Source organism: Stenella coeruleoalba (genome assembly GCF_951394435.1).
Source record: "Stenella coeruleoalba genome assembly, chromosome: 2".
In the NCBI taxonomy this organism is placed as follows: domain Eukaryota; kingdom Metazoa; phylum Chordata; class Mammalia; order Artiodactyla; family Delphinidae; genus Stenella; species Stenella coeruleoalba.
The window spans coordinates 63,874,164-63,946,252 of record NC_137147.1 but is presented as its reverse complement, the minus strand read 5'-3'; the positions used below and the strand labels follow the sequence as shown (position 1 = coordinate 63,946,252).

The 72,089-nt window shown below is 43.2% G+C and overlaps 1 protein-coding gene and 1 long non-coding RNA gene across 3 annotated transcripts in view; both read right to left on the bottom strand.

The window, feature by feature from the left end:
* The window catches only part of LOC307182854, a 260,562-nt gene extending 248,569 nt beyond the window's left edge, over positions 1-11,993 (bottom strand). For both annotated transcript variants that reach the window (XR_013827277.1, XR_013827278.1), the window contains exon 1: positions 11,242-11,993. This is a non-coding gene — a long non-coding RNA (uncharacterized lncRNA). The remainder of the gene's footprint in view (positions 1-11,241) is intronic.
* Positions 11,994-19,728: 7,735 nt separating this feature from the next.
* On the bottom strand, positions 19,729-48,514 carry EGLN3 (egl-9 family hypoxia inducible factor 3). Its single transcript, XM_079914203.1, has 5 exons — positions 47,865-48,514; positions 26,244-26,363; positions 24,511-24,647; positions 22,681-22,754; positions 19,729-21,813 (listed from the first exon to the last, which is right to left on the bottom strand). The coding sequence occupies exons 1-5, from the start codon at positions 48,219-48,221 to the stop codon at positions 21,782-21,784; spliced, it is 720 nt and encodes a 239-aa protein (XP_079770329.1). The 5' UTR covers positions 48,222-48,514; the 3' UTR covers positions 19,729-21,781.
* Positions 48,515-72,089: the final 23,575 nt, after the last annotated feature.

Genomic DNA, 72,089 nt, shown 5'->3' with positions numbered 1-72,089 from the left:
TAACTTTAAACATTGATACGTGTTGTAATTTTTAGGATAAGATCTAAAAGGGATTAAAAAAAGAATGTATAATGTCTAATCTCGTAGAGGAAAAATGCAATTATAAAATAATTTAAGAGATGCATGAAAGAAAAGAGTGCAACAAGATAGGGTAAGCACAAAATAAGATGTCAGATTTAAGCCCAAATAAAACAATTAAATTCATATTTTAATCGATTTGAAATGTAAGAATAAAAGAATAAAGAAAATCCCTATGAGTTGACATAGGGTGATTTTCAGGATATATTCTTAAGTGAAAAAGCAAGATGCAAAAATTATGTCACATTTTGTGTGAGAAAAAAATAAGAATACACACATTTATTATTACAAAATTAAACAGAAAGGACAAATGAGAAATAAAATCAGTGGCCTACAAGGGTGTGGAGGTTGGTATCCACAGGGTGGGAGGGATAGAGAAGGGAATGAGACTTTTAAGCAGACCTTTTTATAGAATTTTGACTTTTGAACCATGCTAATCTTTTATATATTCAAAAAATAAATTGAAACAAGAAATGAGGAAAACTCTAACATTGAAGGCAGATAGAAACAAAACCATATCACACTGATACATAATTACCCAGAAGGAAAAAATAATAATAATTTCTGACCACAGTACTCTGACAGTACACACCCAATGTAATATAGTTCAGTCTTAGAACAAAAAGAAATCTTAAACGTAAGTAAGTTTGTTGTTGATGAATCAATTATGAAATATTTTTAGTTTACTGCCTGACTGAGTAAATATACTGTTGGGAACGCGGGTTCTCATTGTGGGAGGAGAGAAGTACAAAGAGCCAGTGTGGGCAGGACAGAAGAAACCCTGTGGTGTTAGGATGAAAATGGAGACATTGTCAGTGTAAACTTGAGATTTCTCAAGCTCTTTCCACGGAAAGGGCCTGGAAGCAATCACATCTCTGTACCAAGGAGCACACTTAGCATCCAGATCCTAGTTTTGAATACTATTCCCCACTACAAAGGAACAGCAGGACGTCTTGGAGAAATGCCTGACTTCAGGACGGAGACAGGGAAAGTAAAAAGGAAGCCTGGAAGATCTGGTAGCAGAGAGTTAAAAAGTGCTCAAAACTTATGGGAACTATCAAAAACACACAGGATCCCGTGACTCAGAAACTTAAAGGAGCTCACAATGGCCAAATATGGGAGAATTTAAACTTCAAAACAAATGGTGACAGGAATAGATTGTAATGCTGAATAAAAATAATTCATAAATCCACACTGGTTCCAAAATCCCTTTCCTTTAAAAAGGATGGGGCAAGAGGAGCGAAGGGAAAGTTTTCCTTAGAGCAGGTACCAACTAACAGGTGTAGGAGGAATAAGAGAAATAGAAAATCATTATTTTACATTAGTAGAAATCACCAGTGGATGATAAAATATGGGGTAAGAGATTGTTAGGGAGCAGAATGTGGAGAAATTTGACAGACACCCACCTTAACCAAGTGTTCAAACAGTAGCAGTAATAATGGAACTGTGTCATGCACCCCTCACAAACCACACTGAGGAGAACACGGCATGGGGCACCCCTAACAAAAAAAAATGTTTACCTGGGCCTGATTGTGAGGCAAGGAAGAGTCAGATAGATGCAAATATGCAGAAGGATGTCCTGCAAAATAACTGAGGTGGATCCTTTAAAAAGGAGAAAAGAGAGAAGAAAAGGAAAAAGGAAAGAGAAGAAAAATGAAAAAAACCCAAAAGCCTGGGGACCTGTTCTACCTACAGAGAAAACTAAGTGTGGTTCATGACCCTTAACTGGGTCCTGGATGGAAGAAAAATTGTTAAATACTTTAGTGGGACACCTGGGCATATCTGAATGTGGACTGTATATTAAATGATAATATTGCATTAATGTTAAATTTTGGAGAGGATAATTATACTGTGGTAGGAGAATGTCCCTGTTCTTAAGAGATAAAGGCTCAACTCTCATCCAGTTAAAAGTACATGTGTGTGTATGTATACATATATAAATACATACGTGTAAAAATGAATGACATACATATGCATTTGTATATACACATATTCACAGAGTGTAGCAAAGTGTTAATAATTGGTGAATCGAATTGATGTTTATTATTCTTGTGAGTTTTCTGTAGACCTGAACTTTTTAAAAATAATAAAGTTTGGGGAAAATTTAACTAAGATTTATTTATCTAAAAGACAAATGCTGTTATACTAGGTAAAGGGAGAAAATCCAACTAGTATATGCAGTGTAAAGCTACATTTAAACCCAAAGATACTAAAAGATTGAAAATAAAGGAGATTAAAAAAAGAAAGCTCAGGTGGCTCTATAAATATCAGATAAAACGAATTTTAAACAAAAAGCATTACCAGAAAAAACGAGTTGTCTCATAATGATTTTTCAAAAAGTTCAAATCACAAAGAAGTGATTAAAAAATCCCTAAAACGTTTACATTGAATGAGGTCTTCAATATATAAACCAAAATTGATACAACTACAAGAAGAAATAGAAAAATCTACATTCATAGTGAAAGACTTTAACCTAAATCTCTGTAATTGATAGACTAAGTGGCCAAAGTGGAATTCAAACGAGGAAAAAAATCCAGACATGCAAGGACCCAAAGTTTAGCAGCCACAAACACCTTCTGAAATACTAAAGGATATCTCTTGCTAAAGAAAAAAAAAAATCCAAAAGGAAGACATGGAGTACAAAAAACAATGGCAATCAAGAAAGCAATTAAACAGATTGGTTCAAGATGGCAGACTACAAGGATGTGCTCCCACTTCCTCTTGCAAGAGCACCAGAATCACAACTAACTGCTGAACAATCATTGGCAGGAAGACACTGGAACTCACCAAAAAGGATACCCCACATCCAAAGACAAAGGAGAAGCCTCAAAGAGACGGTAGGAGGGGCGCAATCACAAAAAAATCAAATCCCATAACTGCTGGGTGGGTGACTCACAAACTGGAGAACACTTCTACCACAGAAGTCCACCCACTGGAGTGAAGGTTCTGAGCCCCACGTCAGGCTTCCCAACCTGGGAGTCCGGCAATGGGAGGAGGAATTCCTAGAGATTCAGACTTTGAAGGCTAGCGGGATTTGACTGTGGGACTTCAACAGGGGTGGGGGAAACAGAGACTCCACTCTTGGAGGGCACACACCAAGTAGTGTGTGCATCGGGACCCAGGGAAAGGAGCAGTGACTTCAGGGGAGACTGAACCAGACCTACCTGTTAGTGTTGGAGGGTATCCTGCAGAAGCAGGGGGTGGCTGTGTCTCACTGTGAGGACAAGGACACTGGAAGCAGAACTTCTGGGAAGTACTCCTTGGCGTGAGCCCTCCCAGAGTCGGCCATTAGCCCCACCAAAGAGCCCGGGTAGGCTCCAGTGTTGGGTCATCTCAGGCCAAACAACCAACAGGGAGGGCACCCAGCCCCACCCATCAGCAGACAAGTGGATTAAAGTTTTACTGAGCTCTGCCCACCAGAGCAACACCCAGCTCTATCTACCCACCACCAGTCCCTCCCATCAGGAAACTTGCACAAGCCTCTTAGACAGTCTCATCCACCAGAGGGCAGACAGCAGAAGCAAGAAGAACTATAATCCTGCAGCCTGTGGAACAAAAACCACATTCACAGAAAGACAGACAAGATGAAAGGGCAGAGGGTTATGTACCAGATGAAGGAACAAGATAAAATCCCAGAAAAACAAGCAAATGAAGTGGAGATAGGCAACCTTCCAGAAAAAGAATTCAGAATAATGATAGTGAAGATGATCCAGGACCTCGGAAAAAGAATGGAGGCAAAGACTGAGAAGATGCAAGAAATGTTTAACAAAGACCTAGAAGAATGAAAGAACGAACAGAGATGCAATACAATAACTGAAATGAAAAATACACTAGAAAGAATCAATAGCAGAATAACTGAGGCAGAAGAACGGATAAGTGACCTGGAGGACAGAATGGTGGAATGCACTGCTGCAGAACAGAATAAAGAACAAAGAATGAAAAGAAATGAAGACAGCCTAAGAGACCTCTGGGACAACATTAAATGCAACAACATTCGCATTATAGGGGTCCCAGAAGCAAAAGAGAGAGAGAAAGGACCTGAGAAGATATTTGAAGAGATCACAGTCGAAAACTTCCCTAACATGGGAAAGGAAATAGCCACCCAAGTCCAGGAAGCACAGAGAGTCCCAGGCAGGATAAGCCCAAGGAGAAACATGCCGAGACACACAGTAATCAAACTGGTAAAAATTAAAGACAAAGAAGAATTATTGAACGCAGCAAGGGAAAAATGACAAATAACATACAAGGGAACTCCCATAAGGTTAACAGCTGATTTCTCAACACAAACTCTACAAGCCAGAAGGTAGTGGCATGACATATTTAAAGCAATGAATGGGAAGAACCTACAACCAAGATTACTCTACCCAGCAAGGATCTCATTCAGATTCGATGGAGAAATCAAAAGCTTTACAGACAAACAAAACCTAAGAGAATTCAGCACCACCAAACTGGCTTTACAACAAATGCTAAAGGAACTTTTCTAAGTGGAGAACACAAGAGAAGAAAAGGACCTACACAAACAAACCCAAAACAATTAAGAAAATCGTAATAGGAACATACATATGATAATTACCTTAAACGTGAACGGATTAAATGCTCCAACCAAGAGACACAGGCTTGCTGAATGGATACAAAAACAAGACCCATATATATGCTGTCTACAAGAGACACACTTCAGACCTAGGGACACATACAGACTGAAAGTGAGGGGATGGAAAAAGATATTCCATGCAAATGGAAATCAAAAGAAAGCTGGAGTAGCAATACTCATATTAGATAAAATAGACTTTAAAATAAAGAATGTTACAAGAGACAAGGAAGGACACTATATAATGATCAAGGGATCAATCCAAGAAGAAGATATAAGAATTATAAATATATATGCTCCCCACATAGGAGCACCTCAATACATAAGGCAACTGCTAACAGCTATAAGAGAGGAAACTGACAGTAACACAATAACAGTGGGGGACTTTAACAGCTCACTTACACAAATGGATAGATCATCCAAACAGAAAATTACTAAGGATACAAGCTTTAAATGACACAATACACCAGATAGATTTAATTGATATTTATAGGATATTCCATCCAAAAGGGGCAGATTACACTTTCTTCTCAAGTGTGCACGAAACATTCTCCAGGATAGATCACATCTTGGGTCACAAATCAAGCCTCAGTAAATTTAAGAAAATTGAAACCATATCAAACATCTTTTCTGATCACAATGCTATGAGATTAGAAATCAATTACAGGGAAAAAAATGCAAAAAACACAAACACATGGAGGCTAAACAATATGTTATTAAACAACCAAGAGATCACTGTAGAAATCAAAGAGGAAATCAAAAAATACCTAGAGACAAATGACAATGAAAACACGAAGATCCAGAACCTATGGGATGCAGCAAAAGCAGTTCTAAGAGGGAAGTTTAAAACAATACAAGCCTACCTCAAGAAACAAGAAAAATCTCAAATAAACAATCTAAAGTTACACCTAAAGGAACTAGGAAAAGAAGAACAAACAAAACCCAAAACTGGCAGAAGGATAGAAATCATAAAGATCAGAGCAGAAATAAATGAAATAGAAACAAAGAACACAATAGCAAAGATCAATAAAACTAAAAGCTGGTTCTTTGAGAAGATAAATAAAATTGATAAACCATTACCCAGACTCATCAAGGAAAAGAGGGAGAGGACTCAATCGATAAAATTAGAAATGAAAAAGGAGAAGTAAAAACTGACACTGCAGATATACAAAGCATCCTAAGAGACTACTACAAGCAACTCTATGCCAATAAAATGGACAACCTGGAAGAAATGGACAAATTCTTAGAAAGGTATAACCTTCCAAGACTGAACCAGGAAGAAATAGAAAATATGAACAGACCAGTCACAAGTAATGAAACTGAAACTGTGATTAAAAATCTTCCAACAAATAAAAGTCCAGGACCAGATGGCTTCACAGGGGAATTCTATCAAACATGTAGAGAAGTGCTGACACTCATCCTTCTCAAACACCTCCAAGAATTGCAGAGGAAGGAACACTCCCAAATTCATTCTACGAGGCCACCATCACCCTGATCCCAAAACCAGACAAAAATACTACAGAAAAAGAAAATTACAGACCAATATCACTGATGAATAGAGATCCAAAAATCCTCAAGAAAATACTAGCAAACAGAATCCAACAACACATTGAAAGGATCATACACCATGATCAAGTGGGATTTATCCCAGGGATGCAAGGATTCTTCAATATATGCAAATCAATCAATGTGATACACCATATTAACAAGTTGAAGAATAAAAAACATATGATCATCTCAATAGATGCAGAAAAAGCTTTTGACAAAATTCAACACCCATTTATGATAAAAACTCTCCAGAAAGTGGGCATAGAGGGAACCTACCTCAACATAATAAAGGTCATATACAACAAACCCATAGCAAGTATCATTCTCAATTGTGAAAAGCTGAAAGCATTTCCTCTAAGATCAGGAACAAGACAAGGATGTCCACTCTCACCACGATTATTCAACATAGTTTTGGAAGTCCTAGGCACGGCAATCAGAGAGGAAAAAAAAATAAAAGGAATACAAATTGGAAAAGAAGCAAAACTCTCACTCTTTGCAGATGACATGATACTATACACAGAGAATCCTAAAGATGCCACCAGAAAACTACTAGAGCTAAGCAATGAATTTGGTAAAGTTGCAGGATACAAAATTAATGCACAGAAATCTCTTGCATTCCTATACACTAATGATGAAAAATCTGAAAGAGAAATTAAGGAAACACTCCCATTTACCACTGCAACAAAAAGAATAAAACACCTAGGAATTAACCTACCTAGGGAGAGAAAAGACCTGTATGCAGAAAACCGTAAGACACTGATGAAAGAAATTAAAGATGATACAAACAGATAGAGAGATGTATCATGTTCTTGGATTGGAAGAATCAACATTGTGAAAATGACTATACTACCCAAAGCAATCTACAGATTCAATGAAATCCCTATCAAATTACCAACGCCATTTTTTACAGAACTAGAACAAAAAGTCTTAAAATTTGTATGGAGAAACTAAAGACCCCAAATAGCCAAAGCAGTCTTGAGGGAAAAAAACGAAGCTGGAGGAATCAGACTCCCTGACTTCAGACGATACTACAAAGCCACAGTAATCAAGACATTATGGTACTGGCACAAAAACAGAGATATAGATCAATGGAACAGGATAGAAAGCCAGAGATAAATCCACACACATATTGTCAACTAATCTATGATGAAGCAGGTAAGAATATACGATGGAGAAGAGACAGCCTCTTCAATAAGTGGTGCTGGGAAAACTGGACAGCTACATGAAAAATAATGAAATTAGAACACTCCCTAACACCATACACAAAAATAAACTGAAAATGGATTAGAGACCTAAATACAAGACCAGAGACTATAATAAAACTCTTGAGGAACACATAGGAAGAACATTCTTTGACATAAATCACAGCAAGATCTTTTTTGATCCACCTCCTAGAGTAATGGAAATAAAAACAAAAATAAACAAATGGGACCTAATGAAACTTAAAAGCTTTTGCAAAGCAGAGGAAACTACAAACAAGATGAAAAGACAACCCTCAGAATGAGAGAAAATATTTGCAAACGAATCAACAAAGGATTAATCTCCAAAATATATAAACAGCTCATGTAGCTCAATATCAAAAAAACAAACAACCCAATACTAAAATGGGCAGAAGACCTTAGACATTTCTCCAAAGAAGACACACAGATGGCCAAGAAGCACATGAAAAGCAGCTCAACATCACTAATTATTAGAGAAATGCAAATCAAAACTACAATGAGGTATCACCTCACACCAGTTAGAATGGGCATCATCAGAAAATCTACAAACAACAAATGCTGGAGAGAGTATGCAGGAAAGGGAACCCTCTTGCACTGTTGGTGGGAATGTAAATTGATACAGCCACTATGGAGAACAGTATGGAGGTTCCTTAAAAAACTAAAAATAGAATTACCATATGACCCAGCAATTCCATTACTGGGCATATACCCAGAGAAAACCATAATTCCAAAGGACACATGCACCTCAGTGTTCATTGCAGCACTATTTACAATAGCCAGGTCATGGAAGCAACCTAAATGCCCATCGACAGATGAATGGATAAAGAAGATGTGGTACATATATACAATGGAATATTACTCAGCCATAAAAAGGAACGAAATTGGGTCATTTGTAGAGGCGTGGATGGAGCTAGAGACTGTCACTGAAGTAAGTCAGAAAGGGAAAAACAAATATCGTATATTAACGCATATATGTGGAACCTAGAAAAATGGTACAGATGAACCGTTTTGCAGGGCAGAAATTGAGACACAGATGTAGAGAACAAATGTATGGACACCAAGGGGGGAAAGCGGCAGGGGGCGTTGGGGTGGGGTGGTGGTGGGATGAACTGGGAGACTGAGATTGACATATATACACTAATATGTATAAAATGGAGAACTAATAAGAACCTGCTGTATAAAAAAATAAAATAAAATTCAAAAAAAATCAAACAAAAATGAAAAAGAAATTCTCCAGAAACTCTTTATTACAGGGAAAAATAATAACCCTAGAAATATTATGAGATTATCTTAATATGAGAGATAGATGGAATAGAGGAAGGAGGAAGTGAAAGCATGCAAACATTATTTTGTGCAAGAGGAAGCTATAGATTCTGGTTACCTCTAGAACGTAGAAAAATATTTATATACACATCAAAAATTTAAGGTTAGCTAGTAGAAAAACACTTTAGTTTCTAGACCACCAGAGTAAAAAACAAGAACAAAAGCAAACAAGAAATTGATCAAAAACAGGCAAGGAACAAAACAAACAGAAAACAAGAAGCATGGTAAAACAACGCGTCAATCCAACACATGACAGTAACAGATGCCTTGCGTGAGGGAAAGCAAAGCTATGGCTATGAGCTATTTACAAGAGATACTCCTAAAATAAAATGACAGCAAAAGATTGAACATAAAGGGATGAAAAAAACATATCAGAAAATGCTAACTAAAAGAAGATGTGTAGCATATTATTAATCTGACAAAATAGCGTACAAGGAAACAACTGCTAAGAGACAACAGTGAGGGATGTTTTTATTTTAAAAAAATTACAATCCACAGAAATCATAAGAGTGACAAACAGCTGTCCATTATCCCCAGAATTTCAAAGTACATAAAGCAAAAAGCCTTGTAAAAATATAAGAAGAGGAAAATCCATAACCACAGTAGGTCTAACACCCTTAAAATCCACTCCTATATATTCTGCAGGTTTCTCCTGATAGATTAGCAAAGCCTTACAGTGTGTGTAGTGTGTAAGTTGTTTCTTCCCAGGTGTTAGTATATCCCTGTCCCTGGAGCATGCAGAGAATTGACGCTAGTTACAGGGCTAATGGCAACAAGGACTGGTTTTGGTGCGTCTTGAGGAGAACAAGCATCCCCTTTCAAAGCATCTGCCCCAGATGAGGCTAGCATGGGGTTTTCGCGCAAAGGAAGGCTAGTCTCTTCAGATACCAGAGGGCAAGATAGTTCCACTGGCAAAGGAATCCTGGGGTGACTTGGGGTTTCAAGATTGTTATTTTATCAGAATCTAACAAGATGTTTCTCTTCCAAGTTGCAGAATCCCATTCTTTCCTAGTCAATGCCCTAAACTTTAACATAAGAAACTTGGCAGCACTGTGAATTTAATAATCATAATTCAACAACCCACACAATTAAATTTTCTATAACATTTCAGCGATTATCAGCCCTGTGGCTATAAGAAATAATCCTTGTAAGGGCTTAAGAGAAGCTCTGTGACATTCTATAGTCAGACCATGACTTGAGCTGAGAGTTCAAGGACCTGACCTTGTCATTTTCTCTCCGTAAATACTCTAGTACCCTCAGGACAATCCACCCCACATGGTTGTTATCATGACTGCCATTAACAGTCAGTCCGGCAGTTGCTTGGGATTCCAAGGCATTTGCTTCCATTGAGATTGCATCATAACGAATCACAGGTGATAGCTTGATTAACTGTGGTGCCGCTACAGTACCAGCATCCCATTTCCCACTGGCAAGGAGCTGAGCACTGCACTTAAGCTCAGACAAATCCCCAAATACTATTCGTGTGTGTGGTTGGAGTGGGGAGGGGGACATCTATCTACTGGGACCACTTCCGCTATCAATAGCTTTTTTTTTTTTTTTTGCCGTACGTGGGCCTCTCACTGTTGTGCCCTCTCCCGTTGCGGAGCACAGGCTCCGGACGCGCAGGCTCAGCGGCCATGGCTCACGGGCCCAGCCGCTCCGCGGCATGTGGAATCCTCACGGACCGGGGCACGAACCCGTGTCCCCTGCATCGGCAGGCAGACTCTCAACCCCTGCGCCACCAGGGAAGCCCCCGCTATCAATTCTGATAGGGTCCAGACAGAGACAGAAACTACACAGGAATTTGAACATTTGCAACCATACGGGGATGGTTAATATAAAGAACTATTTACAGGGAGTACACACTAATAAAGCAAGAATACCCTAGGACTGAGGGAGAACAGCCAAGGAAAGAACAAACTTTCCTAGGCTGAGATTCACATCTCCTTCCAGAGACAAGGCTGCAGCCCACTGCAAGGTGGAGAAGCTCTAGATGCCCGGGGCCAAAGCTGGTCCAAAATGAGGCTGGCGGTCAGGTGTCACAGGCAGAGCACACGGGCTGGGGACCAGCATTACAACTTGCTAGAGGGTGAGCACCACTCAGTGTCCTACACTTAACGCTGGCAACCGTGGGGCACACTGCACACTGGAAGGCACTCCCTTCCTCCTACAATGTCCCTCCAGCACCCTCTACTGACAAATTTAGCACTGTTCCGGATGGCAGAGTCTGGCTCCATTATCAAGGCAATGAAGGGTAGCATGGAGCTGAGAGGTAGTAAATTGGTAACCGTCTAACTTACTTGCTGTCCGTTGCACCTCCTTTTCCTTCAACCAGTCCCACAGCTGCGCGGGCTCTTTACCTGGCACAGTGCCCTGAACCCTCATTCCCAAAGGGGCTGACAGCATTCCCTGCCCATCTGTGCGGCTTTTTTCACCCCAGAAGCAACACCATTGACCCAAGAATGTCAAACCGGAGTGGCTCACCTTTGTAGCTAGAGACTCCTTCCCCGATCTCAGAGCGGTACATTTTCCGAGCTTGGAAACACTACAACAAGAACTAGTCGTGGGTCCAGACCTTGGGCGAGTGAATAACCACTACCCTGTGGGCAGTGGATACGGAGTCTGGCTCAAGCGTGGTGACAGTGGTTTTGCAGGAAAGAAAGGCAGAACTGGCGACGAGCGGGGAGAAAGTCAAGCTTCTGAGGGAGGATGAGCTGCTCTTTAAGGGTGCCTCCAAGCCCGAGCTTGGCTGTTTGTTTAGAAAACGATCAGCAGCTGTGAAGGAACTCGGCCCTTATGGGTGGTTAAAGGTCACGAACGCTGCTCCTTCGAGATGGTGGGCGTGGCTAACGCAGCCTCCAAATACCTGTTTATGGCTCCCTCACGTGCACGCACACTAATGAGGGCAGGAGAAGCACCTGGCTGAGGTTCAGGGCAAACAGTACTGGGACCCACAGTAAACAGTCTTTTTTTTAAAGACGCAGCTAGACGTAATCTAATAGGAAAAGAAATGGCCGTGCTGTGGTTATTCTCCGTGAGGATGAAACTTCAGAATACTGTGACTTTCATTTGTCTAGGTCACCCCCAAGACCAGGCTCCTTTGTGGGTTTAGAGATATGAGCTAACTTGTCCAGCTCTAAGTGCTCAGGCAGGGTCAGCCGTTACTCACCCACCGCTTGCCTCTTACCAAGGAGTCAAGTGAAACAGGAGGCAGAGCCCCCCCCCCCTTGGGGGACGTTGTAAAATGAGGAGGAGTGCCTCCAGCTGCGGCCACCCAGCAGACGCCACACCTGCACCCCTCCTCCACGCTCCCCGAGCCCGGCCTCTCCTCCGTGGCCTGACTGAACCCTGGTTCCTGCAGCCCTGGCTCTCAGAGCCTGGATGGCAAACGGCGAATCTGCTTCACAAGTGAGTGCACGTGTGAAGACGCCAATCAACAGCCTACCACCGTTTTGGTATATTTTTAGTAAAACATAGCTTTCACCTTTTAAATGTCACCTGGAATTAATTGACTTGTTTTTCACAAAACCCGAAAGAGCCCACATTGGCTCTGGGTGACCTGGAGGGGCCTGCCCTGCCCAGGGCCCTTCTGAGAGAAGCAGCCCAAAGCAGCCCTATAGGGATTCTACCCCATCCCCTCCATCCATAACTCTAGTGAACACCTGCCCCCAGGGCAGTCAGTCCAGATTTCTGGTCTGGCCCTAAAAGATGAGCTTTGCAAATCATACTCTTTCCTTGGGAATTGGAAAACTGAAAGCAGCTGGAAAGTTCCGTAAGTGGAGAGTCACACAGCAGGAAAGTTGTATGACTAGGGTGTCAGGAAACTCTTCAGCTGGGAAAGAGTGGAAGAGAGAGAGAGTTTCCTCACTCCTGACTGCTCTCATGGCTCCTGCGCTAGTCCAGTGAGCCTTGCCCTGTTTGTGGGCTGTTCTTGGACAGCCACGACATTTCCTCTGGAATCCAGACCCCACCAGAGCACTTCCTGCTGGAGTGCTCTCTGGAGGATGAGCATGGGGGCCCTCATTTAGCAGCAGACCTTGGAACAAAATCCCGGCCTCCAGACCAAACTGATGAGGCTGCCCTCAAAAGCAGGGGTGGCCCTGAAAACTCTTGACAGCGGTGTGTGGCCGAGGTCCCACTCGTCAGAAGGGAGGTCTGCCCCTTCAGACGCCAGCAGGTGTGTGCCGGTGGCCAGCCGGAGTCGGGCGAGTCACGGGAGTTGGAGGGAGGCCATGGAGAATGGCTTCACGCCCTTCCCTAAATGAAATAATGTCTTAAACGCTCACTGTAAATTATCAGGGTGGCACAGTCTTCAAATTGCTCCCATCCAGGCTTGGCTCGGCAAGCCTCACTCCCTGTTCGATGGGGCCAGAGAGGAGTGGAGTGGGGCCCTTAGGAAAGACAAGGGAATCGCCCCCGGTCTGGCGTGCAAACCAAATCCGCAGGTGGAGCTAAAAAAGTCACTTCAAATTTTGGTTGCTCTGCATATGCACATGAGTTAGCATGAGTAAGGATGTGGCCATCAGAGAAGGGAGAAAATCTCCCTCTGAAGCTCATGGGGGAGATTTTGTAGGTCCCTGTAAATAAAGAAATAACAGTGCTGGTGGCCATGGTAAAAAGCACAAGCACACAGCCTCCCGGTAGAGGAGGAGGGCAACTCACTCCTTCAAATGGCCCTTGGGGAACACTCAGGCTTTCTCAGTGATGTCCAAACACTTTTACACACCCCCAGCGAAATTCATAAACATAAGTACCCCCTGCATATTTGAAAGCTGATATCTGGTTTTCATCTTAAGCTTAAACAGTTGCAAAGAATACAACTTCCAGTAAAGATTGACATTTTAACATACAACTGTTCCGTTACTCTCTTAAAGGTAAAAATAAAACTAGACCATGAGATAGAATGACTGGAAGGTGAGGTAGAGGAACACTGAGTGGAGATCCTCTTTAGGGACCCATCATCATCCACACAAAACGGTGGGAGCAGACCACTCTAGGCAGAAGGAACAAGTGCAAAGGCCCTGAGGCAGAGACAAACTCGACTTGTTTGCAAAACAGAAAAATGCTAGTGTAGTGAGAGATAGGCTGTGAGGGGGAGGTGGGGCTGGATCATGTAGAAGTCCAGACACTATTGTGTTGATCTCTTCGTTTTGCCTCTCCACACTCCCTACTGTTACGGCCCTGTCCTGAGCCACAAAAGCCTGACCTCACCTGTGTCTCTGTCAGTGGGCAGTTGACTGGTGACTTCTAGATGTGCTTAGCCAAGAGTGCACTCCAGCAGTTCTGACGAGGGAAAAGCAAGAGGGTGGGATGTTTACTACCCCGGCTCCCTTCTTGCAGGGTCCCATGGGCCGGCTGGGTTCCTTCAGCAAAGGTCCCAGCTCCTGTCAGGGAGCCTCTCTGTTTCTGGTTACTGTTTCCTTCCCTTTCCTTCCTGCAAGCCTTGGTGCCTGGGGTGGTTACCACCTGCTTTGGAGTGTTGGGTACCGCGCTGTCTCTTATGGTTTCCCTACCTGCTCCGCACCTTGGTGAAAAGTCCTTTTATTTAACTCTCCTCCAATGACCCTAATTTGTAGGTGTCATCCATAGCTTCCTGGGCCCCTGGCTGGTATTCCATGATTAAGCGGTCACATTTTATTAGTAGTATTCTTCAGTCCTTTGATAATTCTTTCATCCTGTGAAGCTACATCACAGACCTTTTGGGGGTTTTTTTTAGCTTTTGTTTCCAAGCGCCTATTACAGTGTTATAGGAAAAGCACAGTGACCGTATACATAATGCACCACAGAGCCAAGAGATACTTGAGAGACAACTGCTCCGTGGAGAACAAAATGCAGTCGGAGGCCATGAAGTTCAAGTCTGGAACGGCATTCCCATGCACAACCCTCTCTGGGGAACGCAAACTCCACTGCCCTCCCCAGGTTCAAAACTTCCACTTCCCCCTAGTGTTAGTTGGAACACTTTTAGCCATAACCATATTTAGTCATATCTGGGGAGGGGGGGTCAAAAGTCAAAAAGAAGAAAAAGAATGTATATATGCTTACGTAGCTAAGGTCACAGTTACGGCTAACACACTTGTCTGGGAAAGCCTCAGTCAGAGGGCTCAGGACAAAAAGCATACCAAGCCAAATAAAACCTTTCCCTTCAATCGGGTGGACACTAGCTGCTTTCATTCATCTCAATCCAAGAATCACCCTGTCAAGTCATGGCTTTATCACACTGTGGAAGCCTTAGGTGGCTGCAAGGCCACTGCCGATGGGAGACTCCACGCTAATCACTGCAAGTCACAGCTGTCTGGTTTTTTTTTTCTTTTTTATAAATTTATTTATTTTATTATTTATTTTTGGCTGCGTTGGGTCTCCGTTGCTCCGTGCGGGCTTTCTCTAGTTGCGGCGAGCGGGGGCTACTCTTCGTTGTGGTGCACGGGCTTCTCATCGCGGTGGCCTCTCCTGTTGCGGAGCATGGGCTCTAGGCTCACAGGCCCCAACAGTTGTGGTACGCGGGCTCTAGGCTCCCGGGCTTCAGTAGTTGTGGCACGTGGGCTTCAGTAGTTGTGACACGCGAGCTCAGTAGTTGTGCCTCGCGGGCTCTAGAGAGCAGGCTCAGGAGTTGTGGCGCATGGGCTTAGCTGCTCCACGGCATGTGGGATCTTCCCAGACCAGGGCTTGAACCCATATCCCCTGCATTGGCAGGCAGATTCTTACCACTGCGCCACCAGGGAAGCCCTGTCTTGTTTTTAAAGCATGTTTCCTTCATCAAGATCATATTAATTTACTGACAAAAGGAAATCTACAGACAGACAGCCCAGAGAGGAAGCAGGAGGTAAAAGTGGATTGTCCAGTTGAAAACAGAACCTGTGCCGAGGAAAAGTTTCCCTGACATTGGTAGCTAAGCCAAAAAACTTTGGTGCAATACATTGTACCCAGACATTTTGCTCCCACCTTCTGAGAAAGCCAGAAAAGGCCAAGAAGTGCAGGGGGCCCATGAAAATAAGAAGCAAAGAAGAAAGGACGTAGAAGTTGGTTAAAAATAAAATTTATCAGATGAGAATTAAGTCCTGAAAATGTTATCTCTTCCCACAGGAGGATGGAAAAAAAAATCTGCATGTCAAGGAGAACATAGGCCACAGGATGAATAAGCATAAAAATAGGAGGAAATGACCAAGCAAACGTGCCAATCCTGCGGGAGGAGGGCTCTTCAGGAGGTGCTGACCTTCCAGGACAGGCGTCACCCTCCAGTGATACAGAAGAAACTGGCCGAGGGGCTGATTCTGGTGGAGAGAGACATTTTTCTTCCCTCTATACCTTTTTCAAACTGTTTGCTCTCCGTCCCCACCCGCATGTGCATTTGTTACCTTTTCAGAAAAATAATAGGTCTTTGGAAAACACTCTAGGGGAATTCCTACTTCTCAGCATTTTTCTGGCAGGTAACCTGTCCCAGTGAATTTTTCAAAATCCAGAGAGTTAGCAAATGCTTAAATTGGGTTGAGGATGAAGGAAGCTGGCAGCAAGCAGCCAGCCCTTGGCCGCTAGGAACCCGCCCCCAACCAAACCCCCACCCCACCCTCAATAGCTTATCTTGAGATCTGCCATGAATTTGGGCTGCTCCCAAAGCTCTCTTCAAAACAGGCCTACCACACCCAGACCCCATTCCCATTTAACTGCCATTACAAATGATAAATGAAGTCCCAAATCTTCTACCTTATGACGGATCCGCCTGCATCCGTCATAAAGGATATGCCGTTTTTCCTTCAAGAAATAGGCACAAGACAAAGACTACCTGTTGAATGAATTTTTAATGACCCAATGTAAACAATGAATTTTGTTCCACAACTGATCTTAAATCTGTATGCAAAATTGTGACAGTAAAACACAACTGCCATTCCCTATCTGAGATGTTTCTCTAACCTTAAAAAAAGAATCGCAGAATGGTCTTATAAAATTTCTGAAAAATCTCAGCACTTCGGAGCACAAGCAGCAACTTCTTCCAAAAAAGCTGACTTTTCTAAGTACTAAGTTTATCAAAGGTCAAACGAACAGAATTCAAGAAAGAAATCTGGGCTTCCCTGGTGGCGCAGTGGTTGAGCGTCCGCCTGCCGATGCAGGGGACGCGGGTTCGTGCCCCGGTCCGGGAAGATCCCACGTGCCGCGGAGCGGCTGGGCCCGTGAGCCATGGCCACCAAGCCTGCGCGTCCAGAGCCTGTGCTCCGCAACGGGAGAGGCCACAACAGTGAGGGGGCCCGCGTACTGCAAAAAAAAAAAAAAACAAACAAAAAAGAAAGAAATCTGGTGCTTTTTCAACATTCATAGTCTTCCAGAGCATTTAAATAAGCAAAAGAGCTGTGTGTTTAAAGAAATTAAAATGACATCCTTCTACAAGCCACCTTAAAATGATTAGATAAGAGACTGTCCAAGTGCTTTGGAGAATTAAAAATGTTTCTACATCTCCACTCAGTGTCACTTAGAGGTGATGACAGAGCCTTGCCTAGCCTCCTCTCTTGGTTTCCACGTATCAGATGGAGAACTGTCAGTAATAGAACCACACCGTCATCTCCGCCTGAAGCCCAAACTGGAAAGTTAGGTGTATTAAAAAGAAAAAAGTTTTCTTTCCTCCCCTCAGAGGGCATCAACATAGGGACATGAGGGCAGCAGCCTGGACGCTGTCCAAATGTCCCCATGCACTGTGGCCTGCCGGGAGGCCTCCAAACCACACCCAGGAAGTCCCAATCTGTTTTTCTTCCAGATGGTCCACAATGCTTAACCCTGCTCTATGGGGAATGGCGCGCTCCATACAGCTCCTGCCCAGGGTTAGCCGGGAGGCCAATGTCGCCCATACTTCCTCCACGATCCTGGGAGGCATGCAGCAGAGATCCCATTGCAAAGACAAGGGAGTATTCAACTATGACACTGATGTTTTCTGCTCATGTGGTTTCTACTGAATAACTGACATTCCTTCAGGATACTGGGCATGAGACCCTCGTTGATAACCCAAACCTCATGTAAAGACATCAGGCGGCAAGCACTTAAAGATTCCCCTCTTCCAACTCGACTCATTCCTGCTTTTGTCTGGCATCTCCTCTGCAGGAAGGAGACAGCAAAGAGAGCAAATACTGAGGAGCTGGAAGTCTTGAGTGTGCTATTCCTTCACCATGTAATGTCTGACAAGCCATCTAATTGCTCTGAGTCTGTTTCCTCATCTGAAAAGAGGAAGAGCTGTCTCAAAGCTGCAAGGAATAAACATGTGAGGGCGCGTAGCACAAGCCTGGCATAGAGCTTATTCTCTGAGTATGCAGAGTCATCTTACCGACTGCACTACATCAGGACACGAACCTCTGACCTTGGCCTTGCAAATGTAAAGAGAAGATAAGCCACAGTAAGTCCAGGATCTCAAAGGATCTAACCTATCAACAAGGAAAGATAGCAACATATTAAAAAATCACTTTTGGATGGGAGTAGAGTCGATCTGAAGCCAGACTGGGTCTTAAACATAAACCAGCATATATTAGCCAAGAGTTCAACTATAACCAGCTTCATCTTGAAAAGAACTATTTATTTCCATTCTGTTTTGACAATAGTCTCTAACCATCTGGCTAACCAGTATTCTTTTCATGCCATTCAAAAGAGTCAAGACTGAAGCTAAGTCAATTTTGTATTACTTTTATTTAAAATAACTTTACCAAGTACATTCCTTGGGCTTGTCCTCATAGTTGATCAAATATAAAAGTACCTGACATGTCCAAACCCCTATTTTATATAAACTGCTGACCCAGCATGGCATTTCCCATCACTGCTTCCTAAATCACAGGAAATTTCAAGACCGTAGGGCCAAAAGAAATTAGGATGACCCAGCCTCTAAAAAACCTGATTTAAAGAAGAAAACCCAAATCATATCTGAATGGATAATTCATGATCCAGACAGCCCAGCATTTAATTGGTATTAACTACTCCACTGAAGACCTATTTAATGCACTTAGGTAACACTTTTTATTTCCATGAAATTGGATCTTTGGTTCAAAATTTAATCTCCTGCCAAGGACTCTGCACTATGTAGGTGACGTAACACTGAGGTAGGCTCTTAACATGTCATTGCCAGGAATATAAAAGAAATTGATCCGATTATTTGCTAAATAATGTTTCTTCATCAGGGCTAAGTCGTCCCCTAAGTGTGCTGTCACAGAGAGGAGCAAAAAGCAGTCACTATTAGTTGTATTTTTCAGGACTCAAATTCAGCCATGAAAAGAATCAGTGCATTAAAAATTGACTTGATACATAGTTTATTAGGTTATAGGACCTTTGTCTGGAAGGAATAAGCAAGGTCTACGAGGTCTGATCTTCTGGCAAGTCAAAATATTGACTAAAATGAAAGATACAAGACATACTATTGGAACAACATGATATTCCTTCAGAATATCATCATTATCATTCTCATGACATTAGTAATCATGAAAAAAACTTAGCTACCATTTTAGGGAATATAAAATCCCTAATAAATAACCTTCTTCCATTCTCTCTTGCTGAAGTGTTTTGAAATTGTTCTGAAGGAGGAATGTAGTCTGTCCTATATGAAGCTACTCTTATGTTACTCCCACGGTCCCTGGACACAGAGGGCAGAATCCTCTTGGTTCAATCTTCAGATTCATTGTGGTCAATGACCTCTTCAAAGAGGCAAACAGACAGGAGAGGACACTGTGACCAAAGCTTTCTAGTTTTCTTAGCCTAAATTTACAGGTCAACAATAAGAGAAAGACGTATGTGCAAAACTTCTAGCGAGCCCTTCCTGCCCAAGATGGAGGAAATGAATCAAACCATTAAAACGTGACGACAGGGGCTTCCCTGGTGGTGCAGCGGTTGGGAGTCCGCCTGCCAATGCAGGGGACACGGGTTCGAGCCCTGGTCCGGGAAGATCCTATATGCCGCAAAGCAACTAAGCCCATGCGCCACAACTACTGAGCTCATGTGCCACAACTACTGAAGCCCGGGTGCCTAGAGCCCGTGCTCCACAACAAGAGAAGCCACTGCAATGAGAAGCCCTCGCACTGCAACAAAGAGCAGTCCCCGCCTGCCGCCACTAGAGAAAAGCCCGCGCGCAGCAACAGAGACCTAACGCAGCCAAAACAAAATAAATAAAATAAATAAATTAAAAAACAAAAAAATGGGGCTTCCCTGGTGGTGCAGTGGTTGAGAGTCCGTCTGCCGATGCAGGGGACATGGGTTCGTGCCCCGGTCCGGGAAGATCCCACATGCCGCGGAGCAGCTAGGCCCGTGAGCCATGGCCGCTGAGCCTGCACGTCCGTAGCCTGTGCTCTGCAACGGGAAAGGCCACAACAGTGAGAGGCCCGCGTACCGAAAAAAAAAAAAAAAAAAAATGCTACAGCAGGAGAGTGAGTTTATTCAACAAGTATTTACTGAGCCCTTACTATGTGCCAGGCACTATTTTAGGTGCTGGGAATACATTCCATTGATTAAAAACATACAAAAATCCCTGTCTTCATTGTGCTTACACTCTAGAGGAAGGATACCAGACAATGAACATAATAAATAAGTAAATTACACAGTAAGTTAGGAGGTGATGAGTACTACAGAAAAAAAACAGAGCAGTCGTGAGAATGAAGACAAGTCTTATCTGGAAATTTTCCAAACCAGACACACATACACAAAAATATGCTTCTTTCCTGGAAAGTCTATATATCTGTCAGTGACCAAAGAAAATATTTCTGGCCCCTTAATGTTCATGGGATTTTCAAACAAGAAATTACAAGGATTTAAAAAATATGAAAATGGAGTTGAAAACTAAGAAAAGTAACTTGCATAAAACAGGAGCTCAATAGAGAGTTCTTGAGGCAGCGGAATCTGTGCTTACTGTAGGAGCAGAGCTTCCCACAGTTCTAGCAAATTCCATGATTCTGGCCACACTGCCAACCACAGTGGATCTGAAGTCAAATCTGTTGAAAAGAGGCTACTAGGGTCAGAAAATGTGGAAGAACTCAAGCAGCTTTTCAGGATTTTTTGTTTTATTTCCATTTCCTTTTTAAAATACAGTGCCCTAGTTTTTGTGATTTTCTTATTTTGTTAAAGAAGAAGGGTGAGCTCATTAGAAAGGAAAACTGAAAAACAGGAATGCCCACATTTCCAACTCCATCTCCAATCTTAAATCATTCAAGATGCACACGTTTATTGTATATCAGTAGACCCAGGTCTTTTGACACCATTATCAGAGGCTGTTGGCTCTAAACTACCAGGAAGATTTTTTCCCCTTGATTTAAATTCAGATTTCATTTCAACAAAGCAACCAGAACAATGAATGAATGAGGTTCTCTAAGTCAGAAGTGAAAATAGAAAATAAATGGTGTTGTCATCTTTGATCAGAAAGTCATATTTTCAGCAAAATGGGGCAGAGGCAGCAAGTCCAATTTGCAGGACCAGGAAAAAGGAGTGTCCACCCACAGGATATTTAGAAATTGATGACTATGACAGCAGCCCTTTCTAGAGGTAATAACGTCATTAGGTTGTGATAATCCTCCAGAAACCCCAACAGCCCTGGATTAAAAACATCTGGAAATTGTTCAGATGACACAAATTTCTGTTTCCTGCTGTTAAGGCTTCAGTGATGCCTCTCTGTGGCATCTGTCACCGTCTAACTTCTTTGCAAACCTCCTCCTTTCAAATCAGGAAGTGTACATAAAGTGCAAGTAAGATTCAGTCCCTCGCCTGTGCTTCCAGGTTCTTGCTTTGATACCCAGGATTACCAAATCTGACAATGAAACCGCTGGCCAGCTAGGTCGTCTGCAGGTATTTCTGGAGTTAGCAAATGAGTTCATCTGGCAAAGAGAGTGTCTGAAGGTAGATGGAGTCTTGGCAAGAAAACACAAAGTACCGTATGCAAGACAGGGATGTGAATGATGCAAGCAATAGGGGGGTTCTCATCACCGAGTCACTAAAGAAGTGGCCTTCTTTGGATCTCAACTCTTAAAAGTGAATTCAGGAACTGTTACTAAAATGAATGAGGCCAGCGGATTTCAGATCAGGGTCACTCCTCAGTGAGGGCAGGTTCAGTTTTCCCTGGGTTGGGAAGAGAAAAGAAAATGAAGAGGGTAAGGAACCAGATCTGATGACTTTCATGTCACAAATGTCACCCCAAAAGCCTCCGGCAAATGCTTCCCATCTTACAGAACAAAGTTGAGCAGAGTGCCTCCTGACAGGGCTTAGCAAAATGTGTTTTCTTTGGGATTTGCTAGGTAGACAGTCCAAATGGATCATGGGTTAGGCAATGTTACATACATCTTTAAGATTTCTTAGATTAATTTTTCTTGATTAATATGCCCACAAGCACTGTGACTCTTCAAGAAAGAGATACAGTATATAACATTTCCCACATTTGGGGACCAGGAATTTTACCTTCCCGCAAACTGACTTGGCTTTCAATACAATGTATTTTCGGAAACGCTGCTTTACAATACTGGTTGGAGGGGACAGGAATGACCTTACGTCATATTCAGTTTATATTACATGAGCCCAGTTTTTTTAATGAGAGTCACAGTCCCGTACCAATATAACAAATTAACCGTCGTTGTTGGGATCCACTGTATTTCCTTTGCAATGTGCCAAGATCATGGGCAAAATTTAACGTTATGTTTGACGGACAAACATTAATGATCAAAAGTTAACTGTTTCCCATCTATTATAAACTGTCACACAATCAGTGACAGTCACAGGGGATGTCCTTCGCATTTTTTCTGATTTTTCCAGAAGAGCTAAGGCCAGGGTTTCAGAATTAAGTCCACCAGGCTGTCATCATATATATATATGCAGTCCTGCATATATATACGGCTGAGACTGAACAGAGTATATTAGAATATACATAAAAATCTCGAATAAAAGTCAAGGATTGACTTGGTCAAAAGTCACAGAAAATTATCAAACACATACTAGTTAAATTCCTGAATTTCTTTTTGGCTTCTGCCCTTTCTTCAGCATCAAAGTACCAAACAGTCATGGCATATCTGTGAAAGATAAGTAGATATTAGAAAAGAGGTTTAAAAATACTACCAAAAATAAATACTATGAATTTCACATAGTCATTTGTAAAGCCAACATTTAAAACTTTTCCTATTATCAGAGGTCCATCCCAATTTTAATTTAAAATAAACTTCTCTGGTTTCAAGTCTATTTAAATGTAATAAAACATTTAAGGAATTCCATGTATGCTCCAGGCATTATCCTGGGCGATGGGAATTCAAATGGTCATGTGAATACATCAGCCTCTTACTCAAGGAGCTCAGGCTCTAGCAGGCAGGAAAGGAAATTTGACAAATAATGTAACAGGTTAAGATGATCTACACAGAAAGGGCTAGAAGGGAGTCATTCTGCTAAAGACTGAGATACCTAAGCTGATGGGGAGAGCACAAAGGAGTGAAGCTTTGAAGAATAACTTATCAAATGACGGGACACGTAAAACTCCTGGCTTTTTTCTTTAGTTTTGGACATTGAGGCAACGATGCAATGGCCTCAAGCTTTCTACTGCGTCCCATCTATGGGACAGACTATAATAGGAGTAATTTCATGCATGAGTTTTCAAAAAGTTGCATTTTATTATTATTACTAGTTAATGGAATTTCTATAGCACCTGACTTTTTCCAAAGGCTTCCCATCAGCATGTGCTAATGTTTCCCCTGTGACCCTGGTCATAAAGGAACTTAGGAAGAACGAGGGAATTCTGCACAAATGACAGGGTCCAATTATTGTACAACATTAAAGAAGCCACAAGCAGGCTTTGCTGGTAGAATCAGTTACCTGCTCACCCAGGGCACGTCCCAATTTGGTATTTCATACGCAACTCTATGTGGGGCTCAGATCTGTGATTTCTGGAAGGGGCCACATAAACCTTAAGCTGTTAACACCTGTGATTTTGATGTAATCAGTCTTGTTAAGGTTTAGGCATTACCTTTCTACCCAACCTCTCTCCTCCCTGCGCCCAACTGCTATTCCCAATTCAGGCTGCACCCCACAGAGCTCCAATACCACCTGCTTTGGCCATAAAACAAAGGCAAATGAGAGGCAGAATCTGAAATTAAGATTACATCAAGGGTTTTCAGATTAATAGTAAACAATACTAAATTGTTCAGTTACTCTGAAAATCTCCCCATGCATGATCTAAAGAAAGAAGTCTGAAAAATCCAATTGTTGGGACATGATGGGTATAGTAAGCCCAATCTAATTTTAAGCTCAGGAAAGGGTAAAAAGGAAAAGAAATCAGAACAAATTCCTCTTTCTTTTTTTTTTTTTCTTTTAAATTTGTATCGGAGTAGAGTTGATTTACAATGTTGTGTTACAAATTCCTCTTTCTCTTCTCGAGGTTCTTTCTCTGCTTGCAACTGGCAACTTGTAAACTCATCCAGAGCTAACCAGACAGAATTCCTGTTATGTGGCAGCCAACATTCTCCAGGGGTGGTTCAACGTTAGGTTTTTTTTTTAAAGGGGGTAGGGGGAAGAAAGGAGAGAAGAGAAAAATGCTCTGGGAAATTCGGAATCCAAGATGCTCACCTAATGGAAAACAATTTGTTAATAGTTCAAACTGATGTTAGGTTTGTGTACTAGAGAACCCCAAATTTCTCCTTTAATTTTTATTGACTTCAAACAGGTTTGCTAGGAGCTTTGGGGGGTGGTTGGTCCCTCATCTGCATAGAACACAAGTTTAGAGAATTCTCTGGGCGTTTGTACACGGAGCTTCTCAAGAGGAATCGTGGCCCTGGCCGTTACCTGGTTGCATAGGAAGGCTGGACTTCATGTGGGTTCCTGCGGTCTGACCAGAAGAACAAGAGTCTGTCAAAAATGGGCTCCACATCCGCTATGAACGATTTCCCTTCTGGAAATATCCGCAGGACCCCACCATGTAGCTGAGGGCCACAAAGAAGGGAGATTATTGCCTCACACATAGTCATTATCAATGATACGTCAGCCTCATCTAGAAACAAAGCCATCTTCTAGCCGCCACTCCAAGCGCATGTTACTCCCAAATTTTTACTTCAGCCTCATCCTTTGTATTAAATGTTATTTCAAATTTGGCTAGACATATCTCCTTATTCACTTCCCACCAAATGAAGCCTTCCCACCCTCATAATCACGGAGTCCATGGATACAACATGGAGTACTACTAGGTCAAATCATACAGAATTGCCAATATTCGACTGTTTCTGACCTATAACCCCCTCCCGCCCCTCCCCCCAGCAATTTCATAGAGTTCAGTCTAATATTAACAGCTCCCTAGGATAGGGACCACACAATAACCTCCCCTTCAATTAGAATTTACAGCTTTCTTTTGAGCTCCCCTATCTCCTATCCGATTTCATCAGTTGAAAGTTACATGCTCTTTTTTCTGAACTCTCAGACGACCTTATCTTTCATGACATATATCACTCTCTTCCTTGAATTACTTTTTTTTACATGTACACCCAAGCTGTCCTACTAGAATAACCACGTCAAGGTAGAATTCAGACCTCACAGGTCGACGTTTCCTCACAGCACAATGCCCGGCGCTAGCAGGCACTCAACTATTTTTTGAATGATTTCATACTTTGTGATTTATCATCACTGATCTGACAACTTTACCCTCTTGCCTATAACGCTACCTTTCAAGATTTCAAAGGACAACTAAGGGATATATTTCAGTCACGTTACCAATAGGGAGCCGACACAAACCTTGTCACTAATTCACTGGTTTCCCAGGCTTAGTTTTTCTGACCCCAGATAAAATATCCTTGCTTTATGACAGCAAGTATCTGGCCTAATGAATAGTGAAAGGAGTTGCAGAAGGCTCAAAAGCCAAATAAGCCTGAAAAGTCCTCCAACTTCTCAGACTCCTAAATCATCCCCAGCTTTCAGAAAGCATACATATTCCAGACAAATGTTTGTCAGCGTGGAACCAGACTTCATATCTCTATCTATATATATGTTCAAAAATATAAAAATAAGCCATGAAACCTTTGGCATTCACAAACCATAGTAAACCATGGCAAGAGGCCACCAGGGAAACATTTTACTCCAAGAGGGAGGACTGTGTGGGAAACCTCACTTGGGGATAGTTTAATATCCTACAGTTCTATTTTTGTGAAATTCTCTCAGTGTTGCTCCTGGCAGGGAAAAGTATGTATCTTATTCCACATTGAGACTCAAGAATCCTATCAGCTCTGGATTAGACTAAAGAAATTGATCCCCATTCCTAAAATTATAAATTATTTTCTCTTCATCAACCATCAAATTATAACCTATAACCTAATAATGGCCCTACCCACCCACTCCCATCAAATTAACTTCATATCTATTATTTTCATCTCATCCACTTTAGTACTAACACCGTAAGAGGAAAAAAGAAAAAATATGAAATAGAAAGGATTCATCAGTGGGGATTATGAACTGCAAACTTTCCTCTAAGTCATCTGAATTCTTTTCCTATAGTTCCTAACCCCTCACTCTACTCCCATTATTCCAAGTACCTTGGCATCCCAGTTCTTGTTCAGATAGTAGATGCAGGTGATGCAGCGGCCGTCACCGCTGGGGTTGTCCACATGTCGAACATAACCTGTTCCATTTCCTGGGTAGCAAGCCACCATCGCCTATGGAGAAATCCCAGGGAAGCTGGTTAACAAAGCTGAACCAATCTTCTCCCACCAGTGAACAGCTGAGTAACACAGTCTCCTTGGGTGCCACATGACATAGTTGACTGTTGGCTTCTTCACTTCACGTACAGTACATGAATTTGGACTCTTCAGCGTATATGATTAACAGCCAAGTTATACCTTATGGCTCAGCCCAGTGGAAAGTAGTTCAACAATATTCCCACAATTCTAGAACATTTTGGACAGTATCTATGGTTGTCATTAGGATGCCCCGCCTTTCTTCAATCTTTCTTTTTGAAAAAGCAGGTTCTGGGTTCCCACCCTAGAGCCACAAAATCATAATCACTAGGTTTGGAGTTTAGGGATTATGCATTATTGACAAGTGCCCCTGAATCACTGAATCAATGGCTAAAGATACTTGCATTTACAAAGAGACAGGAACCAGTGATGAAGGAGAAAAAGGTTAGGCTTGTACAATAAAATGCTTAGGATAGAAAGAAGAGGGGAGGGTCAATGGAAGCTGTGCCCCGACTTGTCAGCATAGATGATAGTCAGATCCAGTTCATAGAAAAAGCCACAGACACATCTTAATGCATTTTTCAATGCTTGTCTTCTTCCTCCTGACAATTATCAAATTAAATGATAACCTGAAATTCTCTTCCTTTTGCCCAAGCGCTACCTGTATCAGTCAGGTGGAGAAATAAAGCAGGAAGCCAAACTAAAAATCCTACTAACAAGTACTATTAGGGAATTACTATGAAGAGGGTAACAAATCTCTAATTGTTCCCTGGAAAATTTATAGCAAAGAGTAGAAAAAATTAGACAAAGTGTAAAAAGCCAGTTCTTTTCACAGGACACTGACTTATTTCTAAAATATCTTTGTAGGGATGAGATACATGCAGGGAAGATATTGTCAACACAAGAGGAGAAAAAGGATATTTTTTCTGTTTTGTTTGCTGATGTATTCTTAGTGTCTAGAACAGTTCCTGACGCACAGAAGGTATCTGATTAAATTTGATTTTTTTCTTGGAGGGGAGGGGAGTACCGCGGGGCTTGTGGGATCTTAATTCCCCAACCAGGGATTGAACCCAGGCCCTCAGCAGCGACAGCGCGGAGTCCTAACCACTGGACTGCCAGGGAATTCCCTTTTTGTGTTGTTTTAAAATTTGATAAATGAATGAATAGCAAACAGCTCTTTCCTCTAAACAGTAAGTTTACTTTCTGCCTAGATCAATAGAGATTTTTGTCATTTTAAAGCATATCTTCAAACATACATGTAGCGATCCAGTTCACATTTTCCTTCATAAATGGCAAGACTGTTTCACTGGTAAAACAACCAGTCAGGTAGAGTCCAAACTAATAACACTAGTGGCTCAATGAATCAGCTTCAAAACCATGGGTGCCAAGTCACTCCCAGTGGTAACACGAAGACATGAGCTAGGCATGTACTTGAAAGGCTTCTTGCATACTAGAACAAAAATAAGGCTGAATAGTAACTTGGCTTTACGTGGATCTTAAGGCTTAAATCACCGTATCTCTCAAGCATTATATCCCTATACAGCTAGCAATCCCCATATCCTGCCTTTGAATGTCTAAAATGTCAATGCAGTGTCATCTTAGAGCTGAAGTTAGGCTGTGAGCTTGAACATCTTTCAGAGGCGGAATTCTGAGGCTACTCCAATCGAGATTTAACAAATGTTGGTACCACCAAGCAAAGGATGGCTTGGGGAAAGGTGATTGGTAGCAGACAGAAATGATGAGTCTAGCTGGGGAAGAAGAGATAAATGAAGTCGCCTATAATGACTAGGGAATTACCCATCCCTGGAAGCAGCTATTAGGATTATAAGAGCCACCACTGAGCCAATAATGAAAGTCACTTAAGCCACAAACAATTATAGGCTGAACTCCCTACCAACTCAGCCTCTCCCCACTGTGAAGCTCTGAAAAGAAGAAAAAGTACTCCATCAGTGCTACATAATCGGGCAGAAACAGAGACACAGATGTAGAGAACAAACGTATGGGCACCAAGGGGGGAAAGTGGCGGGGGGAGGTGGTGGTGATGGGATGAATCGGGAGATTGGGATTGACATGTATACACTAAAATGCATAAAATAGATAACTAATAAGAACCTGCTGTATAAAAAGTAAATAAAATACAATTCAAAAGAAATGCTACATAATCTTATATTCTTAAACAGCTTTACTCTAAGGAAAAGGTCAGTGGTCTGGATGTCTGCCATCTAATTTACTCTGCAACTAATCATGTGATCCCAGGCTTGGTTTCTTTCCTGTAAAAAATGGCTTGGGTTACCCAGCCTCTGATGGTCCAAGAAGATCTCAGACTCTATCTAAGCATCAACCCCGGAAGCAGCAACAGAGTTCTTCAGGGCATTAGGAAGTGCTTAACTGCCTCAGGACTCAGCTTAGAGCAAATACTGATAATAAGAGACACAAACTCAAAAAAGTACGTCCTTTTGTGTGTACTGCTGCATCTATAAAACCCACCCGTAGAGAAGGAGCTAGCACATTCCAGGGGACTTATCACTAGGACAAAACTCCTAAGTGTCAGCAAAGTATCAGATTGCTTAAGGGAGAGAAATAGAGAGAATTTTTCTGGCCAGAGTGAATCTTCACCTTCTCTCCTGGTTCCTGAAACCATAGCATCAAGTTCAAAACAATGCAAGCAAATCACTGTGAGCCTCAGTGGGCCTGTTGAAACTACACAGGCCAATTTTATCAGTGTTTTCTGGACAAGAGCCACAGGAGATGGGTCTTGGCTTGGGCACATTCCCAGTATCTGTTGGGTTTTGACACAGTCTAAAACCAGGAGGCTAAGGATGCGCTGAGAAGCAAGGCTCACTTCAATAACGTCATGCGTTTCTATGCCAAATCATGCACGGGGCAGAAACAAACCCTGGAAACCGATCAGTTAGTTCTACAGAGCTGCTATCCAAACCTCATCAAGCCAGCAAGGGAGTTAGAGTGTACAGAGGAGGAGAACGCTCCAGGACAATAAGAACATCACCAGAGTACTTCAGTGATCATGTGACAAACACGCTGCGCAATAACACCGACACCCATCAGGAGGAAGTCTCACTTATCGCCGACTTTTTATTTGCCAGAACTTGCGGACTAGATTAATATTTGAAATTTATACAAGTTTAATAATATGTTAGTGTGACCTGCAATAGCACATACAATTTAGTCCTATACTTCTATTCTTGGATGGGCAGATAACTCCACATGTCCCCTTATGTATTCACCATCCCTTCCTACGGCCCCATCGTGGACACCCCCCACCCCCTGCACCATGCCCAGAGGCTTCTCCATAACTATGTAGCAAAAGGAAATGAGTGGAGAGGGGTGAACCCCTCCCAGGCTCCCAAACTGGCTCTAGACCAGAGATACGTGCTCTGGATACCTAGGCGGCCACGTTCAGGCAGTAAATGTATAAGGATTCTTTGAAAATGTACACAGACCTATAGAACTTTTTTTTTTTTTTGCGGTACGCGGGCCTCTCACTGTTGTGGCCTTTCCCGTTGTGGAGCACAGGCTCCGGATGCGCAGGCTCAGTGGCCATGGCTCACAGGCCCAGCCGCTCCGCGGCACGTGGGATCTTCCCAGACCAGGGCACGAACCCGTGTCCCCTGCATCGGCAGGCGGACTCTCAACCACTGCGCCACCAGGGAAGCCCCAGACATATAGAACTTTGACAGCCAAACCCAAGTAACAAAATCTGCTCCCCAAATGCCACAGGTGGAAAGAAAACAGTTTCTGTTAAGGGGTATTACTGAGTTGGCTTCATAAAAAGCCATATCTCATCAATCCCAAAGGTAAAGTTGAAAGAGGAAAGTCCAGGATTTCCATCCCAGTGCCTAAACAGAATGTTCTTAATTGAAACAAGTTTGATCGCATATATACACCATTTCAAAAAACTGGCATCATTGACCTCCACTGTCATTCATGGGTGGGAAGGGGACACATCTGTCCTATCCCAGCCTCCACTCAGATTCACCACTTCTCTAAAAACAATCAACAACATAGATGTTTCATAGAAACGTATTTTACATCACTCATGACTTCAGCGTCAGTCACTAGTATGACTTGATCTTAAAAAAGAGAGTGACGTTTTACATAAAGTTTAACTCAGCAAATTAAAATAGTAATCAAGTCTTATTTTACTTACCAAATTTGCAATAAATATGAACCCATTTTTAAAAATTTGTCAAGAATAGCATAACTTCAAAACTGCCAGGCTGAGTGACCTTTAAACTGGTATTTTGGTCCATGGCCAAATGCTAGGCCCCTCTAACCGTGAAGCAGAAATACCAGCCAATCTTGGTAAGGATTTGTTTTGAATTACGAACGGTCCCTAGCAAAGCATATTTTAATAAAATGTAACCTAAACACAGAATAACCTGTACTTAACCTCTTCACACCTCAGTTTTCTCATCTGAAAAATGGGTTTATGAGGATTGACGGTGACAATCCGTGTAAAACAGTGCAAGGCCTGGCACACACTAAATGCTGCTTAATGTCAGCTATTTTTAAAACTGATGATGTGCATGTTTTTGTCTTCCCCTCCACTGGGGCTTCAGAATGTCTCCCCTTCAGGGATCCGATCCTACCTAAGTGCTTTGTAGCTTCGAACCCGGGGCTGGCAAACTCATATAGCCTGTGGCCCTTGCAAGTAACATAAAAAATTGAAGCCAACCAGGTATATATGTGTCAAAACTCTAGAGTGTGTACCATGCTAACTACAACTAGGGAATTTTCTAACCTTGGCAATGAGGGGCCGGTGTTACAAAATCTTCAGATTTTAGGACAGTAGCAGGGAACTGAACCGGATTTGTATGTAAACTCTCCTGTATATTTTTTATCCCGATTGTTAAATCAGGGCCACAAAAAAACATATCAGGCTGGATTTTGAGATCACTGTCTGAGGCTCTCCCAAGAGATCAAGCTACTCTGTGTTACTTCCTGAGCTACAAGGAGGCACCTTCCCCATTTCTCTTTACCAGGCTCAGATGTATCCTTCATCCTTCAGTGCCATCCACATTGCACAGGCCTCTGCCAAACCTCTCTCCCCTCAAGTCCTTCCCCCATGTCCGCTCTGGATATAGCAATGGGGGCCCAGGATCCCTCCTCTCTTTACCATAAGACACTAACCACATAGAGTATTAGATGTGTAAAGACTTGAGAAGAAATACACAAGGCCATGCACCTTGTTTAGCTTGGAAAAACAGCTAAGCAAATGTAAAAGCTGAAGTTTTCTGGTCAGAAATGGGTCCAGTTTATATTACCTAAATCGGACAAAAATCATATGATATCACTTACATGTGGAATCTTAAAAAATGATACGAATGAACTTATTTACCAAACAGAGATAGACTCATAGACATAGAAAACAAACTTATGGTTACCAAAGGGGAAGGGGTGGGGGATAAATTACGAGTTTAGGATTAAAATATACACACGACTATATATAAAATAGATAACCAACAAGCACGCACTGCATAGCACAGGGAACTCTACTCAATATCTTGTAAGAACCTATAATGGAAGAGAATCTAAAAAAGAATACGTGTGTGTGTGTATGTGTGTGTAAGGGAATCACTTTGCTGTACACCTGAAACTAACATGATATTGTAAATCAACTATATTTCAATAAACATTTAAAAATATATATATATATTACCTAAATCACTTAAATTCCTACAATATTTACAACGCATCTTTACAACATAGTTGCAACTATGCAAAGCTTTCTTCAACAGTTTCAAGAAAATGTCACTAAACAAGAGTTCACCTTGCGGCCAGCCTCTTACAAAAAAGCAAGCTCTCAGTGTGATGAACAGCTCATAAGCAGAAAAAGTGCTTTAGAGTCTTTATATTCATTCTCATGTCATCTAGATTGGCATAAAGAAATTAGCTGGAGATAACGTAGGCACTTTAAGGAAACAAGTGTGCAAACTGTCACTAGTTATTTTGGCATCTTGCTTGTTATCTGTCTTGTTAGTTAAGAGCAAGCCTAGCTAGTTCCTTCCTCCTAGTGCCCTAGTTAAAGACTGAGGTAACAAAATGAGGGAGAAATGGGAAATATGCTTTTGGTGGGCAAAAGCAAGAGCTGTGTCCAGCTACCACGTTCCCCTTCCCAAAGTTTCAGCATCTGACCACACAATTCAGAAGATTCAGAACATCAGTTAATATCCATCAGGTAAGTAATCTTGAAAACGAACCCCAAGTTTTTCACTAAAATGTCTTCTACTATTCTGTTTCTATCCTGGGAACTTCTGCCTTCCTCGTGTGCCCTAAATCCACACTAAAAATTCCCCTCCCTGAACCCACGTACCCAGAACTCTGCCACATATAACCTCACCTCCAATTTAGAGCAATAATCATTATGCCCCCATACCTGAACTTTGCTGAAATGCAGGAGCTTCAGTAATTCTGAAAATGAAAAATCAGAAGTTATTGATATAAGCAACTCTCAGTTGCTCTGGTGAAGTAGGCCTGCTGGTTCCTCCTGATCAGGCAAGAGCATCCTGCCTAGAAGGGCAGGGAATTTACCATATTCACCTGAAAACCTGTCCTCGGGGAGACCTTTTTCATCAATGCCCCTCTTTACTATGAACTTGATCCTAACTTTGGGATCATTCAACCAACTATCAACAACTATCAAGACTCTGAAACCTTCTACTCAGTTCTCTTAGCTCCTTGAGATTCTTACATTAAAGAGCTGGGCTCCCACACCCACTCTCAGAAATATGCATAGATGCACACACACACACACACACACACACACACACACACACACACACATGCATGCATAAGGTCACAAAGGATTCACGGGCTTGTAAGGTCTAACTGAACGAGATCAAGATTCTATTTCAGGGGATCCTGTACTTCGTGCATGAACCTGAGTAAATCACCCTGAACTTGAATGAATCACCCTTCCCCAGAAGCCACTGAAACTCTCAGAGGCCAGGAATTTAAGAGACTATTGTCACTCCTATTCGAATTCTGCTTAATTCCTCTCCTTGGAGGGGATTCAAGCAGAGTCCTGCAATTAAGCACAGTAAACAGGCCCCGGAACATCGACACAGCAATACAGGCTGTTTGGGTTTGGGAAGGCGGCGCTTCCCGCAGAGGCCTGGCTCCCGGCCAGCGGGGTGACGGCTGAGTGACAGGGCTACGTGCGCTGCGTGAGGGTGGCAGCCAGCCCACACCCGAGCACACAGCCCGGCAGCCCGCGGAGGGAACCGGCACGGGAAAGCCCTCCCCCATCACTACCCCAGTCACCAGAGAAATGTACTCAGTAAGGGCTTCCTTGCAATTATGAAATCCGCAGAAGTCAGCCAGGCCCTGGGTTGGGGACATTAACACAGGCATTTAACCGTATCCATTCCGCTGCCTTTCCTCAAATCGTTAACAACTGCCATTTCCGGAAGACCCATGAAGCCAGGGAGCATTTCAGGTGGCAATTTACACATATTCTCTCATTTAATTTCCGGGTTAAGGGGAAGGTGAGCAGCGGTCACCTGCCCTGAGTCACCCTGCCCACAAGTCTTCAGTAGAAGTCATTAACCCTGGAAGTTATCATATTGACCTAGAAGTTACCTTATTCCTATAGAAAAACAAATTCAAGAGTAATCCTTAAGGCAATATGGGGGTAGGGACGTTTAACTTCCTTTGATGTGAGAAACAGACTTATCAGTAAATAAAACTTTACATGTAGCTCTCTAAAGGCTTGAACCGAATAGAAAAAAAGAATGTCTGTGACCACAGGATTGTCAGAGAATTAAATATGGTCGGCTTTAAATTCTCATCTGGAATGAATCCTAAAATACTTGAGGGAAGCCATGATAACTTAAATACAGTTGGTAAGACAAGATTTTATTGAGTAATATACAAAAATATATAGTTACCAATCAAAACATGTCAAGAAAAATGCCTTGAAGCAACGTTCTTAAGAGAAACCAGGAAACACTTTACTTGCAATTCCCAGTCGCTCTGAGGAGTCTTAACGTGGGACAAGGTAACTATGTTGGAAAAAGAAAAAGTTAAAGAACTTTCTAGGAAACCAGATCTTATATTCACATTTGGATTTCAGCACTTAGAAAAATATATCTGCTGAATGAAAGGAATGACACACAGCAAGTCAGAACTAGAACTCATGAAACTCGGGAGGCACATTTATTTACTGAACAAACATGTGTACGTGCCTGACACTGTTCTGTGTGCCTCCCAAATATTACCTCATTCAATATTCATAACAGCTCCATGAGGCAGGAACCATTAGTATCTCCATTTTACAAATGAGGAAACCGAGGCACGAGGAGTTTAGGTAACCGGCCTTTTCAAAGCCAGTTAGTCTGGCCGCAGAGTGACCTCACATTTTACCCGCGCAGCTTATCCTTTGTCTAACATTAACCGGTTCACCTCTTTTTTGAGAGAACTAAGATCTTCGGTTCTTCTTGAAGTATTTGACTTCTTCTCCCCCTCACCTATCACCCTTGCCATAATGATAGAAAATCACAAAATGCAAAAAGAAAGAAAGAAAAATAGAGTGTCCTTCGTGTTGAGTCTGTGAACTAAAAGCTCCAGGGCAGTCAAGGGGGTAGGGGGTAGGGTGCAGGTGGGGTTGTATTTCAACAAAAGCCGAGAGCAAAGGAAACTGACTCAGTCCTGCAGCGAAACACTAGTTGTCCAAGTTGCCTTTGATTGGTTATTCCCACTGCAGGACAAACTCAAGCCAACTCTAAGCTCTGTAGCCCCATATCTGACTGGGATGCAGTTGGTCAGTGATCAGTCTTCTCCCCAGGCTGCTCTTCCCCTTACCTCGGGGTCTGTGGAAGGAAGTCAGCCTCTCCAGGACCTTTCCTTTTAGCTCAGGTGAACACCAGCCAAGGTTTTCAGACTTTTTCAAAGTCAGAAAGCAAATGACCAATTAAGAAAAAACTTTAAAGGACATACAAAAGTGTATTTCCCTTGGGAAGGCACCTGGTAAACTCCAAGGAATCCCAGGGATGAGACAATTTTTCCTTACTCAGGTGCAAAGCTTATTCAGGAGACTCTTAACTCCACTACTACCACATTAATTAGAATTCACTAAGTACAGAACTTTCTAAGATCAAGTGAATTAGAATACGCTGGATACAGACCCACTATGGCTTACAGGAGGGGTGATATCTAGAGGACCACTCAGACACATGAAAAGTAAAAGGCTCTTCTGAGAGAAATGTATAAAATACTTTGGGGAGCAGCAAGGGGGCTAGAAATAAAGGAGTTGCCTGGCTCTGAGTCTAGGGGGCAGCGATGGTGAATATAATTGTACCTATGTCCCTTCAAGATGGGGCTCCAAGAGGAGCCCCATTTTACGAACGTGGAAACTGGGAGAGACAAAAAGTAACTTAACGGGACATTATAGAACCAAGCATGGTCTTCCCACTGCTAAACGCTGCTTCTACAATATCAGGAAAAAGTTGTTCACTGAAAACAGGTGCAATTATTTCCAGAGTGACCACGAATGAAATTGTCTTCCTTCAAGATAACACAACAAAGGATTCTCGGATGATTATCATGGCTTATCAAATAGAGGCGCAAACGATATTAACTGGGCAACCAAAGCCCTCCACGCAGAAGTAGGAAAAGGCAAGTGCCAGCTACTCTCCAATCTCTACCCAGTAAAACCTTCGATTACAGTCAAGCTGGATTCAGTTTTCGGCTTTCCTTCCCCAAAGAGTCCCACACCTCAGCCATCTTACCCTAGAGGGTCAGAAACAACCCCTAGGCTTCTGTGTGGTGTCCAGTGAGTGCATAACAGATACTCAATACTGACAGAATCATCTGCTCTTTTCCAGTTTGTTCTCACCCCAAATCACTACGATGCTTTCTTGTTCTCCCTGGTGCCTTGAGCTTGCACTCCTTGCCAGGCTGTAGGATACAGGGGAGCAATACTGCGCAGATATTAACAAAGATTGTTCCCCTCCATTCAACGCAACAGGAGAGAAACAGTTCCAAATTATACTCCAATTCTGGTTCTGGAAAATTAACTTTTTTTTTTTTTTTTTTGCGGTACGCGGGCCTCTCACTGCTGTGGCCTCTCCCGTTACGGAGCACAGGCTCCGAACGCGCAGGCTGAGCAGCCATGGCTCACGGGCCCAGCCGCTCCGCGGCATGTGGGATCTTCCCGGACCAGGGCACGAACCCGTGTCCCCTGCAACGGCAGGCGGACTCTCAACCACCGTGCCAGCAGGGAAGCCCCTGGAAAATTAACTTTTATTGGAAAAAATAATAGAAAAATTGTGTGTGTGTACTTAACATGTTAATGTGTTTTTCTCAAAAATTTCCCAAATGAAACAAAAACACTTGCATGTTTTAGTTTTAGCAATCAATCAGCTCAGATCTGATCAACTGATCGAACGCCGATTTTCTCACTGATAGAGAAACTCTAAGAAGATAGAGCACCACCCCCATTTAGCCTCCTCATATTCATTTTATTCTGTGGTTCTCAAACTTCAGCCTGTATGAGAATTGCCTGGAGGACTTGTGAGCTTCTGATTCACTGGGTTTGGGGAGAAGCTCAAGAACATGCATTTACAGCATGTTCCCAGATGCTGCTGCTGCTGCTGTGGCAAAGCAAGAGTCTTCGTGCAATGCCTCACCCTAAATAATAAAAGGTCAAGGGGAATTAGAATTAGTCACCTGCACTAGTTACCTTGGAGAACAGGCGGTGGTGGGTAGAGCAGGAAGTGAGAGGAATTCCTATAGGGCAGTTTCTGGCACAGCCTCTGCATCGCGATTCCTGAAACTGGCAGGAAACATTCCAAGTGCAACTCTGTAGCATTGTTGAGGATTACTGTCCTGTCAGCGCTGGGGTGTGTGACTGTGGATAGAGTCAGATCTCTTCTTCAGGCATCCAATCAGAGGCACTGAAAGCACCTATTTGCCCTCTCAAATAAAATTACAGTCTCAATTTTCATTGAATTCCTTATCATATGGAGGTAGATTTATATTATTGGACCCATGTTATAGATGACAGTGAGGCTCAGAGAACTGACTTGCCAAAGATCACAGTGAGACAAAATAAAATGTAAAACGTCCACCCCAGTGCCTAATAAGGTACTGACCAAATTAAGTTCAAATACAAAAATAAAAATCGACCTTGTTCCTAAAGAAGTGGAGATTAAGGTCCTGAGATGCTGCCTGCCAGGGTCTGAGCAAGGACCAGAAGCCAGGGTCCTAGCCTCATGGTCCCGGGCTTCTCTGAGGCAGACCTCTAAGTATGAGCTGCCAGGATCTGATGTGACTTGGTACTTTCTAGGGCCAAGCATAGAGTATCAGAACTAAGGAAAAAAAACCTTACAAAGCCAAAGTCCCTCCTTTGAGATGGTCCCTCACAGCCTGTTAATGTAATAAAATAGTTAAACCCTTTAGCACCAAATTAGGGAAGAAGTTGTAAAACTTTTCTTTCTCTTTTTTCTTTTTTTGGCCTAACAAAATATTTATAGCACGAATGGATGAAGAAGTTGTGGTACATATATACAACGGAATGTGGTATATATATACTCGGCCATAAAAAGGAACGAAACTGAGTCATTTGTTGAGACGTGGATGGATCTAGACACTGTCATACAGAGTGAAGTAAGTCAGAAAGAGAAAGACAAATATCGTATATTAATGCATGTATGTGGAACCTAGAAAAATGGTACAGATGAACCGGTTTGCAGGGCAGAAGTTAAGACACAGATGTAGAGAACAAATGTATGGACACCAAGGGGGGGAAACCGCGGTGGGGTGGGGATGGTGGTGTGCTGAATTGGGAGACTGGGATTGACATGTGTACACTGATGTGTATAAAATTGATGACTAATAAGAACCTGCAGTATAAAAAACCAAACAAACAAACAAAAAAAACCAACAAATACTAAACTTTCTTTAGGTTATTTGTATGGAAATACGTTAATATAAATGTTTCAGACATTACATGAAATTTCTAAAAAATATATATATATATATTTATAGCTATTTTTTTGACACCCTGACATCCTTAAAATCAAAGTTCCTTTTAAAGATGAAATTAAGTCAACAGTAAAGGACTATTGGAGGCACTAAAAATATATATCAAGCTTAATAGTCTCTGCCTTCAAAGAATTTATAGGTACATGAGGGGCAGGCAGGGTAAGCAGCAAAGAAATAAATCTACTGGGGTGGCCCGGGTTGAGCCACCCACAGAGTTCTAGGAAGCAGAAGGGAACTTCACGGAGAAGGCAGGAGGATGGATTTTTGAGGAGAAGACAATGAGGAAGCTTGGTTTGCCCGGCAAATCCGTTTCCAGCACTTCAGGGATCTGGAGGGAAGGAAGGCTGTCAGTGGGAGAGTAAATGTGGAAAGGTCAGATGGGGTCAGACGTGGAGGGTCTTAAATGGCACGCTAAATTCACAGCATATACGGTGGACAATGGGGAGAGAGCACGGTTGGGTGTGTGTTTGGTTTTGTTTTTTTAAGCATGGAGACTGCTTGATTAGCGTTGGGTTTTACACTGCTTAACACCGGCAAAGCTCATTAAAATGGATCACAAGGAGAACAAGAACCAAGGGCAGGTGATTTCTCTCTTTTTTTTTTTGCGGTACGCGGGCCTCTCACTGCTGTGGCCTCTCCCGTTGCGGAGCACAGGCTCCGGACGCGCAGGTTCAGCGGCCATGGTTCACGGACCCAGCCGCTCCGCGGCAAGTGGGATCTTCCCGGACCGGGGCACGAACCCGTGTCCCCTGCATCGGCAGGCGGACTCTCAACCACTGCGCCACCAGGGAAGCCCAGAGCACGTGATTTCTGATTAAAGTAGGTATCTTTAAAATACTTCCCTCCTCAAGGATTTCTACTGTGAAAGGGAAACAAAATTTAGTTTTTTAAAAAAAGACAAAACTTAAGGTTCCACAGGAGCCTAAAAAAAACCCTCAAAAAGCCAAAACAGCACAAAATAGCCAAATTTTGAGCAATAATATTGCACGTTCCTGAATGAACCTTCAATGTTTAAAACAGTTTTGTTTACCTACTCCAAACAATCAAATTAAACTGCAAAACAATATAAATAGGAAAGAAGCCATCCAAAAAAAAAAAAGACTCACTGCCAACTTTGTGTGGGGTATTGAGATTTCTAAGTAATAGTCCCTCAGGTTTGACTAGACAGATAAGTAGAACTGGGAGGGGATGTGGAGGGAGGGGCACAGGCAGGATCTGTGATCTATTTGTCTGGAGAACACAGAGCAAGCTCCCCCCAAATGTTCAGACTGTTTAAAACAGTGTCTCTTTACTTCCAAGCAATGTTCAGAAAGAAGAGTATTATCCTGAATACTTCAAAACAACTTCAAGTTGCCCTAAGAGAACCAAAACTAGATGTCACTGCCACCTGGAATTGTGTTTTTCCATTTGTCTTCTTCCCACTGGCAAATAATCAAGACTACTATCATATTCTTTGAATCTCTGTATTTTGGAATTATTTTTATATGGTGATATTATTTTGGCTTCATTTTGGAAACAAAAATAAAAGTTAATATGAGATAGGTACATTTACCCCAGAACTTGAGAAACAGTGATCATTGCATCTCCTAAAGAATGAAAAATTGGTTTGACTAAAAATAGAACTACCATATGACCCAGCAATTCCACTCCTGGGTATATGTCCAAAGAAAATGAAAATACTACTTTGAAAAGATACATGAACCTCAACGTTCATAGCAGCATTCTTTACAACAGCCAATATATGGAAGCAACCCAACTGTCCATCCACAGATGAATGGATAAAGAAGATGTGGTATATATACAACGGAATACTACTGGGCCATAACAATGAACGAAATTTTGCCATTTACAGTAACATGGATGGACTTGGAGGGCATTATGCTAAGTGAGATAAGTCAGATGGAAAAAGACAAATACCGTATGAATCACTTGTATGTGAAATCTAAAAAATACAACAAATGGACAAATATAACAAAACAAAAGCAGACTCACAGATACAGAGAACAAACTAGTGGTCATCAGCGGGGAGGGGGGCAGGGCCAAAATGGGAGTGGGGGAGAAGGAGGTACAAACTATTGGGTGTAAGACAGGTTCAAGGACATATTGTACAACATGGGGAATATAACCAATATTTCGTAGTAACTGTAAATGGAAAGTAACCTTTAAAAATTGTATAAAAATAAAGGGCTTCCCTGGTGGTGCAGTGGTTGAGAGTCCGCCTGCCGATGCAGGGGACACGGGTTCGTGCCCCGGTCCGGGAAGATCCCACATGCCGCGGAGCGGCTGGGCCCGTGAGCCATGGCCGCTGAGCCTGCACGTCCGGAGCCTGTGCTCCGCAACGGGAGAGGCCACAACAGTGAGAGGCCCGCGTACCGCAAAAAAAAAAAAAGTATAAAAAATAAAAATAAAATTGGTTTGATTTAAGGAGGTATTGACATTGTACTGAACATGGAGGACACTCAGTAAGTAGGAACCAAATGAAACCAACACAAGATGCGAAAGCCTGCATTACACAGCTACAAACCCATGGGTCTGTAAGGCTGGGACTGGGCAGAGGCTGGGGGTAAAAAATATGACACTGAGTCACTACCAGCTCACCAAAAACAAGAATAGGGACTCACCTATAAATCAATATCAAAAGAAGATACAAAATTAAGGTAAGAGCCATATTGGTTTAAGATTGAAATAATCGAGGGAAACAGGGTACGAATTTCTATGTATAAAGAACCAAGCTAACTAATCTTGCCTGGCAAACAGACACATAGTTCTGAATCTGAGCAAAGCAACGGCTCCTGGCAATCTGCCAAAGCCAAATTCCTCGGTCTGGCATCATAAAATGATTTGTCTGTCGAATTTACAATTCCAGTGTCTCTGGATTCAGCTACCCACTGGGCACCCCTGGCAGTTGCCCAGCAGAATACATCTGAACTATCATTACTGTCAGAATATGGGCATTTGACAAACATTGGAGAAAAATGACATTCATTTCTTAGAGCAATATTAGTTAACAGCTACAAAGTGCTGCTACAAAGGAATTATCAAGTCTGTAGCTATAATAATTAACGAAGAGTTAATAACCTTCTCCGTAGTGCTAACCTGCAAGCTGCTCCTTGGTGTTCAGTAGACATGGGTCAAACTGTCATTTAATTTACTGGAGGCCACAAAGGTGAGTCAAAATCAGAGGTCTTGCCAAACTGAGCAAACATGGTCCAAAGGCGAGATGCCCTCTGAACTTTATCCTCAAGTGCTAGGATGCTTCTCAGATGCGACCTGCTTATCATGGGTTAAACTCCACCCCCAGTTTTAAGCTCATCAGAGAAGTCTCCCAGACATGGTGCGTTTTCAGTGTAGAGTTGTAACACGCAACTCCAAGACTGCTTGTTATTTATAAAATCTGAAAATTTTCTAGCCAGAGTTGGGAATCAGGGAAGAATTTACAAATTTTGCTTGAGCTGAGTAAGGTCAGAAAGGGACATAATTCATGATACCCACAAGTCGAAGGCACAGATTGGCTACTTAATTCCCACCTAAGGATGGGTGCTGATCAATTTTAAGTCAGAATTATATTTAAAAATTATAAACCACTGGCCATCTGAATTTTAACATCTATTTTCCACATAAATAATTCTGAAAACGGTGAACATATTCTAATTTTTTCAAAAAAAGAGCCAGATGGACAAATGAGATAAGCAACTGTTTTAAGATATTCCCGGTAAATTAAAGAACCATGATTGATTTTAAGAAGCTACATACATCCTAGCCCTAGTTTTCTTTAGCTTAAAGTAGTTAATAAAGTAGAGCGACTTTCCTCTTTTCCTTAAAAAAAAAAATTCCCAAATAAGACACTGATGCAGCTGACTTAACCTACCGACCGTGTCTCCCAGTCCACCTGACTTATGAAGCAACCCCAACCAAGGTAGCCCCTTCTCTATTAAAGCACTTTGCTCAAGCCCAAGACCTACTCCAATCTCTCCTCAAGGACCTATGCAAGACCTCATTTCTCCAAATACAAAAACCACCTAATTGCTGAATGATTGAGGAATTGGACAAATGTAATTTCTGATACCTCCCTAGCTCCAAAAACCTTTATTATTAAAGTCCTAATAGTTTTGGTCACTTATTTTAGTCACTTCATGTTAAGTAAACAGAGAAATTGGACAAAGCCCAAAGAAGAGAAACAAAAATGACTAATCAGTGTAAAACTGGTCTGTTTAACCAGAAAAAGAGAAAACAAAGTTGGTGACAACCATTTCACGCCACTCAACTTCCAGCTTACTTCTTTAGGTGCTTTTATCATCCCTTTCCACCTCCTTTCTCCCATCCATGTACAGATCTACCGCAGTGCAAGGCATTTAATGATTTGTGAATGAATAAATTAAATTGATACCCCCGATTTCCCGCTTCACTGCAAGCAGACAAGGTCGTGGTGGAGTGGCCAGTGGCCCAAAATTGAACAAAAGAAATTATAAAGGAAACACACATATGCACCTTCTTTTCTTTGTTCCCAAGTGTCATTCAACAAAATAGACAAAGAACACTATGAAAACTCACCCTATGGAGAAACTTGCTTCACTGTCACTGAGGCTGTATTCTGTAAATTATTTCCTTCCTCCAAGAGCTAAAATACAAAACCTTTTATTAAGAATTCTCACATCCTTATAGAAAGATGTTCCAGTGCTTCAAACTCAGTGCCTCCTCCCCCTAAAATACCTTATTTTTTTTTTAAATTAATTAATTTATTTTTGGCTGCGCTGGGTCTTCATTGCTGTGTGCGGGCTTTCTCTAGTTGCAGCGAGCGGGGGCTACGCTTTGTTGCGGTGCGCAGGCTTCTCATTACGGTGGCTTCTCTTGTTGCAGAGCACAGGCTCTAGAGCGCGCGGGCTTCAGTAGATGCGGCGTGTGGGCTTCAGGAGATGCGGCGTGTGGGCTTAGTCGCTCTGCGGCATGTGGGATCTTCCCGGACCAGAGCTCGAACCCGTGTCGCCTGCATTGGCAGGCGGATTCTTAACCACTGCGCCACCAGGGAAGCCCTAAAATACCTTATTCACAGATAAATTTTTAAGACTTTAATTGCAGAGACACCATGTATGATGCCTAGTCCCCAAACCCCATGCTCTAAGAACTGCACCTCTCATGGGCCCTGGCAACTGTATTTGTGATGTATGATTCCACATGCCCTCCCAAACCATCCCCACCCAAGGTTGACAGGTCCTCTCTCAGGGGGGATGAAAACAGGGATTCTAGAATGTTAGTCAAGTCTCTGTTGAACTCAAACTGAGGCTGAGATGGCCGCTGTGGGGTAGCCATCTTGAGCTGTGCGCTCAAAAGCTGGACGGAAGGTAGAGAGGGCTAGAAATAAAGAGTACAAGCAGAGAAGCAAAGATGGGGGCCATAGAGCACCAGAGAAAAGAACTAACACACCAGCTCTCCTGGACGTTAAGGACTTTCTAGTTCCTGGTTCATGGTTTCAGGCTTCTGTGAACCCCACTTGCATTTCCTGCACTTGGGTCCTGAGAGAGATCCTGATCTTTGAAATTCATTACCCCAGGTTTGTCTAAGGTAGTTCACAACCATGCTAAGCTCCATCGAGTCACGAATATTCCTGATATCACAGGAGAAGGAAGGGCCAAAACTGTTCTTGTTCTAGCAGCAAAGGAACAAATCCACCATTTGTAACATATTTTCTGTTATCTACAACGTACTGCTGTTTCATCATTTCCCTGTACAGTTTCCAGGGGAGGACTGACCTGCTGATACAACCCCCATAACCCAATCATCCACAGCTACTCCAGTTGGAGATCCTAACAACCAAGCTGGTTAACAAATGCTTTTCCTGCAAGTAACAGTAGGAAAACATTAGCACAGCATTCCACTCTCTTCTTCAAATGTACTTAACTGACCCACTTCAACGTTTGGGTTTTGTCTTTTTTCTTTTTTAAGCTTGAGAATCATCAAGTGTGCGCTAGAGGATCCTACAGTTCAAAAGTGCACGTGAATGTAAGCTCTAGGGGGCAGGGCCGATGCCTGTCCACCTTTGTATCCCCACCCCTGCACGGTACCCCATGCTGAGTGAACATTTGCTGAGGGAAGGAAAGGAGGGTAAGTAGGAGCCTAAGAGTCAACAACACAAACTCTGGGCTCAGACAGACCTGGGTTAGACTCCCAAATCTCCCCTTAGAACATTTATGAAGGCTCAAAATTCTGCTAAGAATTTTATGTACACTGTCTTATTTCATGCTCCTTCCCCCGCCAAAGCTTTAAGGTATTCTCTCTCATTTCACCTTTGGTGAAAACTGTGCAACTTACCTGTGGCCACAAGGTTAGTCACCCCAAGTCCAAGACCCTAACCCCTATGACAAACTGCATTTACTGCTGACTTCGTGTCCTTGGACAAATGATTTAATTACTCAACTTGCCGAAGATTTTGGTTCTGAAGACTGTCAGACAGTGTCTGAAAAGTGCTTAGCACAGTACCAGGCGGAGGCAACGGCTCATTAAAAGGTAGTTATTATTATTAGAGTTACTAACTTCTGCTGCAAGCAGAGGCACTCTGGGTCCTATAAATTACACATTCTGTGGAAAACAGCCATGTCCAAGATCTAGGCAGCCAAAGCAAAAGGAGCAAATTAGGACCAATATTTATCTTGGATATGATCTAAGTTCTCCAACAGGGAGTAACAGATAAGAAATCTTTTCATAGCCTGAAAGCAATGATTGTGCTTGAAGTTAGGGGGCACCATACTGCTGTATATCATAGAAACATCTGCCCCAGAGTCCTCAGCACCATTGGATTTTTCTCCAACAAAGCGGAGGTAGATAAATTCTCATCAGTTAACACCTTTTGTGGCCGGGAGGGGAACACTTTAATATTTCTTTCCATACCCTTCCACAATTTCAATTTTAGGTCCACTATATTCCTATTCTATTTCCAATGCCTCTGCGATTGTTTCATTGAGATAAAGAGCATTATTACCTGCTTCAATGACCTTTAAAAGTTCAGGGAAAAAAAGTATTTCATTAGGATTAACAAGCATAACACCAAGAAATGTAAAGTACCTAAAAAAAAACTGGTCGAAAATATGTAAATGTATATATTGGCAATTGTTGAAAATGGGTGATAGGAGCTCATTATACTAGCCTCTCTACATTTATATATGTTTGAAAATTTCCATAATAAAAAGTTACAAATAAATGTTTAAAATAAATGTACAAATTCTACCTTTTAATAATTTAGTTTTTACTGAATACCTGCTTTAGGATGGAGCAGGAAACTGGGTCCGTATCACTACTCTGGGAAACAGCACAGAGTAAGGCACTCAGTTGAGGGAAGAGAAGTAAATAAGGTTAAATTAAGGTGGAACTAATATAAATCATATAGAAATGGAATGTGTTTCTACAATGCTTTAATAATGAACTTCAAGTAAGAGACCCAGGGCTACAAGACATTCCTAAGGAGACTTCTTTATACAAACAAACCAAACTTTTTTTTTTTTGAGTACATATAATAATTGTTTGCTCAAGCCTGGTTTACATTTGGTTTTAGCTGGCCAAGGAATATCCCAATTTAGAGGTGATTTTTCTAAAGGGCAGAAATAAAGAACTTTGTGCCAAGCCACTAAAAGAAAGCTGGAAACCAAGGTACGGGCAGATGTCTCTTCAGTGGACAAAAAATGAATTTTCTCTTTTCAATTCACAGTCACCTTCTGAAAGGGTTAACTGAAAGGTTATTTGTTCTACCCAGATGATAAACCATAATTGAAAAATCGTATCTAGAGATCTTTTAGTTTTCCTTACCCAGATGTACACAGTGTTTTTCATTCAATTTGTGGAGTTAAATTCTAGCTTAAAACCCTACCATCGTCCATTAAGTCAAAGCTAAAATAAGAACAAAACCCAAAAAAACTTAACTTTCAAATATGTTAGTGACCTCTATCAACGAATTCTGATCTCCCTCCCTCAGAGCAAATTCTGTTCCTAGAATGCTAGGGGTGAATTTCCTAACACCAAAATTTAAAAGAAACTCTAAAAAACTGATAAGAAGCCACCTGCTGTTCTAGGTTGAAGCTACGTACACCTCTTCAACACTGAGGATAGCTGGTCCCCTCCTGACCCCATCCCAAAGGCACGGTCATTTACAAAACGAGTGCAAAAACAAAACTAATCAAGACAAATGGCTTTCTACTCCATCACCAAAACGATGCCACAAGAGTAAAGAAACACTTTACCATCAATCTTCTACAGAGTCCGGCTAACTGAATTTTCCCCTAATCACAGTAAAATTTAGGAAGCAGCATTTTCTTCTAAGATTTGCTTTATTTGCACTCTATTAAAAACAGTGCTTTCAGATATTCTAACCATGTCCTCCTGGCTTGAAAGGTATACAGCAATCTCTTCTCTATTCCACTCGCCCAATCCAACCCCTTCATTTCTATACACTTCCAGTCTTTACCACTTGCCCTTTATTAAAAGTATTCCTCTTAGTTTACGGGACAAATGAGACAACGATGGTATGTTTTATCACAAATTGAGGAATACTACATAGAGTGTGACAGAGTAGTACATAGGTGAATGTTCACCTTCCTTCTCACGCTAGTATGTTTTGCCTCACTGTGTTAAAGTAAAACTTGTCTACAGTTCTGAGTGCCCCTTGACCAGTCCACAATAAAAGAGGTACGAAATCACTCTCAGAACTGCCCTGAAAAACGTGCTGGATTATCATTTGTAGAAAATACTGAGTAGCTCGACTATCCCAACGTAACGTACACGCACAAATATCATGGTACTCCGCGTTCCCATATTTCTGCCAATCTACCTGTAAATGTTTCCAAGAAAAATTACCACCCAGGGAGTGACTGCTGGCCATCTGAACAAAAACATGGTTTCTTTCCAGAGGTACTTGACTACCCTCTTCTGATCACTTAACTGGTTGTTCTCAGTGGATCTCCCCAGCAATCGATAGTTAGGAAAGGGGGCTGGGGCTCAGCACCAGGAGAGAATTTTCAACTCAAGTGGATGATCAAATAATGTCCTGGGCGCAGAAAGCCAAGGGCAGCACTAGAAAGTGATGGCGATGAGCCTTACTCCTTCACAGGTCAAACTCTTCCCACACCTGCCAAACTCCACAAGCCAAATGCCACACTGTGAAATGACACTGTCTCTAGAATTCTCTAAAAGTGCTTTCGCTGGAATCCCCTCTGAACACAATGAAGGGCTGACGGGCAATATTAGGTGACTTGAAAGTAGACATTTAAGATCATGAGTTCTCATGTCTCGGACCATACATAATGTTTCTAATAACCTGTCCCAACGTGGGGCGGGGGAGTGGGAGGTGTAGGGGGAACCAGGCGGACTTCTTGCTTCTTGGTTAAAAACTAAAGTTGGTTTGCAGCCCTGCCAAGGCGACAGACCACGGACTCCAAACGTCCCCAGTCCCCGCGGGCTGCAGCAGCGGCCGGGCACCCGCGCGCGTCCTACCTTGGACCTTTCCTTGACGTAGTATTTGCCCAGCCGGCTCCCGCAATACAGGACCAGCCTGTCGATGAGGGACAAGAGGAAGCTGATGGCCTCGCAGCCTTCCTCGTTGCCCCCGATCCACGTGATCTGGTCGCCCCGCAGGTGCCGCTTGGAGACGCCGGCGCGGGGCCCGGCCAGCTGGCCGTCCCGCAGGGCCCCGTTGCAGTGCAGCTGCTTGACTCGCTCCAGGACACAGTCACCCACCACCTCGCCCAGGAAGTTGTCCAGGTAGCAGAAGCCGACCTCGTGCAGACAGGGCACGATGTACTCCAGGGCGATCTTCTCCAGATCCAGCCTCATGATATGTCCTAGGGGCATCTCGCCCGCAGAGCCGAGCTCGGGGACCCCCAGCGTGCACCCGGAGAGAGAGCGACCCGCGAGCGCGCTCAGCCGAGGCGCAGGGAGAGTGGCCCGGAGTTCAGCTACCTGCGGCGGCCACGGTCCCCGAGCCACCGCGGCACCAGGGAGAGGGGAAAGTTGCTCGCAACTCTGGGCAGCAGGGATCCCGTTCAGGGACCAGCGGGAGTTGTGCGGGGCTCCACGACTCAGCGCCGGACTGGCCCAGCGAGGAGTCGGAGGGCCCCTTTTGGAGACGCGGAGCCACCACTGGCGCGGCGGCGGCCCCAGGCGGGGAGAGGCTGAGGTCCAGCCCCTGAGCAGGCCGACTCCGCGCGTCACGGGCCCCGCCCAGGCTCCGCCCCAGGACCGCCTCCGGGACAGCCCTTCCCCCCCCCGGCCCGTCACCCCGCAGGGTTTACCCCTTGCCCAAGGAGCCCGGCGAGCCCGGCGCCAGCCTCCCTTGTTTGTGACCAGGAGAGGGGCTGGAGAACAGACGGCATTTTTAGAATGCCATCGATTTGCATATTGTTTTGCATAAAATCCCATAACAAACTTGAAAACCTGTATCCCAACTCCGAAAATGCAAACGGATTAACAGCACAGTTTACTGCCACATTCTAGGCTGGTCACCTCCCAGGCATTTGAATAAAATAATAAACCCAGGAACAAACAAATATTTTAGCAATGATCTCGTTTTCGCTTTACCTGGTACCTTATTCCCCTTTCCTCTGCTGTTTGACCCAGGTCGGGAGGTGCAAACACACTGAGAGACTGGGAGGAATCCAATTTTAAATAAAATTAACAAGCATCTCCCTGACCCCTACTATCTTCAAGGCCCCATGAGCTCAATGAAGGGGGGTGCGTACAATGAAGAAATACTGGGTCATATCTCACTGAATCCTAAAAATACTGTATTTTTCTTTGCTGAATGTTTTCATCCACTTATCTTTCAAGTTTCCTACTAAAATATGATGTTCTGAAGGTCTGCCTTCAAAATTCACCACACTCTCATGTAACAGCTAACACAGGTATGTCCCACAAGACTTTTTACTTATCCAAAGGTAAGCTGATTGCTTAATGAATTTTTTTTATTCCCTTTCCTACCGAACACCAGAGAACAGACTCCGGAGAAAAAGATTCATAAATTGCGTGCAAAGCCATTTCTACATTTTTAATTTTACATCAGTTTGCACTTGGGCTCTTCATGTAGGTTGAACAAAAGAATGTACAGTTCTCACATTAAGTTGTAAGTTACAATGCATTAGGTCTTATATAAAGTTGAACAACAAAAAAATGGGTGAGCTGTTTCTGTGTTTTAGTTTAACTAAACTGAGTAAAAGATAAAAGTACAATTAACATTTGTGAAGAAGAAGAAGGAGAATGTACAGGTTTTTCAGGTATCATTTTGTACACAATCCCCTACAGCGTTTACACGTTTATTCTCCTGCCCATAGCCCTCTCTTTTCTTCATCTGAGAGGAGAAATATGAAAGGAGAAATGGAGTGAAGTCTGGGTCAAGAACAAAGAGCAAACAGGAAAGGCACACTGCTGCTACTGATGGAAAGAAGCAGACAGAGGCGCATGGTCATCAAGTGAGAACCTGAAGAAGTGGTCCATGGGAAACTTGGTGAAACTCCTAGTTATACAGGGAAGAGGACCTCTGCTGAGATGGCGATAGTGGGCACCCTTGGTATGACCTTTCGGGAGGAGGTGCACCAACTGGGGTAACGGTTTGATTGGTCAGCATCGAGGAGCTGCCATCTAAATTCCCACAGCAGCTCCTGGATGACAGAAGCCCGTCATCCTTGGACCCCCAGCACGTAGCACATAGTAAGTGCCTAATAAATAGGTACCAGGAACCTGGTGTCTGACCCTGAGCCATGGCAACCTCCACGTGGGATTGGGGCATGTCTGGGCTTGTAGGAAGCCTGCCCAAGGGTCTATTTGCATGAAAGGAGGTGGGGGGAGCCTCCCCAGAGAGAAGTCCCTGGGAGAGTGTCAGGTAGAGCATCCTGGCTCACTGGCTCAGAGCAAAACCTCAGGGGCCAGTGAAGGGGGCAGTCAGGCATTCTGTAGGATACTTGTCTCCTGGCTTTGCCTCCCTATCCAGCCATGGTGGATGTTCAGGGACTGGGGACTGGGTTCGAAACCTGGGGACTGTTCGTTTGCTGCAAGGAGTAAAATGGAGCTGCAATACCAAAAGAGAGGAAGGCCTTTCCCCGACTTGTGCTGGAACCCTGCATAGCCACAATACCTTGCCCCATCCAGTGATCTCCTTTAGGGGCAGGAGAAGAGCCGTCCGAGGCCGCCTGAATGTGGGCCCTGGTAGGCAGTGGCTTGTGTTTTTTGCAGCTTCGGGGTTTGTTGTAGACCTCAGAAGTAGATATCCTTGAATTTAAAAGGGGGGAAATGACAGACTTGATAGCTGGCTGAAAATTTTCTGAAGGTTCTTTGGAAATACGCCTGACACTCCTAGGAATAATAAGGGGATTTACAGAGGACCAGAAATCCGCAGTAGAAGGTGGAGGAGGTAGTGGTCAATAAAATACACAAAATTACATCCCCACCTCCCAGAATGAACATGTGGACCCAGGACTTTAAATCCCAGGACTGGTAAATTTGGCTCGCTATTCAAATAATATTTCCATAATTTTAGAATAAAGTTACAATTAGTTTAGGTGTCACCAGAGCCATAGTCTATGCGCAAGTTTTAGTGACTGCGATCCTTAAATTGCTCTAGATGACTCTGGTTGCAAAGCATGGGCAGCTTAGGAAGGTATTCTAAGTAAGAACCATCCCTTAGAAGAACCAGGGACTGGTTCTTGCCTACTTGGCAAGGACACCTGTTAATCAATCAAGGGCCTCCTAATCAACCCGGGGCTGCCAGCACTGCAGCTGGCAGAGCAGCCTTAGATACAGTGACTGGCAAAAAGCACAGTGTGTGATTACACCGAGCGGTGCAGACAGGCTGGAGCCATGCACGGGCTCAGAGGAGTCTGAACATCAGAGTGGCAAACACCAAGCTAATGGTTCAAGTGCATTTGTTCCAGTTATTTGCCCGTTCACTTGCATCATTATCACAATAAATATTAAAATACTTTTCCTGTTAATAACTAAAATTAATTTCCCTGTAATTTAATTTCAATAAATTGTCTTCCAATGTATATCTGCAGTACAGACGCAGTCATTTTTATTTTTCAAGCATGTGGATGAGAGAGGGTAAAAGAAGGAAGCTGAATTTCTTTGCCTTGGAATTTGAATCGGAAGGGATCCTGGTGGTCCAACTTCATTATCCTACTGATGAGGAAACCAGGGCCCAGAGGGGCTGGACATTAGGTAACTTCCCTAAGAAAGGAATCTCTGGTCAGTGGAAGGGGAAGCCTGGAATGCTTTTGTGTTCTCAGCCACAACAAGAGAGCATTCAGCTCTTGTCCTGTTTATGTATGTATGGGGGTTTTTGTGTTTTTGTTTTGGATGAGGTAAAATTCACCAAAAGTAGTGTGCAATTCAGTGGCATTTAGTACATTCACAATATCGTGCAACCACCACCTCTCTCCAGTTCCGAAACATTTTCACCGTTCCCAAAGAAAACCCTGTATCCAGTAAGCAGTTACTCCCCACTTCCCCAGCCCCTGGCAACCACCAGTCTGCTTTTAGTATCTGTGGATTCACCTTTTCTGGATATTCCCTATAAGTGGAGTCATAGGATATGTAACCTTGTATGTCTGGCTTATTTCACTTAGTATAATGTTTTCCAGGTCCATTCATGTTGTACCATGTATCATTCCTTTTTATGGCTATTATTCCATTGCATGGATATATGACATTTATCTATCCATCATAAGCCGATGGACATTTGGGTTGTTTCCACCTTTTGGTTATTGTGAGTAATGCTGTTAAGAGCATGTATGTGTAAGTACCTGAATGCCTGCTTTCAATTCTCTTGGGTTTATACCTAGGAGTGGAATTGCCAGGTCATATAGTAATTTTACATTTAATTTTTTGAGGAACTGCCACACTGTTTTACACAGCAGCTGCACCATTTTACATTTTTGCTGGTAATTTGGGAGAGTTCCATCACATCACATCCTTTTTTATTTCCGATGAAAACCACCTACATTTCTTTCACCCCTTCAACATCTTTCTGTGCCAGAGTTTCCCTCCCTCCAAGCTGGCATCTGAGTATTCTTTTCTGTGTTTTTGCCATGCCATATTATCAAGAGGTTTATCATCACATTGAATGGCTTTAACGTGGGCAAGGATGATCTTATTTTTTGATTTATCAAACACTTCTTTTAACACCATATATTCCAGGCACTGTGCTAAAAGTATTACAAACACTATTTCTATGAATTCTTCTAACACCACCAAGGAATTATTATTTTCACTATTGTGAAGATGACAAAAATGAGGAGTAGAGAGGCTAAGGAACTTGTCCAAGTTCACACAGTGAGAGAGTAGGACAATGCTGGACAAAATCTAAGAGATTCCAAATGAGATAAGATTGGGGGTGGGGTGGGGATCATTTTGAGCCGCTTGCTTGACATAGCAACGTTTTTGCCCTTAAGTACTCTTTTTTATTATAACCCTTAATTATAGCACGTTCACCTGCAATGACAATTTTAACTCTTGGTTTCCTTACTGATACTTAGTGTAGAAGGACAATAAGCAAAATTTACCACGAATTATTTAGTTGACTACATTGGTGGGAACCTTCCAAGCTACAAATTAGGATTTGCTCCTTGCTCCGTTCCAATTATGGCGCAGTGCTTCCAGGAATCCCACATAAATTCAGTGATGTACAGTCTGTTGAGAGTAGTCGTCAGTAATGAGCCACACCTCAATCCACCGGATTGGATTGCCAGACTCACCCCTCAGGACACAAGATGTCCATTTCATTTAAATGGAGCTGGTGAAACAAGAGGAGAGTGCCTGAGGGAACTTACGCTTGCGCTCACTGCTATGAATTGGGTTGAGAGAGAGAGGCATGGGATTATGTCCCATTCCCTGTGGAGTCCAGCCATCCTACTCCTTTCCAAGTCTAAGGGGATGGCAAAGAATGGGACTTGATTGGTTCTTAATTATTTCTAAGCATATGAACAAGTTTAAGCCTCTCTCAATTGCTCTTTGATAATTCTGCTGTGTGCAGGTTCTAGGAAGTATGACATATCAGGAATATTCATTAGTATTTTCCAGTTCAACTTTTGTTTAAGCTGAAAACGTCTAAAAAGCATTCTCTCCGGCTAAAAACATGGTACCGATCATAAAAATACAGCAGTGTCAAATTTAGATTAATATGGAATATTTTAAAGAACTTTTTTTGCTTAATTTTATAAAGCTTTTTCCAAAGGTGTTTTCATTCATTGGAATTTCACATCTTAATATGCTGTATTTAAAATAACCTTATTTTAGAATAGTTTTAGATTTACAGGAAATTTGTGAAGATTTATACATAGTTCCCACATGCCGCATACCCAGTTTCCCCTATTGACATCAGATATTAGTATGGTTACATTTGTCACAATTTATGAACCAATATTGTGACATTATTGTTAACTAAAGTCCTTATCGTGTTCAGATTTCTTTTGTTTTTACTGAATGGCCTTTTTTTCCCCCCCAGGATCCTGCTGAAATTGTACAGTAGTTGAAATTAGTTCAAAGGGTTTTCAGGAGAGTATATACCAGGCCTGTCTTTTCAGCCCTTTAGCACCTACAGAAACTTCCAGGTTCCCCAGGGTAGGAAGGAATGGATACCTACAGCATGTGCTTTCTTCCCATCTTAGCTTGGCCCACTGCGGAGCCTGTTGCTGTGGCTAAGGCTTGGTGGCACAGGTGGGAGGCCTCTCTGTACAGCTAGGCGTCTGGGGGTTCAGGTGGCGGATCCCCCGCCCTGTTCTGGTCTGTCGGCGGGAGGAGGGAATGTTAAAAGGCTCGGGGTCCTGGGGTTCACCGTTCTAACAGACCTCGATTTTGTTCTCCTATTTATCTCCTCCCAAGCTCCAGAGAGGAGCCTGACTGATCTCAGGCCGTGGGTCTCAAACATTAGTATCCATCAGAATCACATGGCAAGCTTGTTAAAACACAAACTTCTGGGTCCCACCCCTGGAGTTTCTGAGTCCACAGTCCTGGGTGAGGCCCGAGAATCTACATCTCTGACAGGGTCCTGGGAGCTGCTTCTGCTGCTCGAGACGGGGGCCGGGGGCGGTGGGGAGGTGTCACACTTGGAGGTCCACTTTTCTAAGCCAATCAGTTCATGGCATTACCCTCCCTGGTGACTGTTAGTCTAGGGGTGGGCAGGTGACCTAAACCATCCTAAACCAGTGGTTCTCTGCCCTGGCTGTACATGAAAATCAGCTGGGAGCTTCTACAAATGACCTCCAGCTGGGCCCTACCCCAGACTAATATTTCTAGAGAAAAGGCCTAGGTATTGCAGTTAAAAAAATAAAATAGCAAATAAATAATATATCATCATCATCAATTAATAAATAATAAAGTACAAATTAAATAATCACAATAAATAAATAAATGATACAGCACTCCTGGTGACTTTAATGTGCAGCAATACTGGGAACCACTGGTCTGCTTGAAAAGAATTTGTATTGAAGGGAAGGGTCTAATTTTCTTGCTGAACATGGAGAAGGGCAGGCAGCTCTGTGGCCTCTGGCAGCCATCTAGTCACCCTGAAGGGAGCCAGTCTCAGGAGGAAGGCAGAACAGAGTGTGGCAAGAACTTGGGACCTTGGTGACATCACTGAGCGGCTCATCTTACTATTCCGGTAGCCTGTCCTACCTCTGGACTTCCAGTTATGTGAGATAATGCATTTCCTCATTTTTAAAGCCAATTTAAGTCACGGTTTTCTGCTACTAGTTGTCAAAAGGATTCTAACAGATAACACCAGCGACATGGTCACCCTGTAGCCATAATAATTAGCACCCACTCTTTTTTTTTTTTTTTTTTTTTTTTTAGGTACGCGGGCCTCTCACTGCTGTGGCCTCTCCCGTTGCGGAGCACAGGCTCCGGACGCGCAGGCTCAGCGGCCATGGCCCACGGGCCCAGCCGCTCCGCGGCACGTGGGATCCTCCCGGACCGGGGCACGAACCCGCATCCCCCGCATCGGCAAGCGGACTCCCAACCAGTGCGCCACCAGGGAAGCCCTACCACCCACTCTTAAAGCCACCTTGTCTCCGTGTCACCCCTTCTGCACACTTCTGAGGACCAGCTTCCTCAAGAAGTCTGACTCTATGGAGACCAGGCAGATGCGCAGCAGGAGAGTTCTAGTGTATTCTGTAGCTAAAGCTCGTCTCCATTTCCAGCTCTGAAATTCTACTGTTTTCTTCTTCCCAAAAAAAGGAAATGAACAGTCTAAAGAAAGACCTGATATTCTACCTTATATTTAAAAGAATTATTTTCTCTTTCTACCTAAGCAAATAATCTCCTAATAATCAAATTAGAGTTTACGACTGTATTCTTCATGAACTGTTTTCTTAAACTGCAAATTTGTCTTCAGGCAATAATTCCTTTTTTACATTTATAATTGGAAAATGTTTATAGAACATAAATATTCAACCCTGGGAGCTAGCTGTAACGAAGTAAACGTCCAGCAGATGTTTGATTGCAAAAATTTAGTGCAGTGGGTTACAAAACTGAATGTAGAGTTAGAGTCCCTTTTTGAGAGAGATTGAGATCAAGATGTTATTAATGATTGTTTTTGGGTAGGTGGGAATATGGAAGTTTTTACATTGTATTGTTTTCCTTATTTATTTATTTATTTATTTATTTATTTAATGGCTGCACTGGGTCTTCGTTGCTGTGTGCGGTCTTTAGTTGCGGAGAGCGGGGGCTACTCTTCATTGCGGTGTGTGGGCTTCTCATTACAGTGGCTTCTCTTGTTGCGGAGCACGGGCTCTAGGCACGTGGGCTTCAGTAGCTGTGGCACGTGGGCTCAGTAGTTGTGGCTCACGGGCTCTACAGTGCAGGCTCAGTAGTTGCGGCACACGGGCTTAGTTTCTCCGCGGCATGTGGGATCTTCCCGGACCAGGGCTCGAACCCATGTCCCCTGCAGTGGCAGGTGGATTCTTAACCACTGCGTCACCAGAGAAGTCCCTCCTGTATTTTCTAATGGGCACATATTGCTTTTGTTAAAAAAAAAAAAAGAAATATAATATATAACTTTTTATAAAATATAGATTGTTTTTCCTACTTAAAACAAACCTTTAGTTCTTCCATGCGCTGGCCGTTGGCTTGCTCGTGCTAAGTACAGGCCCTGCCATTCTGTGTGCTGCTCTGTTGGAGGTGGCTGGGATCCTGTGAACTGCATCTCCCAGACTCCCTTGCCAGCCGGCCGAGTTAAATGCTGCCAGTACGAAGCACTGGTGGGAAACTGGATAAAATGAGGGAGGGAGAGACACCCCCCTTTAAAAACAGGCTTCTGACAGTGGCCGTGGCAGTGGCCTTCAGCAGCTCCAGCAACAGCATCCATGGTTGGGGCAGTGGCCAGTGCCGACAGCATCGGCAGCTTCCCGCGGTGTCAGATGCCAGGTACTCCTGGGCTCTGAAAACATCAGCACTTCTCTATTTTATCTCCAGCCTTAGGAGTGGTCCAAGACTTCTTGAAGATACTTATCTCTAGGTCACCGCATCCTCTCCTTTTGGTTCCTCCAACCTATCCCACACTTTTGTAACTGATTCCTTAGGTTAAATTCCCTCCACTTGAAATACCTGGAATGATTTCTGTTCTCCCAGCTGGACACGGACTGATATGCCTACTCTCAGTTCCTACGTTGGACTCACCAACAACGCCTCTCAATTCGACTGCCAAGTTGTACCTCCAACTTCTCCTCCTTCCCAGTCTCACTGCCACAACCATTCCAGACTGCCATCATCTCCCGAGTGGATTACTGCAACAGCCTTCTCTCGGGGCTCCCCACTTTTACACTTGCCCCACATCAATCTGTTCTCTACATGGAAGCCAGAGCAATCTTCCTTAGACTTAAATAAGCTGGCATCACTCTGCTTTGTGAAACCCCTGCACTTAAAATCCAAACTCATTACCGTGGCCCAGGAAGCCCCAGTGACGAGTTCATTGTGCCTCATCTTCTTTACCCACCGTGATCCAGTCACACCCCCTTTTTTTTGTTGTTCTTGAAATAAGCCAAGCTCTCTTTCCTACCTTAGTAACGCTGCATAATGTGGTATTTTCACCTTGCAATACACTTTTCCCTACCCTCCATAAAGGCAGCTTCTCATCATTTCCTCCATGTTACTTCTTCCATAAGGCCTTTCTTATCACCCGAACAAGAGGAGGCATCGCCCATCTCAGCTCCCTGTTTATTTCCTTTTTAGTGCCTATCAAAACTTGACTTTTTTTTGGTTTGAATCTGTTTTACATCTATTCCTCCCAGGAGTCTGAAGGCAGAATGGGTTCACCACAGCAATCCTAGTGCCCAAAACAATGCCTGACACAAGTCAGATGTTCACCATACACTCAATATTTAACTGTTATATATGCACTGCGTATTTAACTGTTTCTATATTCATGCACAGAACTCAGGGAAATTTGGTTTTCTCAATAAAATTTTTATTGCTGGATGTTTAAATTATGTTTCCCTAGAGAATAAGCCAAAAGTTCATTAAAATCTAAGAAGTAGAAAGTAAAAAGCAAACATTTTGGAAAAACAGACCAAATGGATAAAAGATAAAGAACTGAAAAACCTTTCCATGATATAGTAGCAAAATGTTCTACCAAATCTCATTTGGTCCAAATTCTTCTGTTGACAGATTGGCTTTTGCCTAAATTGATTTATGTCCATCAGCGAAAGCTGATTCGGTTATCCAAGCTGGGTTCCAAGTCACTTTTAAGGTTCTATGATGGACAAGCAGAGAATTTCAACTAGGATCAGACCTCATACGTAAAACGCTTTGAGCTCTTTCATTCAGTCACTGAGTCAGTCAACAAATATTTTCTTGCATGCCTTCCAGGTGCCAGACACTGTACTAGGTGCAGGATGCAGAGTAAACAAGGCAGACAGGATTCCTGGGCTTCTGAGGCCCACATGCGAAAGGGAAACAGACAGTCAACAAGGACGCACATAAAAAAGCACAATAGGGGCTTCCCTGGTGGCACAGTGGTTGGGAATCCGCCTGCCAATGCAGGGGACACGGGTTCAAGCCCTAGTCCGGGAAGATCCCACATGCCGCGGAGCACCTAAGCCCATGTGCCACAACTACTGAGCCTGCGCTCTAGAGCCCACAAGCCACAACTACTGAACCCGTGCTCCTAGAGCCCGTGCTCCACAAGAAGAGAAGCCATCATAGTGAGAAGCCCACGCACCGCAGCAAGGAGTAGCCCCCGCTCGCCACAATCAGAGAAAAGCCCGTGCGCAGCAGCAAAGACCCAACGCAGGCAAAAATAATAAATAAATAAAATAAAATAAATTAATAAATAAAATAAATAAAAATAAAATAAATAAATAAAATAAATTATTAATAAATTAATTAAAATAAATAAAATAATTAAATAAATAAATAAAATAAAATAAATTAATTAAATAAATAAAAAATAAAATAAAATAAATTAATTATTGCAAAACAATAATTGCAGAGAGTGATTGTGTGCTGTGAGAAAACACAACAGCAGAACGTAATAGGGTGGTGAAGAGGCACCAGCAAGTCACTGGTTGGAGAAACCTTCCCTGAGAAGGCAACACTTGACCTGAGGCCACAGTGACCAAAAGGAGGCAGCAGGGGCACACTGAGACTTTAGAGGCTTTAAACACGACAAGATTAGGGTGGCCTGCCTCCTTCCCAGCCCCCGCCCCCCCCAGGCAACTAAAAATATAAAAAGCCAATCAAGGCTTAAAGTAAGTGCAAAGAATGTCAATGAAGTTCTGCTTCCCTCACCCCTGTAAGAACTACTTGAATACTTTGGGGGAAATATCTAAAATCAAATTCATTCCAAAATATTTTCTCATTTTTAGAGCTCTTTCTTCGCTGATTTTCCAAATATACATTTAATCTGTTTACTGAGTCAGCTAGCACTTGGAGCCATCTATGCAAAAATCTGAGAAAGAGGATTCCAGGAAGAGGATGAGCAAATGCAGACTCTGACCTGAGAACTTGGTGCACGCAGCCTGGGGGCCAAATATTGTTTTCACGGAACATGGCCATGCCAGTTCTTTTTTTTTTTTGCTGTATGCGGGTCTCTCACTGATGTGGCCTCTCCCGTTGCGGACACAGGCTCCGGACGCACAGGCCCAGCGGCCATGGCTCACGGGCCCAGCCGCTCCACGGCACGTGGGATCCTCCTGGACCGGGGCACGAACCCGTGTCCCCTGCATCGGCAGGTGGACCCCCACCCACTGCGCCACCAGGGAAGCCCCATGCCAGTTCTTTATGTGTTTCTGTGGCTGCTTTCACAGCCTTGAGAGTGACCATCTCCTTTAACTTTGTTTCACTGGATAACTGGCTTGCTTCACTCTAGTGCAGCCCATCTTTTGGGGGACAACAGCACAGCAGACACCATAATGGACAAAGCCTGAAATACTTACTTTGTGATCCATTCCAGAACATCTTTGCTGATCCCTGGGCTTTGTTTATTCATTTATGTTCATAAAATGATATCAAGTGCGGTTAGAGAATTTTCAGCTGTGGAGGGAGCATGGTTTCATTTTCCTTTTCACTTGAGGATTCTGGGCTTTCACTGCTGTGGCCAGGGTTCAATCCCTGGTCGGGGAACTGAGATCCCACAAGCCTCGCAGTACAGCCAAAATAAAAAGATGGCTCTGGCAGCTGTGTGGAGAATGTGATGGGAGGGTGGGCACAGGAGAGAGCAGGTAGAGGCTTTGGAGATCGTTGTGGGGAGACACTGGGGCTCGGGCTTGAGAGGGAGTGGTAAGCATCACGTCTCCTAAAGGGCCAACCCTTCAGCAAATACAACAACATGAGCCTATTTTTCTCTTGAAAGAACTCTCATCCTTCAGCAGAGTGTCCACCACTTTTCAGTAAAAAAAAAAAAAAGATGCCTTTTGAGACTTCCTGTCCAATCGATCGTCTTGAGAGGCCTTTGATGTACTTCTGCCCAGTTGCAGGTCTTCGCAGGAACCTCTGGAACACTCGTGTCCCATTTTGTTCCCAGACATCAGGAAAGCGCCCCAGGGCCTCTGCCAGCTGTCCAGGCCATAAGGAACGCACTGTGGAGGCTGCTGTCTTTTGCCGGTTTCTCCAGGTGACAAGCTGGTGAGCTCCCTAGGAGGCTAAAGTCAGAGTTCTGGTGCCGGGTCCCCTCTGTGGTCCTCATCACAGGCCCAGAATCTTCGGGGGCTTTGCTGATACACCTTCCTGGCTTCCTTCCTCAAGAGCCTGAGGCTTTACCCCAAGCAGACCTGCGTCTCTCCCGTGTGATGCACGCAGCAGGGCCCGTCTTCTCTTCTCTAACCTGAGAGTTCTGAGTCAGCCGCAGGGCTACATCTGCTTTCTTCTGGGTGTTGGCTCCTACCAGGAAGGGAAGTGGAGGGTGACGGAGGGTGGAGTTTCTGACAAAACTTCCTTGATTGATGGAGAGTGGATGGCTTCTTCCATATCTCTTTTGTTCACTCTCAGTACAACTGTATTCAAGGTTCAATTCACTTTTTTAAAAAAATAAATTGCTTTCCTCAAATCATTAGAATCTTCCATGTGGGGACTGCCCAGAGTGCCTTCATTTTATAAGGCTCAAGGCAAATCAAGGTGAAGACAGAGGCTGAGATACACCTCATAATCATATTAATAATGAAAAAGCTTTACAGAATGTTTTTAGCTGTTTTTAGTCATTAGAAGGATGGATGGAAGGAGGGGGGGGAGGGAGGAAGAGAGGGGGAGGGGAGGGGAGGAGGACATTTAGGAAAGTGAAAGGAATCATGTCCTACTAAACAGAGTGGAGCTATTTCTGAGTCTGCCCTCTATTTTCCAGAGTTCTCTGCCTCCTTCACTTTTAAAAAAAACTATAGTTATCTATATATAACCACACATATATATGTATATACAACTACACATATCCACATATCCATGTATATACTTCACTGCTTGATTTATGTAACTGGGGTCTTTCCTGCCAGCCTGGTTTACTCTCTACCTTCCTCAAAATTTCTCCAAACTTCCCAAGCAGCAGCACGTGTTTCTCTGACAACTGGCAAAAAGGAGACAAACAGAAAGTGGATAGCCATGTGATTTTTAGAAGATGAGAACTGTTTAGAGGCGTCTTGCCTCCAGAACTGACAGACTTCGAGGATGATCTGGGAATTTCAGGTGATATATTGCCATCTTATCGTTAAACACGAGGTGAATAGTAGCTGTGTTTCAAATCAGAGGTCAGAAGAGCCCGGGAAAGGAAGCCACTCTGGAGTTAGGATGGCTGGTCCCAGCATCCTAGGGTCACCTCAAGGGCCGAGGGAACTAGGCTGACGAAGGCAGGGAGGTCGATGAGATGGATGGAGGCCACCTGAACGTTAGCTGCATAGGTCAGTCTTCATCCGACAGTGCGAGTGGCTCTGAAGCCTTAAGGAGAAGTTAGGGGGACTTCCCTGGCGGTTCAGTGGTCAAGACTCCGCGCTTCTGGGCTTCTCTGGTGGCACAGTGGTTAAGAATCCGCCTGCCAACGCAGGGGACACAGGTTCGAGCCCTGGTCCGCGAAGATCCCACATGCCGCGGGGCAACTAAGCCCGTGCGCCACAACTACTGAACCTGTGCTCTAGAGCCCGTGAGCTACAACTACTGAGCCCGTGTGCCACAACTACTGAAGCCCATGCGCCTAGAGCCCGTGCTCCGCAACAAGAGAAGTCACTGCAACGAGAAGCCTGAGAAGTCACTGCAATGAGAAGCCCGCGCACTGCAACAAAGAGTAGCCCCCGCTCGCCGCAACTAGAGAAAGCCTGCAAGCAGTGATGACCCAATATAATAAATAATATTTATTTATTATAAATAAATGGGCCACGGGTTCGATCTCTGGTCAGGGAACTAAGATCCTGCATGCTGCATGGCTCAGCCAAAAAATAAATATATTTTTTTAAATTTTAAAAAATTAAAAGGAGAAGTTAGGACATGGGAAGGGCTGTACAACACTGGGGACTTGCGGTTGAACACAGAGCAGTAGTAAATGTCAAAGGGGTGGAGCATATCAGAATCACCTGGGAAACTTCTTTTTTCATTGAAGTATAGTTAATTTACAACGTTGTGTTAGTTTTAGGTGTACGGCAAAGTGATTCAGATATATATATATATATATATTCTTTTTCAGATTCTTTGCATTGTATGTTATTATAAGATATTGAATATTGTTCCCTGTGCTATCCAGTAGATCCTTGTTGTTTATCTATTTTATATATAGTAGACACCTGTGGAACTTTTTCACACTCTGATCCATCCCCACCCACCCCTATATCCCTCCATATCCTCCTCCCCCTCCCAGCACTGTGGAGCAAACCTCTGTCATTGACAGGAATGTGTCTGTTTCCCCACTGTGTTGCAGGGGAATATCCCGGTTTCGTAGGGCCTGAAGCTGATACAATTTTAGGGGCTCTCTTTAAAAAAAACAAAACAAGGGCTTCCCTGGTGGCGCAGTGGTTGAGAGTTCGCCTGCCGATGGAGGGGATGCGGGTTTGTGCCCCAGTCCGGGAAGATCCCACATGCCGCGGAGCGGCTAGGCCCGTGAGCCATGGCCGCTGAGCCTGTGCGTCCGGAGCCTGTGCTCCGCAGCGGGAGAGACCACAACAGTGAGAGGCCCGCGTACCACAAAAAAAAAAAAAAAAAAAGCAAATAAAAAATGCCTACAAGCCAATACAAAATACACTCAATGCACCTTAGTGCCACCCATCTGCCGTATTCTTGTTAATAACTGCGTACTATTTTACTGTATGAATGCACTGTAATTTACTTATCCATTCCCCAGTTGATTGATCCACGTATTGTTTCCAGCCTCTTGCTATTACATGCAACACTGCCATGAGTACCTTTGTACCCATATCAATTTCCACACTCGGGAGCATAACTGTAGGGCAAATTTCTAGGAGTAAAAACCACTGGATGAAAGGGTTTGTGCATTTGTAACTTAGATAAATATTATCAAATCACCCTCTATAAAAATTTTTCCAGTTTACACTCTTACCAGCAGGATATGAGGGTTACTGTTGCCATAACCTTGCTGATACAATATTATCTTTGCCAATCTGATAGATAAAAAAAGTATCTCTCTCTCTTTTCGTTTTTTTTTACCATAGGTGAGTTTGAGTACTTTTATAAATGTTTGAGCAGCATATGTTCGTTGTTTGTTTCGTGAACTGTTCATATCCTTTGCCCATTTTTTTCATATTAGACCAATAGCCCAACTGGTGTTTATCTTACTGAACTGTAGAAAGCCTTTCTGTTTTAAAGGCCATGTAATAACAAATTAGCCATGTAATACCTAATATGCAAATATTTTCCCAGATTTTTTTATTGGCTTTTGACTTAGCTTATAGGTGCTGTGTCATCAGGGTTTTGGGGTTTTTTTTTAAATGTCATCAAATTTAGCCTCCCAGAAGGGGCTATTTTAGCTATGCTGGTAGGGAAGGCTCCTCTAGAGAGGTGGCACTTGAGCTGAAGCCTAAATTTCAGGCAGAGAGCAGGAGACAGAGCTCTGGTCGGAAGGCTCTCAGGCAGGAACGCGCTTGGTGTGTTAGAAATGAAAGGAGCCCCAGCAAACAGCGCCGAAGGAGGAAATGGCACACGATAAAGTGGGAGAACTAGACAGGGCCCAGATGGTGAAGGCTGTGAAGCCCAGGGAGGGAAGTGTGGCTTGGCTTTAGGAACGAGAGGGGAACCAAAACCAATGAAAACAGTGATAGGGAGGCAATGCTAGGTTCTACATTATTAGATGAACATTCTAATAATTACCACTGTCCACCATGGAATGGGCTCCAAGAGTATTTATGGGTGAGTTTCCCGTCCCTGGAATTTTTCAGGCAGAAGTGTAACACACCTGGGTGCAAACACTGTAGAGGAAACTCAGCATTATATGGGAGTTCCACTAGGAGACATTCATTGTACAGACCCCTGCTTTTCACTTTTCTCACGGCTTCTCTCCTTTTCTGTTCTTAAATCCTTCCTTTCCTTTCCTTTTCTTTCCCTCCCTCCCTCCCCTCCTTCCTTCCTTTCTTTCTCCTTTCCTTCCTTTCTTTTCTTTCTCTTTCTTCTTTTCCTTCCTTCCTCCTTTCTTTCTTTCCATTATCTTCTCCCAGGTGATAGTACTGTCAATGGTTTATTCTTGGCTCCACTGATAGCATTAAAAGCCACAGTGACATAGTGTTCACATGGAAATCACTTTCTATTTCCAGTGGTACCTGTTTATAGCTATGCTGTGCACGTACTTGGCACTGGAACCCTCTTTGACCCAGGAGTCTCTGAGGACAAGAACCACATCTTTTCCCCCCTATGTTGTATCCGGGTGCAGAGACATGGACCCACTAGGTGCTCAATAAACAGGTGATGTTAACATGACTTCACAGGCTGCGTCTGCAAAATGGCTAAGTGCAGATGGTAGAGTTTCCTCTTTTTTTTTTTTTAACATCTTTATTGGAATATAATTGCTTTACAATGGTGTGTTAGTTTCTGCTTTATAACAAAGTGAATCAGCTATACATATGTTCCCATATCTCTTCCCTCTTGCATCTCCCTCCCTCCCACCCTCCCCATCCCACCCCTCTAGGTGGTCACAAAGCACCGAGCTGATCTCCCTGTGCTGTGCTTGAGATCTAGGAACAGGGAGGGCAGAGCCTAGCCTGAGGAGTCAGGGCATGGAATGGATTTGAGAGCCTTCCCTACAGATGAGGTAAAGCCACAAATATGGATGGGATCACTAAGTCAGAATGTCGGGGAGTAGGTGTAGAGGGACAAGGAAAGAGAGAAGACACCCTTGAGATTCCTAGCCTAGGAACATCCCCAAAGCTTGAGGCAGACAATGTCACGTGACACCGGATTTGGAGAGGGGCCAGGGTAGGAGGTGACACTGAGATGAGAAGGAAAAAAAAGAAAAGGAGGGTGAATTAGGCTGTTCTCAGAACCTGGCACCAGAACTGAAGCAACCCAGTGGGGGACTTGGGGGGAAGAGGGGTTAGAGGCGTTTATACTGAGCCAGTGCCTTCGCTAGGAAGGCCAGAAACGTCTACGGCCTGTACATATTCTGCTTCATTTAATTTCATGGCAGCTCTGCAAATTACAAATTATCATCCTTATTTTACAGCTGTGGAAACTGAGGCTCAGAAAAGTGACTTCCCCAAAGTCACATGGTTGGTGAGTGATGGCATAGGGATTTATACCCAGTATGATTCCAAGGCCTCACTCCTTCCACGCCATCAATAAAGAAGCGAGTGTCCCCTGCTACAGCAAGACATTGGCTGGGCAGCCCAAGAAGAGACCAGGAGGTCTCCAGGTGAGGGTAGGATGTGCCCTCAGCCAGGTGAACTGGGCTGGCAGATGTGCTCTGCTCTTGGCAGAAGGAAAAGAAAAACGCACCTACTACCGTGTTCTCAGCTTTGCTCTAGAGCCAGGTCAACAACATGTTTGTTCTAGAGCCATGTTTTATCCAAATGACATCTTAATGTTTCCTCAAAGGAAGACATCAATGTGCTTAGTTTAGAGGCACTGATTTCTTTCCAATTTCTTACTTCCCTGGGGACACATTCTCTCAACACATCTCTCATCCACACAGAGCAACCAGGCAAACTTGGAATTGGGAGCCTACACAGAGGAAAAACACCCAATAGGAAAATAAACCCTAAAATCCTTTTTTTTTTACCCACCATGGATTTAGTTGGAGATGGGGATTGTCCTGCTTTAAACACATTGCAGAACAATTAGATACACAAGCATAAAGCATCCTAAATTTTTAATGATTTGCTCAGTTTACATTATAAAATCTAGTCTAGCCTGGTCATAAGACAATCATCTCACATATAAAATTACATAGAATTTAGTTCATGTTTTGAGTTGCCCCAATATTTTTTAGTTCTCCATTATTATTATTTGTCCTTTGACACTGATTCTAATAATAGACGGTAAATTGTTCACTGAACCCGGGTTTGTGTAACCTTGGCGGTGCAGGTCCTTTCTAGGAGCCTTGATACTTGGTTAGGAAATGTGTGATCTCATACAAGCAGGTTTCCTCAAGACAAACCACTCTTGAAAACAAGATAGAAGTTCTTGTCTTTAATTCCTATTTTAGACATGTTATAAACATGCAAATTTATTTCCCAGTTGATTCAATCTGCCATCTCTAAATCTTTAGGGAGAATTACAGAAATGGAGATAAAATCTTGGTAATTTATTCAATTTTATCACTTCTACTGATCCCATAAAAAGACTCCATCTGTCAAATTATCCTTTCTTTAAAAAAAAAAATCCTTTTATAATTTTCTTTATATGGGTATGTTGAAAACGAGTAGTTTAAGTATCTGTGTCATGAAAACTATTGACGTTCCAATAAAATCTGTTCTTTCTAAATTATCTGTTCTTTAGCCTCTTTTGAGAGGAAGCTTCATCTTCTATCATTTGTTTATAATTTGCTTGTGCAGCTTGGGATTTATTTCTTTGGGTGAATATATTATGGCATGTTTGGGAAGCATAGAATAAAATATTCTTATGTTAATATATTCTGTGATTTGGATGCCAATCTATAATCAGCACATCTTTCTTTTTAAAATTTCTGCTGCCTTGGTTTTACTGAAAGCACAAATAGTGGGCATAAAAAGAAGAGAAAGCTAGCTGAATTCCATCTTTTATCATATACTTTATATCTCGTTTTTGTAATCATAGGCTGTATGAATACCAATGTACCCGAGCGTCGGAGCTCCGTTAGAGAAACACCTCAACCACCACCAGGAGGTTTCTGATTTCTAACCTCAATTAAGCCCTCCTTGTACTAATCTTTGGTCAGCTCGCTCATCCTCTCAATGATGATTCCAGAGCTTCACTTTTCTCTTAAGGCCCCACCTAGGACTGTGAGACAAAATACAGAATGCCCAGTTAAACTGGAATTTTAGATAAACAATGAATACAATTTAGGGTGAGTATGTCCCATGCAATATTTAACATGTCCTCTATTTTTACTTACTAAATCTGATGACCCTACCTCTAACCTCTCTTGCTCTCTCTCATAACCAACTTTGTCTCACAGTAAAATCTGAAGTCATTAGCAGGAACTCCCTCAACTGCCTGTCATCTCCTCTTCAGATTTACCTACCTTAAGACACATCCTCACCTGGCTCTCTCCCACCCCAGTGACTAGCCTGTTCAAGACCAGCCCCCTTCCCCAGCCATCTCCTGTGTGAGAGGTCCCGACACCAAAGAGCTGAGCCAGTGGCTGTCCTGCAGGATAAAGGCGTGCTACAGAGCCCAGGACTGGATGCCTGTGTTTAGTGGAGGAGAAGCAGGATTGAAATGTTTGGAGCCAGAAGCTGGGCTGGCTGAATTTTACAGCTCATATAGGAAAGAAACCTGATGGCTTTCCTAGATCTGACAACAATCTTAAACACTCACGTGGCATCATCAAGAATTTCTGTGATGCTGAAAAAAAACCTTTCTGAACTATCAATTTTTGAAAGTTTAAACAACTGTACTAAAGGAAAGATTGAATTACCTTTCTATGTATTCTATGGAAAATGATTATTACAAAATCATTGTCGTATGAAGGGGTGATTAAAATGTATGAAGTCAAAAAATGAGGGAAAAGTGTTCTAGACGTATTTAAAGGAATTAATTTTTTAAATTATGTGACTTTCTAGATTTTGTGGTATTTAACTTTCAAAAATTTATAATTACTGTCATTTCTTGTCTCATTCCAAATAAATATTTACCTTGTAACTTATTTTGTATTTATAATTTCATATATTATACAAAATTTATAATTTTGTAAAAATGTTCCCCACTATCGTGTGGACTTCAAGATCCCATCCAAACCTGGATCTGTCCCCGTGTGGCGGAGCCCCGGACTCGATAACCGAGTCATCATTAGTCAAGGTGAAAAATTCACAGAGCCCACAGGTGGGAAGGGGAGCAGACAGAGGATCTGGAAAACCCCTTGAGAGAAACAAGCAGCAAACCTCATAAATTCCAGAAAGGAAGAGCAAGCAGAAAGTGCCTTTGGAGCTTCCCTGGTGGTGCAGTGGTTGAGGGTCCGCCTGCCGATGCAGGGGACACGGGTTCGTGCCCCGGCCCAGGAGGATCCCACATGCCGCAGAGCGGCTGGGCCCGTGGGCCATGGCCACTGAGCCTGCGCGTCCGGAGCCTGTGCTCCGCAATGGGAGAGGCCACAGCGGTGAGAGGCCCGTGTACCGCAAAAAAAAAAAAAAAAAAAAAAAATAAGAAAGAAAGGAAAGAAGGAAGGAAAGGAAGGAAGGAAGGAAGGAAGGAAGGAAGGAAGGAAGGAAGGAAGGAAGGAAGGGAGGAAGGGAGGGAGGGAGGGAGGGAGGGAGGGAGGGAGGAAGGAAGGAAGGAAGGAAGGAAGGAAGGAAGGAAGGAAGGAAGAAAATGCCTTTGGCAGCTCTTGACACATCCCTGGAGTTCTTCTCCCTAACAAGTCAGGGTCGGTTTGGGAGAAATAGCTCCTCTTCCTTGGCTCAGCCCTCATGTCATAGTCTTCAGGATTCCTTCCCTCCTTCCGCCACCCAGCTAAAACTTCATTGCCCGGTCTTGTCTATTCCCGTGTTTCTAATCAACACCTAGAATCTAATGGCTGTTAACTCTCTAGGACTCTCCTCTCCTAAGCTTCATACTCACAGGGAACTCTTCTGAGAATGTTCCCAGCTCACAGTGGCCCCTTGAGCTGCCATTTTGTGCCCTGTGTTCTTGCCTCCCGGCCACAGTCCGTTGGGTCAGGGCAGTCATCTGAGCCAGCCTGGGCCAGTCAGCATCTCCTTTTCTATCAATTTGGAATTGGGGGAGAGATGGCAAAAGAGCCATTGACTTTCCTTCTTCAGAAAGCTGGATTGTAAAGGGTGTGGTTGAGCTTTGGGGCAATCCTCTCCCACAGCAGAGTCAGGAAAGACCAGCGTGCAGGGAAAGAGAGAATGAGCTGATGTTTAAGGAGAAGCAGAGAGCATACCCCGTGCAAATGGTCGCCCAGCTTTCCAGGTCTTTGTGTCAGAACCTCCCCGAGACCCCATGGACAAGACACCTCTGTATTCCCATAACAAATTTCCCATTTTAGCTTCAGAGCGTGAACTGATTTCTGATACTTGTAACCAGAAAGCTATTTCTTTTTTGTTTTTTTGTTTTTTTGGCCACACTGCACGGCTTGTGGGATCTTAGTTCCCCGACCAGGGATCGAACCTGTGCCCTTGGCGGTGAAAGCGCCGACTCCTAACCACTGGACCACCAGGTAATTCCCCAGAAAGCTACTTCTAACTGTTATATATAGCCTCTGGGTCATACCACAAACTCAGATTAATCAACCCAAATGCATTAACAAAGAGAATTCTCTTTTCCAAACAGAGGAAATCCTGCTATTAGAACTCATTTGAGGACATTTGAGAATTTTTTTCTAGGTAGAATTTTTGGAGCTCACTTCAATTTGATTAGAGAAAACTTTATTGTTACATATCATATTGGCTTCATTACAGTCATTTGGATCACAGTCCAGCTGGTTTTTGTTTTTGTTTTCTTGGTTTTTTTTGGCTGCGCTGAGTCTTTGTTGCTGCGCACGGCTTTCTCTAATTGCAGCGAGCAGGGGCTACTCTTCATTGCAGTGCACGGGCTTCTCTTGCTACGGAGCACGGGCTCTAGGCACGCGGGCTTCAGTAGTTGTGGCTTGCAGGCTCTAGAGCGCAGGCTCAGTAGTTGTGGTGCACAGGCTTAGTTGCTCCGCCACATGTGGGCTGTTCCCGGACCAGGGCTCGAACCCATGTCCCCTGCATTGGCAGGCGGATTCTTAACCACTGCACCACCAGGGAAGCCCCTCCAGCTGTTTTTTTATGGACACATAACTTTGTGTAAATTGGATTTCCCAACAGGAGATTGAGCTTATTCCAACTTTTCCTAGAGTGGCAAAATGAACTGCAAACTGATAAAAATTACCCTTATGAGGCTTACCAATAATAATTACAGAGAATATTTTTAACATGGCATAATATATTGGAGTAATATGCAAAAACACCTTTATTTGAATTTTTTTTTTTTTTTTTTTTTTTTTTTTTTTGCGGTACGCGGGCCTCTCACTGTTGTGGCCTCTCCCGTTGCGGAGCACAGCCTCCGGACGCGCAGGCTCAGCGGCCATGGCTCACGGGCCCAGCCGCTCCGCGGCATGTGAGATCTTCCCAGACCGGGGCACGAACCCGTGTCCCCTGCATTGGCAGGCGGACTCTCAACCACTGCGCCACCAGGGAAGCCCCTTTTAAGGAAGGTGAATTTACCTTCTTTTTTTTTATTTTTTATTTATTTTTTTTTTTTCGGTACGCAGGCCTCTCACTCTTGTGGCCTCTCCAGTTGCGGAGCACAGGCTCCGGACGCGCAGGTTCTGCGGCCATGGCTCACGAGCCCAGCCGCTCCGCGGCATGTGGGATCTTCCCGGACCGGGGCGCGAACCCATGTCCCCTGCATCCACAGGCGGACTCTCAACCACTGCGCCACCAGGGAAGCCCCTATTTGAATTTTTAAAGAGCTGCCATTACCTCACGATGCAACAACATGCTATTGTTTTGATAACCATCATTTTCTAAAATGACTGCACAAGTGCATCTTAAAGAACTTAAGAATGTGCGGCAAAATAGATTCCCACAAGTGTAAAACGTGTGGTAAAGTGGTTAATTTCAAAATTTTTCAGGAAAGAGAAACATTCAAAACTTTTGTTACAAGATATCCGTGCTAGAATACTTATTGCAGCATTGTCTAAAAATTGGAAACAACCTCAACATCCAGCAATAGGATGTTGGTTAGGTAAGTTACATGATTCTATGTAGCTATTAAAAATGATGATGTAGGTTTATAACTGTAATAGAAGGGACAGATGCCAGTTAGATGGTACCCCATCTCTGGTGTAAATGTCTCAGCCTGGAGGTCCCACTGTTCCAAGTTTATAAACTGGCTGAAGATCCTTTCAGATGTTCCTGATTTTCCTGGCTCTTTGGTTCTTGGGCATCTGCCCCAATTACTGTTTGTGTCAGCTTCCTGTCTATGTGGGAATGCTCCAAAGTTTAAATACATTGTTTTTGACTCTTGGCCAAAATTTAGAAGATGCTGTGAATATCATTTTGAACTTGTGTAAATATATGAAACAGAAAAAGAAAAGGAGGATTTTTTTCCCAATCCCATTTTTTTAAATTGAATTATAGTTGATTTACAATGTTGTGTTAGTTCCTGGTGTAAAGCAAACTGTCAATCCCACTTTTGTAACATAAGTATGAAAATAAATTCTGTGTGAATCTGAAACTTCAAATAATGTATGCCAAAATATAAATGGCAGTGCTTTTCTTTGGGTGATGGAAATATGGGTAAACTATTTTAATTTCTCTATTTTTGTATTACATCATTTTGGGGGTTTTTTGCTTTTGTTTTTTAACATCTTTATTGGAGTATAATTGCTTTACAATGGTGTGTTAGTTTCTGCTGTATAACAAAGTGAACCACTATACATATACACATATCCCCATATCCCCTCCCTCTTGCGTGTCCCTCCCACCCTCCCTATCCCACCCCTCTAGGTGGTCACAAAACACCGAGTTGATCTCCCTGTGCTATGTGGCTGCTTCCCACTAGCTATCTATTTTACATTTGGTAGTGTATATATGTCCATGCCACTCTCTCACTTTGTCCCAGCTTACTATTCCCCGTCCCCATATCCTCAAGTCC

What these genes read in the sequence shown, in the direction of transcription:
- EGLN3 (XM_079914203.1), bottom strand. Translation starts at nt 48,221, where the DNA reads ATGCCCCTAGGACATATCATGAGGCTGGATCTGGAGAAGATCGCCCTG. An exon ending in ACGTCAAGGAAAGGTCCAAG is followed by an intron (nt 26,364 to 47,864) that starts GTAGGACGCGCG and finishes ATTTCTCCATAG; the next exon opens with GCGATGGTGGCTTGCTACCC. An exon ending in ACAAGAACTGGGATGCCAAG is followed by an intron (nt 24,648 to 26,243) that starts GTACTTGGAATA and finishes TGTGGCCCTCAG; the next exon opens with CTACATGGTGGGGTCCTGCG.